The sequence below is a fragment of the Helianthus annuus genome, chromosome 5 (assembly GCF_002127325.2).
Source record: "Helianthus annuus cultivar XRQ/B chromosome 5, HanXRQr2.0-SUNRISE, whole genome shotgun sequence".
NCBI lineage: Eukaryota > Viridiplantae > Streptophyta > Magnoliopsida > Asterales > Asteraceae > Helianthus > Helianthus annuus.
The window spans coordinates 119,299,725-119,371,813 of NC_035437.2; the positions used below are offsets into that span (position 1 = coordinate 119,299,725).

The following is a 72,089-nucleotide window of genomic DNA, read 5'->3' on the forward strand; positions in this document are numbered from 1 at the left end:
GCAGACAAAGAACCATGTTTGTCTTGCAAGTCAAACAAACTAGCTTGTAAAGCATCATGTTTGGCTTGCAACTCAGACATGTTTCCCTCTAAATCAGCACATTTAGCATGCAAGCTATCACAGTTAACACAATTTGCAGTAGTGGGTTCATCGACACATACCTGACTTGATGAACTGCCGACATTAGCCATAAAGGCTGAATGAAGAGAAGACTAAGTAAAAGCAGCTTGATCCACCAGAATAGATCTTCTTTGAGTTTCTGCTGCAGATTCCTCCAAAAGTTCATCAATATCTTCATCGATTGCTGCATTTGATGTCTCACCCACATGATCATCACCAGAATTGGATGATTCTTCATCAACACTCCTGCTGTACCCAGAAGAGTCTTCATCTTCAGACGATTCACCACCACTGGCGGAAGATTCTCCACCACTGGTGTGAACTAACTCCTTCACAACTTGAGCAAAACATGCTGTTCCATCGGGTGCATCACTACCCAACTGGATTGACCAGTCACAACCTTCATCCACCTGAACTGCAAGTGCACGGTTGGTTTGGTTGTTGACAGGCACCAAAGTACGCTCATTGTTTCTGTTCTGCTGGTTGCCTTGGTTTCTGAAGGGGTTTTGATTCCCGTGCTGAGCTGGCTTTGTACATTCCCTTTTAAAATGACCCCGTTCACCACAGTTGAAGCACTTCACTGCCTGTTTATCGAACCCATACTTGGTGTCTCGCTTACTTTCCAAGCTGGTTCTGCCAGTACTTTCCATCCAATCCTTTGCCCTTCTCACAGCACTAGCAAAGGCCCACTTGATATCCATCAGATCCATCTCTTCCTTATCTATCTGCCGATAATCTTCCTGTGTCAGATTGATGTTGCCAATCTGACCTTCTATTAACCCACAGTATGCGCTCACTACAGTGTTAAGTAGCTCCATGTGTTCCTTAGCTACTTCTACACTGACTTTGGAGAAGCTGGAAGTGTCGAGCTGTACTGTATTTGGCTTTGATTGTTGACCAGCAGATGATGTTCCTCCATAACATGCACGTTGTGTTTGAGCAGGAGGAGGAGGAGGTGGCTGTATTGGATTTCCATACATGTCTGTGGTTGGAGGTGGCTTGACAGGGACTTGCACTGTATTGCCATACATATCAGTGCTTGTGACAAAAGCTGTCTGCAGAGGAGCATGTTGGCTGCTTGGTACAATGGCTCTTGAAGAGGAAGAACTTGTAGTTCCATAATACATTTCTGGATTCTGTGGCACTGGAACTCTCTTAGCTTTCAAGGTTTCTTCCTGATCCTTGTTCTCCAACAACTGCACAAAGTCGTTGATGTTTGTAGTCGCCATAACCCCATTATACTTTAAGATCTCCAGAAAACTGTTCCATTGGAGTGGCAATGCATCAGCAAACTTCTTCACAACCTCTGTCTGAGTTGTTGTCACGCCAAAGTTGTTCAACTCAGTAAGCAAATGATAAAATCTGCTTGTCATATCTCCCAAAGACTCCTTGTCTAAGCATGCAAAACCGTCAAATTCCTTCTTGAGTAGATCGTGACGCAATTGACGTGTTGCCTCATTCCCTACTCCTTTGGTTTTTAAACCGTCCCACAACTTCTTGGTAGTCTTGAAGCTAACAAACTGATGATAAATATCTTTGCTTAACGCCTGAGTGAGAATGGCGTAAGCTTTCTTCTCCAGATCATATGTCTTCTTCTGATCCTCTGGAAGATCTGCAAATGTGGCAGTTGAAGAAGCAGCAACCTCGATAGCTTGATCAAAATCTGTGGTGAACCGTATCCACAGTTCTGTATTCTGACCCAGAACATATGTACGAAAACGATCAGCCCAACCCGGATATTCATTTAGATGCATCAGCTTTGGAGGTCGATTCAAACTTCCAGTTTCACTTTCGCTCAATAGAATACTCTGAATACTTGGAGTTTGATTGGATACCAACGCCCACTGATTTCCCTGAGAAGATGTCGATACCGGAGACTCGGCCCATGAAGGCGATAGACTTGTAGATGTGTACTTTCCACTGTCTGGCGCCGGTGTACCCCACCATGAAGGAGTAGAACCAGAACTTGTATATTTACCGCTGTCGGGGGCCGGATTCCACCAATTCGGATTCATGATTAATAAGCAAAATAAATGCTAAGTGAATAATCCGAAAGATAACACAGCCGAAGGATCCTGTTCGAAAGATCTGGAATCACAGAAACTTGTTAACAATAAACAGACCACACTTCGAAAGATCAACTCTTGTTCGAAGGATCAACAGTACTCGAAAGATTACTGTTGAATCTCGAACAATGATTTCGAAAGATTCAAGAACTCGAAGAATTCCCCTTTGAAAGATCCTTATCTTTCGAGTTAAATCCTTATCTTTCGGCCACTTGTCTTTCGAATAAATTCCTTAATCGAAAGATATGTTTCAGACTTCGAAGGATGGGTCGAAGGATGATGATCTTTCGAGCCTTCCTTGATCGAAAGATGGACTTTCGATGTCAAACGATATCTTTCGAGAGGTTCTGACACAACTGACGCTGATTTGAAAGGTTGGTGAAAAGGTGATGGGTTGGTGAAGGTCAACTTTCGGCAAAAGGTATGGCAGAAAGTACTTTTGCCACCAACTTTGAAAATATTGCCCAAAAAGGAAAACCTTATCCTAATACCAGTCACCGGAATATCGATCGGAATTTGACCGGAAAACACAAAGTCACTTAAAAACAAGTTTCAAAGTTACCCAACCCAACCTTGAACACTCCCGAAGGTTTAGAATCCGTTTTTCAGTTTAAATATGCAAGAAAAACCACCAAAACGGGTGCTAAACCAAGTGTCCAAACACACCAAACACTTGAACAAACCCGGTTTTAAACAAGGTAAAGAGCCATGCTCTGATACCACTTGTAGGTCCCTCTCGGAGGATCGAGAACAAACCTAAACCTTGTTATACTAACCCACTAGCAAGTGCGGAATCCAAGCTAGCAAGCAAACCGGGATGAGACAAGTATATACACAAACACACAAAGGTTCACCGATTAACACTAGTTGTATTAATGCAAATGAAGGTTTCGGTTACAAGCACAATGTTTACAAATCTAACTTGTAAACTCTCAAAGTGTGTATGTGAGTTTCCGGGCAGAATGCTCTCAAGCTTATCTCTCGGATGTGTGTATTCTGTCTAAGTGTCTGTCAGAAACTCAACACACTGCATGGGTATTTATACCCAGCCCATGATGTCTGGTTCGAAGGATCCGATAGATGGTCCGAAGGATCATCTATCGATGACAAGTCAATCGAAGGATCAGCATGGACTTCGAAGGATGATCTATCGATCATCCATCGAAGGTTCATCTTTCGAACACCTCGAAGGATCAACATTATCCTTCGAGTAGTTATCCTTCAAGCAATCCTTCGAGCAATCCTTCGATATAGACAATCATCTTTCAACATACAAACTGTTGTCCAAGTCAAACCGGAGGATGGTTGACTTGGTCAACTTACAACACTAATCAGGACATCGTTTACATCATGACCAAATACAGACAAAGTACAGACACAAGTGCACCAACAGTTTCCCTTAAAGTTTTTTCGGACATCTTCAAATACTTTTCCCATGCAACACTAGTTCCATCATGACTTTAGAAAACCAAATACTCGTTGAACTTGGTATTCCACAAATTTATTTCTTTTTTCCATCTGCCAGGAACCTAAAAGTTTTCACGATTTTGTGTAGTCATGGTATTTTTTGTCAGTAATACTCGTTATTATATTCAACTACTAAAAGCATAAATGCTAAAATAGGCCTGGTACCATTTAAGATGCTGAAATCCTCCGACCGATGGAGAACATTTAAATCATTAGTTGATTAGGTAACACCAAAGATAACATGCCATACCCATAGTTCTTGTGAAGCTATAACTTCTACAATTACTTTGGGATGGCCATGATTAGGGATGTTCACGAGCAGAACTGAACTGACTAGACCTTTGCTCATCCTCGGTTCATTTACAAATTAAATGAACATTTATTCAACCGAGTCAAAGTCAAACAAGCGTCTTTCGATTCCCTGTGGTTTCATCTAATTAAAAGATAAGTATAAATGTAACAAATAACAAAGAATAAAAAACACTAAACTGGTTCTATCGAGAGATTAACTGAGTGGGAAGATGAATCGTAAATCTATTGAAGGAGACCCTTGTTCTATCGGAAGTTTCAAAACGAATGAACCAACTGAAACAAAACCATGACGCGTTGGCGATGGAGAAATTGAACAATAATGACCGATGGGGGGTGTTTTAGTTAGGATTACGTACTTCTAAATCGAATGGCGGGTTGAGACTTGAGTATCAAGCAACGCTTCATATTTGAGTATTTGACATTTTGATTTAATTACTTAATGAACATTGGAGTATTGGACAATGGATTATTGGTATTAGACTTGAATTCGATATACATGGGCCATATTTGAATCTTGGACCAAACATTATTATTGTGGGTCTCTAGTTATTTTATTAAAATTTATATATATTAAAATATAAATCAAGCTAACCAAGCTGAACCGAACCGAGCAGCCCTTTACTCGTGCACGTTCGTTTTAAGCCGAACTGATCCGAACAGAGCGTCTTTTTCATTCGAGCGAAATGAACGAGCAAATTCCGAGTATTTTTCGAACGAGCATCGAACAAGTATCCAGTGATTTGAACAGCCCTGTCCATGATCCAGGGGCGAAGTATTGTGGATGCCCGGGGATGCACCCGCCCACCCCAATATTTCGGTTAGAAGTGTATAAGTTTCGATTTTTCGTCCGAAAATTTTAAAATTATATAGGATCGTCCCCCCTGATTATTTTTCCTAAATTGTATATCCTAAATATTTATAAACTTTGTATATAAATGATGGGTAGTTTGGTAGATATACACTTTGTTTATTTGGAACTATTATTATTTCACCCGATTTGAATCGAATAGCCAACCCAACCCCACCCGAAACATAAGGATAGGAAAAAAAATTTGGGTCCCATCACTTTACGCCCCCTCGAAACTTTTGGTCAAGCTCCGCCACTGCCATGATCAACTCGCCTAAATTGACCTCACCAGTCAGTACAGAAACGAGAAACCAATGCATACATTCTATGTTGCATAGCATTTTTGGAAATCCATATTTTGCTTGGTGCGTTCCAATTTTTGAATGTCATACCATGTCATGTTGGTTTTCAGAAATTCCTCTAACTGTATAGCTTGATCACACAGTTGCAAAATTTATATATAGTTTCCCTTAAAGTTTTTTCGGACATCTTCAAATACTTTTCCCATGCAACACTAGTTGTGTCGTCTAGAATTTTATGTATTGCCAAATTGGATTTTTGTAAAGCAGTGAACCTTCTACTTAATGCATCTCATCACAATGCAAAAAAAAAGGGTCAATACGCTCCAAATCATCGGCTGTATTGTGGAGTACGGTCCGCTCATTTAGAACCTATGCTTAAACTATTCGCTGGTACACACGAGGTTTTCACCAAAGAAGTCAATTGTTCGTAAGTACTTACAATTAAAAGATAAAAAATAAACATAAATTTTAAATCTAATATGTATTTTTTTATTGTTTTTGTTATTATTATTTTTGTTACATATGGCAAATTCCCATTAATGTGAAATACCAAATTTATACATCAAAATAGAAGGCAAACGGACAAAAAGCTACACTGTTATCCCTTATTGAAAAGAAAAAGTAAGCCTTTTAAAACCTACATTCATATATTTTGGGGGTCATAACATTAATATGCATTGTTGATACATATCGTGTGGATACGGCTCGGCTCGGTTCGACTCAGCTACGAAGTGAAGGCCGTAGTCAAGACATCCTCCTGTCTTGACTCGGTATGCTAGTTACTTCGTAATGTTAATGTACATGTAACTGCGTGTGTGCAGTATACATGTTAGTGTATTGTTTATTTGTTTGTTGTTTGTTTGTTCTAAGCCCAAGTCAAGGCCCAAAGCCCAAACAACATGCACATGTCTTTGAAGCCCAATATGAAGACTCAAGCCCACATGAAATGGACGAAATCCCAGAACATGTTTGACGAAAACACTATTTAGGTGAAATCACCCTTGTGGTGAAAACCAAATTGGTGAAAACACTATGAGACGAAATCAAGGAGTGATTTCGTCTGGTCTTTTGATTTCGTCACTCCTTCAGTCTATATAAACATAGACAACAGAGATAACAAACTGAGGAAGTCTGAATAGATTTCAGAGAACACACACACGAGAGAGAGAGTTTACAGAGCACATTTGTAAACGTTGATTTGTAACTGACTTTTCATAGTATTAATACATTGGTATTAATCGTTGAAATCTCGTGTCCATATTATCATTGCGTGTTCTATCTCGGTTTGCATCTCCGGTTGGATTCCGCACAACCGGGTGTGTTTGTACACAAGGATTAGGCGACTAGATCCTCCCCTAGCCGGACCTACAAGTGGTATTAGAGCCTTGGCTCTTCTCCTTGTTAAAACCGAGAGTTTTCGGGTGTGTTTCGGGTGTTTGAAGTTTTTATTTTTTCTTGAAAAATCTGGTTAAATCTTCAAATATCTTCATATTTTGCTGGAAGTTCACATAAAAACTTTGTTATTTTTCATTCTTACATGTTAAAAGTTGGTTTTTTGTGAAGTTTCGAGCAAAACCGCGTTTCGGAAGTTTGTCGGTTCACCGGAAAACTCATAGTTTCACCGGAAAACTCATAGTTTCACCGGATAAACCATTGTGTTCTTGACATATTCAAGTGTTCTTCAAAGTTTTATACTTTTTGATCTTTGCAAGTTATTGTGAAAGTTGTTGTTGTTTTGAAAATTGTGATTGATTAAAATAATCCATCACCTTACTGCATTGGTAATTGGATTTGATTATAATATTGTTCATCATCATTTGGTTGGTAACTTGAAAAATGTGAGCCGAAAGCAAGACAGTGTGTAAGGGTAAGGTGGCTTTGACAAAGAAGTCTTTGTGTCAGTAAGAGATAAGGGTTGGTGTTCAAAATATCTTCTTGTCTGGTTCAATTGTCAACTAAAACCAGCCGGACGAAATCACCATACATATCTCAGTCAACGAAATCATTTTTGTTTAGTCAACAATATCAAGCATCCTTTCAACGAAATCAGAAACAAATCACCACTTCTGGACGAAATCACCAAGTCTTCATCAACACTTATTTGGACGAAAACAGCCCTGATTTCACCATACATCCTAGACGAAAACACTTCTGGATGAAATCAACTTATTCTAGTCAAAGAAATCACATTTAGTCAACAAAATCAAGCTGTTGGACGAAATCACTTGCTGATTGGACGAAATCACTTGTTGTTGGACGAAATCACTTTTCCTGACGAAATCAGAAGTGTCAGTAAAACATTTCAGCAACGAAATCACTTTTCCTGACGAAATCAGAAGTGTCAGTAAAACATTTCAGCAACGAAATCACCATTTCAGCAACGAAATCACCATTTCAGCAACGAAATCACCATTTCAGCGAAAAGATCAAACATATCAGCAACGAAAACCCCTATTTTCGTCACATATCTTTTCATATTGTTAACAAAAGCTTTTTATATCATATTTAACTGTTTGATTTGAGTGTGACTTTCAGGTAATCATTTTTCGTGATCAAACATGAACCCAAGTTGGTGGGGTACACCGTCTGTAGTGAAGGAAATCCGAATTGGTGGGGTACTCCGGCTTCGGATGAGGGAAAGCATAGAAATACAAGTTCATCTCCCTCATGGTGGGGTACTCCGGCTCCGGATGGAGGAAAGTATAGAAATACAAGTTTATCTCCATCATGGGCCGAATCTCCCACACCACCTCGAATTACGGTAGAAGAATGGGCATCGGTTACTAATCAAAAGCAAAGTGAACCGAAAATGACAACAGATTTATATGGCAATCCGATACAAGTTCCTAAGCCAGCTCTAACCACAGACTTGTATGGAAATCCATTACCACCAGTTTCCTCACAATGTCATCTTTCTACTGAAGCACCATCATCTCCTGATCCAAGGAACAATAGTCAGACAAAAACGGCGTTGTATGCTGAAATTGTCAAAGATGTCAGCAATGGTGAATCCTCGGGAGGTAATGACAGTTCTGAACATAACAGTAGTTCAGATGAAGATGTTTCAACTTCAGTTGAGGGTGATACAACTTCAAGTTCAAGCGAGGATGGATCTGAATATGAATCATCAAGGGAGGTTATTGATTCTGATGCAGAAAGACCAACACCTGAGAGTGATTCCAGTCAGGTATGTGTCGATGAACCCACTGCTGTAGATTGTGATAATTCTGCTAGATTAAGAGTTACGCGTGCTGATTTAGAAGCAAACATGTCTGAGTTGCAAGGCAAACATGATGCTTTACAAGCTAGTTTGTTTGACTTGCAAGACAAACATGTTTCATTGAATGCCAAGTGGTGTGAATTGCAAAGCAAACACGAAGCTTTGCAAGAGAAATATGATGTGACGTTTATCCACAACCAGAAGTTGATTGTGGATCTTTTAAAATGCACTGAAGCAAACATGTTTTATGGGAACCATGAAAAAGAGTTTAAGTCGGTAATTGAGAACTTGAGGAAAGATAAAACCGAATTAACTAAAATGGTTTCCAGAAAACAAACTGACATTAATTTGTATATATCTCGCCTTGAGATAATGCAAAAGGAGATGGCTTGTGTCAAAACTGAAAGTGAAGCGATCCAGCTTAAGCTAGACAGTTATTTGAGCTCTAGCTATGTGTTGGATCACATCATTGACGTTCAGAAAGAAAAACAGGATGTCACATGCATAGGCTACAAGAAATGTCCACCACCAGTGAGACACAATTATGATGCAATGCCTGACGAGGAGGATAGAGTGTTCTTTGAACCATCTGTTCCTCTAGATGTAAAGGAATTTGCAACAGGACTCGGATATAAGAAAGATGTATCATCCGATTCAGATGTATCAGCAGATACATGTGTGTCTTCTGCTGAACTGAATCAGGATCCTCCAGTCGTTACTGAGGATGCTGATTCTTTAGATGATGAATCTGATGATGCTGTCCCAGCAAAGTCTGATGCGGTAGTCAAAGATGGGGACATACCTCTCGAGAATTACATTCTATGTGATCCTCCTGCAAAACCCGCTAAGACTGTTGCAATTGAGTCCTCGTCTGCACCAGAGTCGGAGGGTGTGAACTTGCTCTACACTCTTGTTGGTGATGATAAAATCTACGCTAACAAAGATTTTCCTATTAAAAATGTTAATCAATCTTTAATAAGTAAAGTCTTTGAAAATTCGACAAGTAAGTTTTTGGGAAAGACAGGACCACATGTTACAGTTACACAGTGTCCTCCTATTCCAAAGGCCGAAATTCGAAAACAATATGGCAATCAGAAATTACCAACAGAGAAAAGGCAGCCAAATCATACCAAACCTAAAGGAAAATCACCGACTCAGGGTCAGAAGAAACAGACCCAAAAGAAAAACAAGAATGTGAACTTTGTGAAATCTAAGGGAACGGACAAAATCGAAACTTTTGAGTACAAATCTAACTTAGATTTTGTTAAACAAGCAACAGTGTTGAAAAGAAATGAACCAGACTGTTCAAAACCTAGTACCTCGGGATCACAAAGTTCATCATCGGTAAGACGATCACATGATGCTTCGGGGATTGTTGAACGAAGATCATGTTTTGAATGTGGTACAATTGGACATATAATTCGAAATTGTCCATATCTTCATAAGTTGAAAGAAAAGGTTGATGATTCCTGTGAACAAAATCATGCCGCCCAAGAAAATAGAAAAGGAAAACAGAGCGAAAATAAGAAACAGGGTCGGAAGATAAACTTCGTGAAATCAAGAGGGACTGATAAAATTGATACTTTCGAAAACAAATCCAACAAGGATTTTGTTAAACAAAGTAAAATTTTGAAAAGAAACAGTCAAAACAACTATACACAACAAACAAACAGTTGTGATGTAGGACCAAGTACCTCAAGATCACGAAGTTCATCATCCAGCTATTACAGTTATGATACTCCGAGGTTTGTTGAGCGGAGATCATGCTTTGAATGCCGTGAGTATGGGAACATTGTTAGAAACTGTCCATATCTCACGAAAGAAAAGGCAAAGGTTGATGCCCCCCATGGTAACAATTACCAAAGAAGATCTGTTTCACCAAAACAGGACCCTCGTCTTGTTAAACAACGAGAAAAGAAACAGAAAAAGAAACAAAGAAAAGAAGTTGAAAAGGCTTTGAAACCGGAGGTTATCCAAACAAAATCTGTTAAATCAGATGTTAAACATGAAAAACAGAAACAGATTTGGATACCAAAACCGGTAACTGTTTCAGGGGGAGCTACATCAATTCCGAATCATCGGGAAATGGATGTTACAATTCTCGATGATGACGGACGACCCAAGTCTGTGAAGGCTTGGGTCCCCCTCTCCAACTAATCTCTGAATGAGTGTGCAGGATGTTCCAGGAGGAACTATTGATAGTCTTAGGATTGTTGATAGTGGAGCGTCCATGCACAAGATTGGCGACATAAGGCTCCGAAATATTGTTATATCTAGGAGAATGTTGTTGCCATTGATGGAGAGAAAGGGAAACAGAAAAGAAGAAGGATATGTTGGTGAAAGTATGTGGCCGAATGAAGTTGCAAAATTCGACCAGATGAAAAATGTGCCAAAATTTGGTTGTTATGGTTTTTGATCGGGTCCACATGAAAGATTCCAATGAAATGTGTGCGGATGCCTTGGCATGGATTGAACAACCGTACACCACTTCTGAAAGAGAAAGACAAAGACCTTCGCTGGTGGAATATGGAAGACCAGCCGGACCCGGAGGTTTATGATCTTGTTGCTGTCAAGAGATTTCTAAGTAGCTGCAAATTCGACTTTGAAGTCCACACCGGGTGGATATCCAATTTGGGAGAGCACTCAGATTCCTTGCAATGCATGAAACAGTTGCAGGATACGGTTTTGAATTTCTAATCTCTCCTATGCTTGTCGATATTTAAGCTGCTTTATGAATTATTATCATCTCATACAGCACACTTTGACCTGACACATTGATCTCGAATATCACCTTACACGTGATTGTTTCACTATGAAACTCGTCAATGTTGTCATGGTCCGCACCGCTTACCGACGTGCCAACTGATTTTTCCAAAATTCGATAAATCTTTTCTGATAAAAACTTAATTTTGGTAAACGGCATTAAGGTCAAGCAAGAGTAACACCAACATCGGAAAATCATTTTTGTAAATATCTTTGTGTTTTTAAAATTGTCTTAGTTTGTTGATTTTAGGGAGAGTAAATCAAAATTTGAAAATCCAAAAACATCGAAAAATTAAAAAACACAAAAACAATAGAAAATCAAAAATGAGTTTCCTGGCGAGAAAAAAGGGAATATGATAGTACATCAGTGGTCTATCCAAACCTCTTTAAACCCTAAACTGAAAAACGATAAGCAGCTCTATATAAGATGTATCGGTAGGCTCACAATCATTTTAAAGTGTGCAGGGTGATATAAATCTTAAACCGACTGAAGACCAGGTGGGAACCATTCATTGGCATATGGTCTTAGTACCGAAATTTCGTTTGAAAGATTGCCGAGGTTTTGAGATATTCGGTCTTTATGCTGCTTATCATCTGGGTATCATGGTTGTTTCTTTTATCGAAAAATAACGGGGATGCAAGTCTAGATCTTCCATGATACCATACATACGTGTACATACTGCATACGACCTCAATAAGTGATAAACAATCACATGTCCAAACAAATAAGTGATAATATATCACATTATCTGGGAGTCAAGTTCGTCTCTCTGCTGTACGAAAGTACTGACCTGTTCACGAACTTGCTCATGTGCCCTTCATGCATCTGAAAATCAAGTTCCTCATCAATAAGTGATTATAACACATAGGGCTTGTTTTCAAATCAAAATAAGTGAGAATCTCACATCATATACGGTCAAACAGATGATAATCGGTATACTCACCGGTAAGATGAACCCTCATGCATACCTTGATATGGGAATGTGTCGTGATATGGATGAACACCGGTCGGTAAGTATAAATCATACCTTAACGTATCCCCTTGCCATGATTACATATGATAAGTTGAGCTTAAGTGGACAACAATACCGATAATTGTTATAGGATGCTTATCTTAATGTTAATTAATTGAACAACAAGAGTGTTTTGGCATGACCATACACTGATATGATTCTCTTACCCTCGAAACTCACAAAAAGAATGTCTGTTTATATTAATTTACTGCTTTCAGTCTTTACATTTCAAATATTCAAAAATACCAAAAAGATTTTAGGTGTGTTTTAATATAAACTTTCTAAAAGCCAAAAAGATTTTATTTCTATTTTATTTTCGATCGTACGATGTTGGAGCTCGAGTCTTGGTTACCTGAAACCTGAACGAAAACCGAATTGACTAAATCTTCATAAACGGTCGAAATTTGCAAGTTTTGAAAGTGAGAAATTAAAATTGACAAATTTGTTAAACTTTCAATTTGTCGGACGGTAGTTGTTTAAATATGGTCACATGTGTGTCACTTGTTTAATGTTAACTATATTCCAAGCAGTTGTTCTCATTACGCGTTTAGCTTTCTTGCATGTGCAGATGCTAAAGGCAAGGAGAACGTGTTCGATGATAAGCTTTGAAAATGAAGACACGACGTGAAGGCACTCAAATGATTAAGATGATCGAGTTGCCGCTGATCACTCATCAACACCACAAGGATCTAAAGCATTGAAGATCGAAAGATTCACAGCATAATCAAAGGGGGAGTTTATTGATACACTTCCTAAATGAAAAAGGGAGTTTGTTGATAAACTTTCTACTCACTACGCGTGAAGACTTTGAAGATCCTTTCCGCGAATGAATGCACCATCAAGAGATGGAGAACGAGATTACGAACCTCGCGAGCAGCATCCAAGGGGGAGTTTGTTGATACATATCGTGTGGATACGGCTCGGCTCGGTTCGACTCAGCTACGAAGTGAAGGCCGTAGTCAAGACATCCTCCTGTCTTGACTCGGTATGCTAGTTACTTCGTAATGTTAATGTACATGTAACTGCATGTGTGCAGTATACATGTTAGTGTATTGTTTATTTGTTTGTTGTTTGTTTGTTCTAAGCCCAAGTCAAGGCCCAAAGCCCAAACAACATGCACATGTCTTTGAAGCCCAATATGAAGACTCAAGCCCACATGAAATGGACGAAATCCCAGAACATGTTTGATGAAAAACACTATTTAGGTGAAATCACCCTTGTGGTGAAAACCAAATTGGTGAAAACACTATGAGACGAAATCAAGGAGTGATTTCGTCTGGTCTTTTGATTTCGTCACTCCTTCAGTCTATATAAACACAGACAACAGAGATAACAAACTGGGGAAGTCTGAATAGATTTCAGAGAACACACACACGAGAGAGAGAGTTTACAGAGCACATTTGTAAACGTTGATTTGTAACTGACTTTTCATAGTATTAATACATTGGTGTTAATCGTTGAAGTCTCGTGTCCATATTATCATTGCGTGTTCTATCTCGGTTTTCATCTCCGGTTGGATTCCGCACAACTGGGTGTGTTTGTACACAAGGATTAGGCGACTAGATCCTCCCCTAGCCGGACCTACATGCATGCCGCGTTGTATTCAACTAAATAGCTCGACTGCTTTAGGTGCAAAGAAAATTGTAGCAGTTCAAGCACCGATGACTTTAAAAAAATTATCAAATGCAAATGGTATAAATACGTGTTGGTTGTCAAGGCACGCTTCTTGATGTTTTGTCACTTAGACTGTAGCAGCTTTTAACGTGGCCTAACCCATCGTGAAAACACTGTGAAAACACTGTGAAAACACTGTGAAAACACTGTGAAAACACTGTGAAAACGCTGGCTGTAACGCCTTGCTTTTTGTAACTTTCCGTATTTAGAAAGCTTGTCTTGTATTTCTATTTTCGGAAACTTGTTTCTCTTGTAATCTCATTTTGTTTCGAATCGTTGTAAAGCCGAGGCTTTAATCATTATAAAATGGATTATTTTATGAGAATTATACATTGTTTATTAATGTTTTCTTATACGTTTAATTCATCTATACTTGATGCATATTCATGATTCTGGTGAAAACATGTTTAACTTGCAAGCAATTAACGTAAATCCTTGACTTCGTGCACACATTTCATGTAAATACTTGGTTATACCTTCACAAGACTTAATTCTATGCTTTTACACTTAACTAAAACCTAATTTGAGTTATATATGATTTAAGCACCTTATTATGTGCCAATAACTAACATAAGGGACCAAATGTGTTAATAAATAAAAGATTGATCCGGATGAACCAAGGCCGCGACACGTGCACTAGTCCCTAGATCCGTCCGCGACCTGCGGCAATTGGTGATCCGCAGCCAGCTTAAAGCTGGTTGCGCATTGGTCGTTTTTGGCCTTTGTCTCCCACCTAACTCACATAATTAAACTCTTAATCACTAACCCTAATCCCCCACTATAAACACACCCATTCCCACTCTTTTTTTCACTTTCCTAACCTTACAAACACTGTCAACTAAAACTCCCTAAATATTCAGATTTGAGCAGAAAGTTCTAAGGTTTCAAAGTGAGTTCTAGCTCACTTCCTCACCCATTTTCTTCTTGTTTCTTCTTCCATTTCACTTGGATAACCTCTAGGAAGGTTTTCACAAGTTTGCCATGGTAAACTAAGATGAAAACTCACCATATTTTAGGTCCAAAATGAGATGTATTTTCTGATTTTGTTCATGTTATTGTAACTTCATTTTCTTCTACTTTTTGTCACCATTTCTTCTTCTACAAGGCTTGGAACACCTCTAGGAGTGTTTCCACAAGATTACCATGGTAATCTAAGTTGGAAGATCACTATTTGAGGCCCAAACTTTCTGTTTTGAAGAAACATGGTTAACTTTTACAAAACTTAAGTTTTTCACTTGAATCTTGTACCTAACAATCTCCTAAACCCATCAATGGTTGTGGAACTTGTTAGAGTCGATTCTTGTAACACCCCAAAAATGGGTTTGTTAATTTAACCTCGTTAATACAAAAGAGCGGGTGAAATACCGTTAGTGGTAAAAGTGAACATGTAAACGAAATAACTAAGAACATTTAACATAGTTAATAATATGTTGTTAGATGGTAAAGAAAGATGAATAATTGGCCTTTATATAAATCTTAGAACTAGAGGGACCAAATTGGTAAAAAGGAAAACTAGAGTATTTAAAATTGAAACTAAAACACAACACACACACATACATAGTGTGTGTGTGTGTGTTTGATCAGTAGCAAGGAAGACAAGGGGAACCCTAGTTCATCCAAGAAGCATCAAATTGAAGGGTGAATTGGTGCTCAAACCCATTAATGAACATGAATTGATGATGACCTACATAAGGGGATCATAAGGTATGTCTTAAAAAGTAGATTGGTGAAATTTGAAGTTTGAGACAAGTAGGTTACTTGCAATTAGGTTGTAGGATTATGATCGAAAGATGAAATTAAGTGTTTGTGTATGCTTGATTTCGTTAGAAATAAGGAAATTGTGAAATATTTGATGTAAGGTTCTAAGCAGTCAATGGCGGTGCTGTAGCGGTTAACGGATCTCAGGGTGCGCAGCGGTCCAAATAGCGGTGGCCTATAGCGATTCCGCTATTAGCGGCGCTAAATACCGCTATTTGGTCGCTATTTGGAAACCTATTTAGCGGTTATAGCTTCAACTCATTAAAAACCCAAGTCAAAGAGTGTACTGCTTCGTCCTTAGTTGCTAGGTAATAATAGAGAAGAAATGGTGGCTAATCGAAGTTTCTGAATCGAACCTTACATGCTGATCGAACCTTACCTTCCCTGATGTAACCGGAATAGAGCAACCATCATCATCATCGTCTAAAGAATGTGTATCTGGGAACAGTGTGAATGTGGATGCGACTGTTCCTCTTGCAGCAGTGAACAAGAGATGGGGAGTGGGAAAACAGCGTATGATGAAAGTGAGGATGTTTAGGGTTATTTAAGTTTGGGTATTTTAACATATAACCCCCTCCATCTTCATTAGTTTATATATAATCCTCATACTTGTGAATTTATATATATTTTTTTTCTGAGATATATATATATATATATATATATATATATATATATATATATATATATATATATAAATTCACAAATTATGCATGGTATAAAAATTGCCGTTATATCACCGCTATACCACTGCCATAAACTATATATCATATAGCGGACCTTCCCCGCTATCCGCACTTTACCCGCATTAACCGCATAGGTAAGGATTCCTATAAGTGATTAACAAGTAGATTATCAAATGGGTTCTGAAAATATGGATAAGTTTATAATAAACTTATGTTTAAAACCATCATGGATGGTAGTAATAAGAAAATACTTGAACAACTATGAGTTTGAGTATGTATTCAAAGTTTTCCATCAAATGGGTTTAGTGTGTTATGAAGAAATTGATGTTATATTCATGTAAATAGATGCTCGAAATCATGTTATCTACTAGTTTGTATGTAGAACTTGATTATATTAGGTATTCAGATGAATGCCTAGTAATATGATGAAACGGGTTTCACTTATAGATGAAAACCCTTAGTTCTTGCATAATGAATGAATAAATTAGCTTTGATAATCGAGAGCGAACTTAACTTGATGTTAATAATAGCATGAACTTAGATTAGAAATTAGTTAAAACGGTGGCCTAAAATATAACGCCTACTGGATAATTTGATAAAATGCTTAAATGAGTGGTTGAACTTAATTGTGCATTTCATATTATTAAAGGCAGTTGACGTTTGAAAGTCAAACTGACCTATAATACGATTGAATGATGATTTTGATATAAATTCCGCAAGATGGAATAGTCGTGATAATTAATGACTAATCTAACCATCTTGCAAATTATAAATGATAGTTTGACGCTTGACAAGCTAGGTGGAAGCTTAGAGAAGAAGTGGGTCAAACAGATCATGTACGAAGGACAAGCGTATTTGAATGCAAGTAAGTAAAGCTTACACCTTTAAAATGTAATACTTATTCATGAAACTGGTTAAGAACAAGGTGAAATAGTAATTGAAATAAGTCCTTGAAATATGATGTTCCGACACTAATTGATGCGGGTCGGAACAAGTAAAAACGGTAAGAAGCCGTACTTGGTAGTAAAAAGAGTAAAATGTTAATTCTACTGATGAATAAACATTAAGTTTTGAAAAGAGTTACATTATGGTGAAAAGATATTACCACCGTTTGACAATAACGACTAATGTTTGCTTGTCGAGTCTTATGCTCACATGAACGAATAGCGTATGAGATTTGTGTTGCTATTAATTAGCAACTAATATGATGAGGTATTAAAAACGGGTCATTGCTTTGACCCAAGCCAGGTATGTGTAATGGGTCAAACTCTCAATAAGGATTTAGGGTCCGATGAGAGTTAAACAACTCATGGGTGGACACTGGGTTACCTAAAGTAAGGTATATCTAGTAAATTAAATGGGTGATAATATGTTATTAGTAACATAATGAATCATTATATAGATTATGGTTAAAAACGCCCTTTAGTCAAAATAAGCTTTTAAAGCGTCCTTATTGGTTAAAAGGACTAAAATTGACCAAAATGCCCTCGAATGGCAACTCGGATAAACGACCCTTAGGGGAAGTTTAAATATGGGTTTTATAAATTGGTCGATCCTTCAAGTAGTATAAAGTGGAAGCATTAAACCATTTTTGGCTTAATGCTACATAAAGGGTCATTTTTGTAAAATTGTCAAATCCGTTGGTAGGAAAGGAATATAATGGTTTTCCAATCATATTCCATCACAACTGAAGATGTGATGACACTTGAATGAAGTTTATAAAATAAGAATAGGAGATGTGAAGAAATGTGGATGAATTAAGTCTAAGTGCTTAATTTTCCATAATGGGTCAAAATAAGTATACGCACAAAACGAATTACGAATGTGTAATAATATAAGGATAATGCCCGGGTAATGGGGTATAATCATAAAAAGGATGATCTTGCAAAAAGGGATGTAAATATATAAGCTCGTTTGATTAATTTTGCAAATGGGACAAATAATTGATAGATTTAAATTTGTAACGTTAGCATAAGGTTTAAATATATAAATCCGGGTCATAGGTTTATAAGTTAAAAATATGGGTAATTCTTTTACGATCACGTTGGAAGAAACAAGAGGTAAAACAGATAAAAATTGTGGGAGTTAAGACCATTTTAGTGAAACCTAACATGAGTTATATATGATTTAAGCACCTTATTATGTGCCAATAACTAACATAAGGGACCAAATGTGTTAATAAACGAAAGATTGGTCCGGATGAACCAAGGCCGCGACACGTGCAATAGTCCTTAGATCCGTCCGCGACCTGCGGCAATTGGTGATCCGCAGCCAGCTTAAAGCTGGTTGCGCATTTGTCGTTTTTGGCCTTTGTCTCCCACCTAACTCACATAATTAAACTCTTAATCACTAACCCTACTCCCCCACTATAAACACACCCATTCCCACTCTTTTTTTCACTTTCCTAACCTCACAAACACTGTCAACTAAAACTCCCTAAATATTCAGATTTGAGCAGAAAGTTCTAAGGTTTCAAAGTGAGTTCTAGCTCACTTCCTCACCCATTTTCTTCTTGTTTCTTCTTCCATTTCACTTGGATAACCTCTATGAAGGTTTTCACAAGTTTGCCATGGTAAACTAAGATGAAAACTCACCATATTTTAGGTCCAAAATGAGATGTATTTTCTGATTTTGTTCTTGTTATTGTAACTTCATTTTCTTCTACTTTTTCTCACCATTTCTTCTTCTACAAGGCTTGGAACACCTCTAGGAGTGTTTCCACAAGATTACCATGGTAATCTAAGGTGGAACATCACTATTTGAGGTCCAAACTTTCTGTTTTGAAGAAACTTGGTTAACTTTTACAAAACTTAAGTTTTTCTACTTGAATCTTGTACCTAACAATCTCCTAAACCCATCAATGGTTGTGGAACTTGTTAGAGTCGATTCTTGTAACACCCCAAAAATGGGTTTGTTAATTTAACCTCACTAATACTAAAGAGCGGGTGAAATACCGTTAGTTGTAAAAGTGAACCCGTAAATGAAATAACTAGGAACATTTAACATAGTTAATAATATGTTGTTAGATGGTAAAGAAGGATGAATAATTTTATATAAATCTTAGAACTAGAGGGACATAATTGGTAAAAAGCAAAACTAGAGTATTTAAAATTGAAACTAAAACACAACACACACACATACATAGTGTGTGTGTGTGTGTGTGTGTGTGTGTTTGATCAGTAGCAAGGAAGACAAGGGGAACCCTAGTTCATCCAAGAAGCATCAAATTGAAGGGTGAATTGGTGCTCCAACCCATTAATGAACATGAATTGATGATGACCTACATAAGGGGATCATAAGGTATGTCTTAAAACGTAGATTGGTGAAAGTTGAAGTTTGAGACAAGTAGGTTACTTGCAATTAGGTTGTAGGATTATGATCCAAAGATGAAATTAAGTGTTTTTGTATGCTTGATTTCGTTAGAAATAAGGAAATTGTGAAATATTTGATGTAAGGTTCTAAGTAGTCAATAGCGGTGCTATAGCGGTTAACGGATCTCAGGGTGTGCAGCGGTCCAAATAGCGGTGGCCTATTGCGATTCCGCTATTAGCGGCGCTAAATGCCGCTATTTGGCCGCTATTTGGATAACTATTTAGTGGTTATAGCTTCAACTCATTAAAAACCCAAGTCAAAGAGTGTACTGCTTCGTCCTTAGTTGCTAGGTAATAATAGAGAAGAAATGGGGGCTAATTGAAGTTTCTGAATCGAACCTTACATGCTGATCGAACCTTACCTTCCCTGATGTAACCGGAATAGAGCAACCATCAGCATCATCATCGTCTAAAGAATGTGTATCTGGGAACAGTGTGAATGTGGATGCGACCGTTCCTCTTGCAGCAGTGAAGAAGAGATGGGGAGTGGGAAAACAGCGTATGATGAAAGTGAGGATGTTTAGGGTTATTTAAGTTTGGGTATTTTAACATATAACCCCCTCCATCTTCATTAGTTTATATATAATCCTCATACTTGTGAATTTATATATATTTTTTTCTGATATATATATATATATATATATATATATATATATATATATATATATATATATATATATATATATATATATATAAATTCACAAGTTATGCATGGTATAAAAATTGCCGTTATATCACCGCTATACCACTGCCATAAACTATATATCATATAGCGGACCTTCACCGCTATCCGCACTTTACCCGCATTAACCGCATAGGTAAGGTTTCTTATAAGTGATTAACAAGTAGATTATCAAATGGATTCTGAAAATATGGATAAGTTTATAATAAACTTATGTTTAAAACCATCATGGATTGTAGTAATAAGAAGATACTTGAACAACTATGAGTTTGAGTATGTATTCAAAGTTTTCCATCAAATGGGTTTTGTGTGTTATGAAGAAATTGATGTTATATTCATGTAAATAGATGCTTGAAATCATGTTATCTACTAGTTTGTATGTAGAACTTGATTATATTAGGTATTCAGATGAATGCCTAGTAATATGATGAAACGGGTTTCACTTATAGATGAAAACCCTTAGTTCTTGCATAATGAATGAATAAATTAGCTTTGATAATCGAGAGCGAACTTAAGTTGATGTTAATAATAGCATGAACTTAGATTAGAAATTAGTTAAAACGGTGGCCTAAAATATAACGCCTACTGGATAATTTGATAAAATGCTTAAATGAGTGGTTGAACTTAATTGTGCATTTCATATTATTAAAGGCAGTTGACGTTTGAAAGTCAAACTGACCTATAATACGATCGAATGATGATTTTGATATAGAGTTCGCAAGATAGAATAGTCGTGATAATTAATGACTAAGCTAACCATCTTGCAAATTATAAATGATAGTTTGACGCTTGACAAGCTAGGTGGAAGCTTAGAGAAGAAGTGGGTCAAACATATCATGTGCGAAGGACAAGCGTATTTGAATGCAAGTAAGTAAAGCTTACACCTTTAAAATGTAATACTTATTCATGAAACTGGTTAAGAACAAGGTGAAATAGTAATTCAAATAAGTCCTTGAAATATGATGTTCCGAAACTAATTGATGCGGGTCGGAACAAGTAAAAACGGTAAGAAACCGTACTTGGTAGTAAAAAGAGTAAAATGTTAATTCTACTGATGAATAAACATTATGTTTTGAAAAGAGTTACATTATGGTGAAAAGATATTACCACCATTTGCCAATAACGACTAATGTTTGCTTATCGAGTCTTATGCTCACATGAACGAATAGCGTATGAGATTTGTGTTGCTATTAATTAGCAACTAATATGATGCGGTATTAAAAACGGGTTATTGCTTTGACCCAAGCCAGGTATGTGTAATGGGTCAAACTCTCAATAAGGATTTAGGGTCCGATGAGAGTTAAACAAGTCATGGGTGGACACTGGGTTACCTAAAGTAAGGTATATCTAATAAATTAAATGGGTGACAATATGTTCTTAGTAACATAATGAATCATTATATAGATTATGGTTAAAACGCCCTTTAGTCAAAATAAGCTTTTAAAGCGTCCTTATTGGTTAAAAGGACTAAAATTGACCAAAATGCCCTCGAATGGCAACTCGGATAAACGACCATTAGGGGAAGTTTAAATATGGGTTTTATAAATTGGTCGATCCTTCAAGTAGTATAAAGTGGAAGCATTAAACCATTTTTGGCTTAATGCTACATAAAGGGTCATTTTTGTAAAATTGTCAAATCCGTTGGTAGGAAAGGAATATAATGGTTTTCCAATCATATTCCATCACAACTGAAGATGTGATGACACTTGAATGAAGTTTATAAATAAGAATAGGAGATGTGAAGAAATGTGGATGAATTAAGTCTAAGTGCTTAATTTTCTATAATGGGTCAAAATAAGTATACGCACAAAACGGACTACGAATGTGTAATAATATAAGGATAATGTCACACCCCCAAAATCCACCTGCGGAACATCACCGCTTGGAGGCGTGACCGACCAGGATCCAGCCACCAATTATACTGAGCAGTTTAATTCATAACATGAGTCATACTTACCAACCACTATGTTAGCAAATATCGTAGTCAAAGTTTCAAAAGTTATAAGTTTAAGTAACAGTTCAGATAAGTTGCGGAAGCATAGACAAAATAGTTTAAAACAAGTTTCTTAGTTCTAGCTTATTAAGAACCCAACACACGGGTTAGACGACCACTACACATCCGCAAGATGCAAGCTCCTGAGTCACTGGGTACCTGCAAAGCATGCAGTAAGGTGTCAACAATAATGCTGAGTGAGTTCACTAGTTGTCCAGTTTTAGTTTTTGAAAACATAAGCTGTTTAGATAAAGCATTTATAATCACGTTGCGGGGAGCTACCCCATCTGTAAGCTCACTAAACTGTAGATACCGAAACTGTTGACGGAAAGTTGTTGTGCCCCGAGTCAATGTCTATCGTCATTGACCAAGATGCAAGGTCTACTAGTTCACGCCGATCTCCCCCGGTCACGGTGTGAGGTTGTCAAACCTAATAGCGCTATCAACTAATAACCCGTTCGCCCCCGACGATTAATCGGTACTGTAAGCAAGGACTTAAGGTGATAGAGTTTCGTTTAGCATGGCTAGTTGTGATTTATAAATAATATCCAAACGTATCTCCCCTGGAGATAGTAATTACCCATTCTGATTTTCCCCCCGGAAGTAATGGTTCAAAGTATTTTTCCCCAAGTTAATAGTTTGTCCGTGTCCCTCCACGGGACGCATGCTTTTGGCGTGTGAACTCACCTTGGGTTGCTCGGCAGATTAGGTTACTTTGTCAAACACGCTGGTCACCACGTCCTAGCATGGTCACCAGTAGGTCAGGTTTGGTATACAAGCATTCACGTATAATCTACACACAACTAACACGTAGCATGCATACAAACAGACATGGGGTCATTGGGCCGGCCCTAATATTTACACAATCAAACAGCAACACATAGTCCAGTCAACAGGTAGCCCACCTTAAACACATTATGGCCCAATAACCAAAGTGGACAGCCCAGTCGCAACAAGGTGGTCTCGAGTCGCAACCAGGAGGTCTCGGCTGGTGCTGGCTGGTTTCGAGTGGTGCAGGCTCGACTCGCAACCTCAGAGGTTCCGAGTCTGATTTCGAGTCGCAACCGTTGTGGTCTCGAGTTGTCACGTTGTGGTCTCGAGTTGTCACGTTGTGGTTACGAGTCGCAATCGTTGTGGTCTCGAGTTGTCACGCTGTGGTTACGAGTCGCAATGCTGTCCTTGTCTTGTTCACGTGCAGATTCAGACATATCAGGCTAAATTGTACTATGTAATCAGGCCCAAATCGAGAAACAACCAATAAGGTTTCAACTAACAGTTTTCCTAATCTGTCTATTAGTAAAAATGGATCAAACATTGCCCTTTTTAAATCTTCAAATCATATTCAACAAGTTCATCACAAGTTCATCATTTTAGGGTTTTCATATCAAACATAACCATACATTTTTGAACCGAAATCTTATGTTTAACAAGATCATTTTGCAAGAAAGAATGAAGCATAGTTTGGTTGACCATAATCATTCTTAAACTACCATTTGTTAGTCATTTTAAACATGTTATCAAGTATTCACACATAATGGTTTACACATATAGTGAAACTCACAAATCATCCTAAAAATCATGCATAATACTACCAACTAAACACTTTCTAGTTCATTCAACACACATAAATCCTATACACACAATATAACACTAACCGGTTATGAAGAAGGCACCGAATCAAGGAAGAAAATGAGAAAATGAAATGTCCGACTTGTGGTGATGATCTTGACCGAGTTTCTTGACCGAGATCCTTTGTTGTTACCGATTTGTTCCAAGCTTGAACCGAGAATATTGGGAGAGAAAGTGGTGTTGTTGAGGGTTTTCTAGTGAGAGAGAAAGGAGTGTTTGTGTGTTTGTGTAAAATGAAGGAAGTGGGGAAAGTTTGGGATTTTATACAAGGTTTCAAAATAGGCTTAGGGGGTTTCGGCCCAAACCGGTTACGGCCCACTCGAGACCGAGTGGTCTCGAGTCGTGGTCTCGACTCACTAGTATATTCGCATAAAAATATATAATACATGCATACAACACATATCATGCAAAAAGTCACGTTTCCATTTAATAATATATATATATACACAATGATAATACAAGATGTTTGTTCGGAAAAACCTAGAGTGTCACAGATAATACCCGGGTAATGGGGTATAATCATAAAAAGGATGATCTTGCAAAAAGGGATGTGAATATATAAGCTCGTTTGATTAATTTTGCAAAAAGGGACAAATAATTGTTAGATTTAAATTTGTAACGTTAGCATAAGGTTTAAATATATAAATCTGGTTCATAGGTTTATAAGTTAAAAATATGGGTAAATCTTTTACGATCACGTAGGAAGAAACAAGAGGTAAAACAGATAAAAATTGAGGGAGTTAAGACCATTTTAGTGAAAAATGGCAAAGCTGGGCACATGCAGCTCCAGGAAACAAACTTTCTGTCGAAATGAGGTTGTCGCGCCCCGTGGCAGAAGAGGTCATTGGTCGTCGCGCCCCGCGAAAGAATTACTTAAAACCAGTCACGGCCCGCGAGGTCCTCTAAAACTGACAAAAAACTGTTTCTTGTTCGTTTTGGAATTTGGACTTTATTAGACACGTTATAAACTTCGTTTGACTAACTCATCTCATGATTATGAAATTTTGGTATATCTTGAAGTTTCGGATGACGATCAAGCTCAAAGAAGAACCGAACCCGATCCAAGATTCAAGCTTCCGCATTACGTTTCTTCGTTGCGAGATTAATTGTCGACTTTAAGTTGAAATGTTTTAAATTTCAAGAAGCTTTTAAGAAACTCGTATTTTCAAATGTATGTGATCGTATAAAAGCTTTTATATGCGAAAAACATATGTAAAATCGATATTTAAGGTAAGGTAAGGGTCTTACAAGTTCGATTAAAATTGCAAACGGGACAAATAGTTGTTAATTTAAATTTGTACCGTTAGCATAAGGTTTAAATATATAAATCAGGGTCATAGGTTTATAAGTTAAAAATGTGGGTAATGTTTTACGATCACGTTGGAAGAAACAAGAGGTAAAACAGATAAAAATTGAGGGAGTTAAGACCATTTTAGTGAAAAACGGCAAAGCTGGGCACATGCAGCTCCAGGAAACAAACTTTCTGTCGAAATGAGGTTGTCGCTCCCCGCGACAGAAGAGGCCATTGGTCGTCGCGCCCCGCCACGTTTGTCGCGCCCCGCGAAAGAATTACTTAAAACCGGTCACGGCCCGCGAGGGCCTTTAAAACTGACAAAAAACTGTTTTCTTGTTCGTTTTGGCATTTGGACTTGATTAGACACATTATAAACTTCGTTTGACTAATTCATTTCATGATTATGAAATTTAGGTATATCTTGAAGTGCCGGATGACGATCAAGCTCAAAGAAGAACCGAACCCGATCAAAGATTCAAGCTTCCGCATTACGTTTCTTCGTTACGAGATTAATTGTCGACTTTAAGTTGAAATGTTTTAAATTTCAAGAAGCTTTTAAGAAACTCGTATTTTCAAATGTATGTGATCGTATAAAAGTGTTTATATGCGAAAAACATATGTAAAATCGATATTTAAGGTAAGGGTCTTACAAGTTGGTATCAGAGCTCAAGGTTAAAAAGTAAATGTGTTCGGTTCGAGACTTGATCAAGACATCTGGTAAGTTATTATGTACCTTAATGGTCTAGCATGTTAAAGTGTTGTAAACAACACATAGTATAACAACCCTCCAAAATTATATCCGACACCCCTAATATATTTAGAATGTCCCTAGACGTTTTAAAATACACCCCGTATATGAAAAACCGGACCCCAAATACCTTATATAATTAAAAATAAAATAAAAACAAATTCTACGGGGAGCTCGCGGGTCGCAAAGGCTTTGCCTTCAGGCTACGCTGGGCGCGACAGCTTAAAGCTAAAGCGCACTCGGTGCCACCACGTGGCACGACACCCGGATAGGATACACGTGTGACTAATCAAAGCTAGAGCCTAGACCCCCTATGTCACGGGCCACGAGGCCAACCCTGAGTTTACGCGGGGTGCGAGAGACTGGCGGATCAAAACTATAAATAGGAGACATCAGCTTTCATTTTCGATCACTCATTTCCGACTTTCTCTCTCAAATTTCTCTATAGTAGGCACTATACTCGGGCATAAAACACCCCTAAAATAACGAAGTTCTGCCTCGTTGTAAGTATCATAATCCCGGTTACGTATTAGATACGCTACCCGATTGATCTAGCGCTCCGTAACGGTTGGACGTTCTGCCCGACGTAGTCGTTGGAGTTCTGTCTCCGGGGGTGTATTACTAATGTAAATATTAGGTTATTATACTAATGCGTGTGCATTGTGTAATTAATAGATAATCACCAAGAAATCACAAAGGAAAACCCTAAGATAGCAATGTGAGTAATCTCCTTTTTGCAAACTGTTTTTACAAAACCTCAAATGTTTTACATTATATTAAACAGTGATTGAGTATTTGCATTCTACTATTATGGTCGGTATGTTGGGGTTTTGTATACAAAATTTGTTACTACACCGTGAGTAGTAACATGACCACAAGTCGAGTTGACGGTACCTGTAACAACTCTCACTAAAATCAATACTTAATATGATAATTATCCAATAAGGAAACCCTAATTGAGACACCTAAGTGATTCTGCATAAACCCTAAAATTTCAGGAACAATCGGAATCAGGATCAGGACCCCTGAAGCTCAGGGTGGATAAACCCTAGTGACGATTATCAACAAATCTCGTTGTCAAAATTGTAAAATAAAAATCTGTCAACTCAGCAAGCCTAGTCCCGAACCTAGCCACCCTATAAATAGACTGCTTCCCTTACGGACCATAAGGGATATGGCTTACGTTCCGTAAGCATGTCCAAAATTCGGGTATAAATAGCAGACTTTGGGACTGGATTCTGGGATGTGAAACGACGTAAGAACTCACTGTGTACGTCGAGTTATAAGCAGAAACAGTTCAATTAAACACACACGATTCACGAATCGCTGCCGCAATCAGGGTAATAACTTGATCGCTATTACGATTCAACGTCCGATCGATTATAACTATCCAACGATTGTTTGAGTGCTGCTCAAATTGAGCTTATACTTTGTTATTCGTCGTGATTTCGACTTGCATATTTGAGTGTTGTTCGAATTCGGACTATGCTCTGTTATTCGTTGTGAATCCGTTGAATTATTAAGTATTGCACTTTGTTAATCGTTGTGAGGGTTTAATCTCGTGAATTGTCGTAACTGCTGTATTAGTTACTAACCCGTTTGTGTGTGCATTGTTGTTAAATTAGGTTAAAGGCCTAATCAGTAGGCTTATACTCTGCTCGTTAAAACTGCAATGTGAGTCATTCTCTTTTTATCAACTGTTTAACAAAACTCCAAATTATTTTCAAAGTTATAATTACAGGGATTAAGTCTTTGTAATCACCAAGTTACAGCTGGTATGTGGGGTTTTGTATACATTACTTGATAATCTTCACCATTGGGGCAACCAATGGGTGATATGACCATAATCACAGACACCATTGGACAGTTGGGCCAATGGGTCGAGTGATAAAGTACCGTGGGTAGTTGGTTTGATATCAGAAACATTGTAATTGCTCTTAATACTGTAAATTATAACCTACGTGTCGTTTTCAGAAAAATGAATGATTCACTCAGTATTTCCCCGCCGACAAAACCTTTTTCAAACATGTTTCAGGTGATCTGTTGTGATCCAAGAAAAGTGCCGTGAAGCACTACAAGCTTAGAGAAGTGGCTCAAAGTGAATAAATAAAGAAACATGTTTTGAGAAATAAAGATTTCCTTGTGAAATCACTTTATTGTAAATTACGGGATTTTATCCCTAAACTTTATGTAATATAGTAAACGGGAAATTTTAGTATTAAAAGACTTCCGCTGTGGCCTAAATTAGATACCACGGGATTCCTGCCTCGCGGATCTTGAACCGGGTCAAACCGGGGCCGAGGGCCGTGACAGAAAAAAGGTGGTATCAGAGCCACTGATTTAAGCCTATTACCGATTTAAATAAATTAAACAAAATACTTAATTTTACTAATTGCTATTTTGTGATTATGTGTTTATTAACTGATTATTTGTTAGATACAGTATGGGTAAACAGAAGCTTTCTGCTATCTACCACAAATTAGATACTACACCCATAGAAAAAGGAACTTCCTCAAAATATCCCGTAAATATGGACGAGGGAATATTTGTCCGAAAAGCCCAATTTGAAAAGCCACTTTCTCCCAGTAAAAGAAACTCAATACTTAGAAAAAGTCGGGAAAAAGGAAAGAAAACCCAACCAAAGAAAGTGAGTTGCAATCCAGAAACCCAGGAATTAGGCAATAGTCCACCTTGGGAAGATAAACTAGATCAAAAATGGGCAGATCTTTATATGCTAGCTACCGTAGCAGAAAATGCAAACCTCTAAAACACTACTAAGCATAGTCTAGTAGAAAATTACTACCCAGTAAATAAATAAATCATAGTGTGTTTCTTTCCTGTTGTCCTCTGTACAAATTAGTATGCAATAAAACTTTAAAGTTTATTTGTAAGACTTTGTTCCAAAGTTTTAACTTAGCATTTTTGTGCATTTTGCATATATGCTATGTAGCATGAATGAGATATCGGAAGCATTCCAGAATCTCAACCTCTACCCAGTACCAATTGAAGTCTCCCACGACTTTACTGGTTATATTGTTGACATAGAGGAACCCCTGGAATTCCAAGCTCCACCGCTGGAAAAAGCAAAACCTAAAAAGAGATGAAGATATGTAGGATGGAGGAAAGTACGCCGGAGGAAGCCAGCCACTAGAAGACTTCCTAAAATAGAAAATCATGTGAGCAAAGGGAAAGGAATAGAGAATGGAGAGAGTTCTAAACAGACAGGGATAGAAATAAGGCAAGACATTAGGCAAAAGATAATAGAAATCGGAGAAAGCTCTAAACAAATCATGTTTCAAGACGAAATAGACCGTCTACTGGCAAACTGTGATGTCATTAGCCATATCCACAATAATTTGTACCCTTACCCAGCCGAAGTCCAATTTCCCTTAAATCTGGAACCGGTTATTCCAGATCCTCTAATCCACACTCGACCTTTAGGCGAAATGGAAGAATGGTGGACAAATGACTGGCAATTTCAAACCATTGATCAATAGTCCTTATACTTTCCTTCCTCAATTTGATCGAGAACCTATCCCCAATCCTCCAATGAGCAACGAAAACTTAGCCGAACTTCGACAGTTCGGAGAAGAGCTGATAGGTACAGGGAATAGGATCAGGGAAATGGGGAAACAACTTTCCTGGAAGTACGACGAAAGGGAGCGTTGTTACTAGAACTGCAGTTAACAAACAGAATAGTGGAGTCGGGGAAAATATGTATAATAGCAGTAGTAGTAAAATAGAACTATGTAAGATGGGAAATAAAACCTTGTAAGATAAACAGTGTGTATGGATGCCTATATAATCTATAAAACAAAATAGAAGTCGAGAAATCGACAATTTTGGCGATAGATATGTCGTGATAACATTATGTGATTACGTTTAATTGTTTTGTTACATTATCAATTACTTGACACTAATAAGTTTATATCTATAAAAATCATCAGATGGAAAACGCTAATAATGAGCCAGTTAATAAAGAGAATCAATCTGAGCAAAACCAGGAAAACCAGTATATGACTAGACAAGATATTGAAAATATCATTACTCAAGGGATAGCCAATGCTATTCCAGCAATCATGGCTGTTGCTCGGAAACCTGTTGAATCGCAACAAATCATTCCTAGTAAACGTACTCAGGAAGACAATTTTAGTCATAGTGTAAACGGAGGCGGCAATCATGAAAATCATGATAATGATCCACGACAAGCCCCACTTCCTAAGAAAATGAAAGCTGCAACGCCTGGTTGCACTTATAAAGAATTTCTTGCTTGCAAACCCGCTGAATTTGCAGGTAATGAAGGGGCAACTGCAACACTGCGTTGGTTAGAGAAAACCGAAGCAGTAATTGCAATAAGAAAATGTGCCGAAGAAGATCAGGTCATGTATGCTTCAAATTTGTTTAAAGAAGGGGCACTAGAATGGTGGAACACAGTATTACAAGCAAAAGGAAGAAGAATAGCCTATGCTATGAGCTGGGAAGAATTTAAGAGTCTTGTAGAAAGAAAATTCTATCCCGAATATGAAAAAGATCAGATGGCAAATAAATTCCTAAATCATCGTATGATAGGCGTAGATTGTCGCGGTTATACTTCGACATTCTTTGAATACGCTAGAGTGGTACCAATACTGGCGTCGCCAGAACCGGTACTCATTTCCCGTTACATTTGGGGATTAATTAGTGAAATCCGTAACATCGTTAAAGCTGCGAGACCTCGTACTATTGACGATGCTGTGGAATTAGCTAATACCCGAACTGATGAACTAATACGCACTAGAGATGAAAATAGGAAGAAGGACTTGGTTCAGAAAATTACCCAAGGAGTTCATACGGGTAATAATACCAGTTTCAAATGAAGAGGAACAAGGCAATCTTCAACCTCGCCGTTCTGCAGAAATTGCAAAAGGAAACATTTTGGAAGATGCAATGCAACTTGTAATTTTTGCAAAGCTGTAGGACATAGTGAAGAAAACTGTAAAAAGAAAACCATAGTCTGCTTTAACTGTGGAGAAACAGGGCATTACAAAACAGAATGTCCCAAACTGGTTAAAACCACAGACAACAAAGGCAAGCCAGCTGAGGGAGTCACTAAGAAGAATGCACGAGCATTCCAGCTGACCACTCAAGAAGCCGAACTCATCCCAGATGTGATAGCTGGTACGTTCCTAGTTCACGACGTGTTTGCAAAAGTATTATTTGACTCTGGTGCAAACCAAAGTTTTATTAATACCTCATTTTGCCAAGCTCTTAATTTACCCTTAACCACCCTTAGGCAGATTTTTACTGTCGAAACAGCAGAAGGAAATTCTGTTAACATAGATAAAGTTTTGCAAGAAGGAAAGATAGAACTATTAGGTCATAAATTTTCCGCAAATCTGTTACGTATGAAATTAGACGGATTCGATGTGGTATTAGGAATGGATTGGTTAGTAGCCAACCATGCTCGAATCCTTTGTGATAAGAATTCTGTAGAAATTCGAACCCCCACGTGAGAGGTGATTTTGATTACAGGAGATAGACCTCGAAAGCCACTGAAATTCATCTCAGTAATTAAATTGGCTAGTTATTCGAGGAAATAAGAAATGGTGTATATGATTTCCGTAAGCATTAACACTAAAAGTAAGGAACTTCATGACATCCCTGTAGTCTCAGAATACCCAAACGTCTTTCCAGAAGAATTACCCGGATTACCACCCGATAGGGAAGTAGAATTTAGAATTCATTTAATTCCGGGAACTACACCAATAGCTAAAGCACCTTATCGATTAGCACCCACCGAAATGCTAGAATTGAAAAAGCAATTAGATGAATTACTAAGCAAAGGATTTTATACAACCTAGTTCATCCCCTTGGGGAGCACCAGTGTTGTTTGTGAAAAAGAAAGATCGATCGATGAGAATGTGTATCAATTATAGAGAATTAGATAAGGTTACAATTAAGAATTGATACCCATTACCAAGGATTGATGATCTTTTTGATCAATTACAGGGAGCTAGGTATTTTTCTAAGATAGACCTAAGATCCGGATATCATCAGTTGAAGGTACAAGAAGAAGACATACCTAAAACTGCTTTTAGAACTAGGTATGGTCATTATAAGTTTACAGTCATGCCCTTTGGATTAACGAATGCACCCGCAGCATTCATGGATATGATGAATCGAATCTGTAAACCATATTTGGATAAATTTGTGATCGTTTTCATCGACGATATACTTCTTTACTCCAAAAGTCATAAAGAACATTGTGAGCACTTACACGCACTCTTAACTTTGTTAAGAAAAGAAAAGCTCTATGCCAAATTCTCGAAGTGTGAATTTTGGCTACAAGAAGTGCAATTCTTAGGACATGTGGTAAATCACGAAGGTATCCATGTAGATCCTGCTAAAATAGAAGCAATCACTAAATGGAAGGTCCCACAAACAGCTATGGAAATTAGAAGTTTTCTAGGCTTAGCTGGATACTATAGACGATTTATTAAGGATTTCTCTAAGTTAGCTGTACCTTTGACTAAGTTGACCTGTAAAGTCGTTAAGTTTGAATGGGGACCTAGACAAGAAGAAGCTTTTAAGATTTTAAAGCGCCGATTGACGAATGCTCCAATTTTAGCTTTACCCAGGGGAACAGAAGATTTCAAAGTATATTGTGATGCCTCAAAGTTAGGATTTGGATGTGTGTTAATGCAACGCGAGAAAGTAATTGCGTATGCCTCTAGACAATTGAAAACGCACGAAGAAAATTATACGACTCCTGACTTAGAAATAGGAGCCATAATTTTTGCCCTTAAAATCTGGAGACATTATCTGTATGGAAGTAAGTTTACTGTTTATACAAATCATAAAAGTTTAAGGTACATATTTGGACAAAAAGAGTTAAATATGAGGCAAAGGAGGTGGATGGAAATCCTAAGCGACTACGACTGTGATATTCAATATCACGAAGGAAAGGCGAACATAGTCGCAGATGCCTTAAGTCGTAAGTATCATGTAAAAGCAAAAGATCACTTATTTAGCCTTGAGTCATCTTCAATTTGGTTTTGATTCTTGAGTTTTGAGTAAAATTGTGAAATTAGGGTTTTGGAAGAGAGGGAGTTCGCTCCTGGGGGTTCTGGTTCGATCAAGACAAACACAAAGTATGTGTCTTTGATGTTTATCCAACTTTTAAACAATAAATTTCAACATTTGCACTTTTGGTCCCTAAACTTCCAAGTTTTTATAAGAAGGGTTAAAATACTTTGATTTCCCCATCCTTTTTATTAATATTTTACTAGGTTAAATCATTCCTAGTTGCGATTCTCATTGTTCGATAATTATTATTTTAGCTTATACATGTAGAATAACATATATAGATTAATAAATTTTGGGGTGTTACAAGTCTATCCCCCTTAAAAGGATTTCGTCCTCGAAATCAGAATACGTACCGAATAAGAAAGGGTATAAAAGTCTCATTTCTTCTTCCGACTCCCAAGTGGTGTCCGATCCTCTCCGGTGTTCCCATTTGACTTTAACTTGATTAATCTCTTTATGCCTTAATCTTTTGACCTTTCGATCAAGAATTTCGATAGGTTTTACCACATAATTAAGATTATCATCAACTTCAAGGTCATCATAGCTTACATAAGTCGTTTCATCAGCTAAGCACTTTCGTAGATATGAAACATGGAAAGTGCTATGAATACCGCTCAACTCTTCTGGTAGTTCTAATTGGTATGCTACCTTACCCACACGCTCTGTGATTTTAGATGGCCCAATAAATCTTGGACTCAGTTCTCCCCGTTTTCGAAATCGAATAACCCTTTCCATGGAGATACTTTAAGCATAACCATATCACCCTCATGAAATTCAATCGGCCTTCGTCTTTTATCCGCATAGGACTTTTGCCGATCTTGAGCCGCTTTTAAATGAGCCCGGATCACTTCAATATTTTCATTAGTGATCCTGACTACATCTTTGTGAGCTAATTCTCACGGACCCACTTCGCCCCAACATACCGGGGTTCAACACTTTCTGCCATAAAGCATTTCCTACGGGGCCGTTCTAATACTGGAATGGTAATTGTTATTATATGAAACTTTAGCTAGTGGTAGATAGATATCCCAGCTACCGCCAAAATCGATAATACATGCTCGTAGCATGTCTTCGAGTGTCTGAATAGTTCTTTCACTCTGCCCATTAGTTTGCGGATGATAAGCGGTACTAATACATAATTTAGTACCCATCTTTTCTTGAAAATCGCACCAAAAGCTTGAAGTAAAGCGCGTATCTCTATCCGATACGATAGACACTAGTACTCCATGACGAGATATAATTCCATTTGTGTATACTTCTGACATCTTCTCAGAAGTGTATGTTTCCCGAATTGGAATAAAATGAGCACTCTTGGTCAATTTGTCAACTACTACCCATATTGCATCAAATCCACGTAATGTTTTTGGTAGTTTAGTTAATAGATCCATAGTAATGTGTTCCGATTTCCACACCGGTATGTCTAACGGCTGAAGTTTACCGTAAGGCTTCTTGTGTTCTGCTTTTACTTGTAAGCATGTTAAGCATCTTTCCACATACTTCGCGATGTCCCGCTTCATTCCGGGCCACCAATAATTTTGTTTCAAGTCTTTGTACATCTTGGTAGGTCCTGGATGAATAGAATAGCGGGATTTATGGGCTTCATCAAGAAGAAGATTTTTAACATTGCAAGTGTTTGGAACCCAACGGGTTTTCAGTCCATTATTATTATCTTGCAAGTCTTTGAGCTGACCCACTATTCTTTCCTTTTCACATTTTCTTCTTTTACAGCTTCAGGTTGCGCCTCCTTGATTCGTTTAAGTAACCCTGAGGTCACTATTAATTTCAGCGACTACACCCGAATAGGTAAATATTCTTCTTTCCTAATCAGTGCATCTGCAACTATGTTGGCTTTTCTAGGATGATAATGAATTTAACAGTCATAATCCTTCACTGTCTCTAACCAACGTCGTTGTCTCATATTGAACTCTTTTTTTATCAAAGAAGTACTTGAGACTTCTATGGTCAGTGAAAATAGTGCATTTCATACCATATAAATAATGCCTCCACATTTTTAAGGCAAAGACTACCGCCGCCAATTCTAGATCATGTGTCGGATATTTCTTTTCATGAATCTTCAATTCTCTGGAAGTATACGCGATCACTTTTCCCCGCTGCATAAGTACACATCCGAGACCAAGCTGGGATGCATCTGAATAAATATCCATATCTTCAGTCCCATCTGGTAACGTTAGTACAGGGGCACTGGTCAATTTTTCTTTAAGGATACGGAAGGCATCTTCTTGTGCACTACCCCACACAAATTTCTCATCTTTACGGGTCAACTTAGTTAATGGAGTTGCAATTTTGGAGAAATCTTGTATAAATCTCCAATAGTTACCCGCAAGACCTAGGAAACTCCTAATCTCTAAGGGATTCTTTGGAAGTTTCCATTTCGACACAGCTTCTATTTTGGACGAATCTACTGACACTCCATCGGCACTAATGACATGTCCTACAAACTGTACCTCCTGTAACCAAAAGGCAGATTTTGAAAATTTTGCAAAAAGTCTCTCACGCCGAAGCATCTCAAGTACTTCACGCAAATGACATTCATGACCCACTTCGCTTTTTGAATACACCAGAATGTCGTCGATGAAAACAATCACCGAATTATCTAGCATTGGTTTGCAGACGCGGTTCATAAGATCTATGAAAGCCGTAGGTGCATTAGTTAATCCAAATGACATTACTAAAAACTCGTAATGTCCGTAACGCGTTCGGAATGCGGTTTTCTGTATATCTTGTTCTTTTACTTTCAATTGGTGATAACCCGACCTTAAGTCGATCTTTGAAAACCAACTTGCGCCTTGTAATTGATCGAATAAGTCGTCGATCCTAGGAAGCGGATATCGATTCTTTACTGTGAGTTTATTCAACTCCCGGTAATCAATGCACATCCTCATACTTCTGTCTTTCTTCTTTACAAATAATACTTGCGCTCCCCACGGAGAAACACTCGGTCGAATTAATCCTTTATCTAAAAGGTCTTGTAATTGCGACAATAATTCTTGTAGTTCCGACGACGCTAATCGATAAGGGGCCTTGGCTACCGGTTTCGCGCCCGGGACTAATTCAATACCAAACTCCACCTCACGCTCCGGTGGTAACCACGGTAGATCTTCCTGAAAAACATCTTCGAATTCTCGTACCACTGGTACGTCTTTGATGTCTAGAGCTTCTTTAGTCGAATCATGTATGTAAGCCATATACGCCTTACATCTATGTTGAACCAACTTTCAAGCTTTGATGAAAGAACATATTATGACAGCTTTTCTCCCCATAAATAGTAACACGTTTTCCGCTTGGAGAAATTAGTTGTATCTCTTTACGGTTTCATATTACTTTCGCGTGATATCGAGCTAGCCAATCCATCCCGATTACCACTTGAAATTCTCCCATTGACATGGGAATTAAGTCCACAAAATATTCTTCATCGGCAATGCTAATTTTTCATCCAACACATATCACAAACAATAAAACTTTTATTATCACCTATTTCTACTTCTAGTGGTATAGGTAATTTTGTTAACGTGAATATAGGGTGTCGAATAAATCGATGTGATATAAAAGATCTATTTGCACCGGTATCAAATAAAATTTATGTTGGAATTGAATTTACAAGAAATATACCTGACACAACATCAGATTCGGAAAGATCTAGCCTTTGCTTTCTGGGTATCAGGCTTTACATCAGTAGTGTCTTTGGTTCCAGTTAACTTCGGGCACTCAGACTTTTTGTGTCCCAGTTTATAACATTTATAGCATATCGACACCTTTCCTAGGCAATTTGCAACCACATGTCCTACTTTAGCGCAAGTAGGATATGGTTTGTTTTTAAAATAACATTCTCCCTTGTGATTATTTCCACAAATTTTACATGGAGGTATTCCCCCTTTTTCAAATCCTTTCTTCGAAGCTTCACTCAGCTTTTGCTTCTTTACGGGAGTTGGGTTTTTATCAAACACCCATCGCTCACCCCTTTCAATCTGCTTTTTCAGCTCAGTTTCCCTTTCACGTGCGGCATTCACTATCTCCGTAAGATGCCCGTATTTTGAAGGAGTCATAAACTCCCGATACTCCGCGCTCAGCATGTTATAATAATAATAATAATAATAATAATAATAATAATAATAATAATAATAATAATAATAATAATAATAATAATAATAATAATAATAATAATAATAATAATAATAATAATAATAATAATATATTTTCTGTTCTTCAGTTTGAACCAGCTCATCACAAAACCTGAGCTTATCAAGAAAGATTCCCATAATCTTCTCTATCGACTCACCGCTATGCCTTAGTTGAATAAATTCTACGTTAATCCTGTTGATCGCAGCTTTCGGACTAAGGTGTCTAAGGAACAGAGTTTTGAATTCTTCCCACATCATAGTTCTTGTGGCCTCACTTCCCTGTTCTTTCTTCAAATTATCCCCCCAATCCTTAGCTTAGCCCCTTGACGTGATGTCGTGGTCACAATCAAATTTAATCCCAATAACAACTATATAGATAGTGGCAAGTGGGGTATCGAACTCAGGGAGTATGTGGAAGATGTGTCGATTCTATAGCTTTGTATTTAAACTAATATTAGGCTAAATTGCAGAAATTAAAATTCAAGAGTTTGGATTGTTGTTTTTAGAAAACTAAATTAAACTAATTCAAATCAAAGTTGGTTGTAAAACAAATTAGGAGAGAACAATGATCACCTTAGGTTTCAGTTTCTTTAAACAATTGTGTGTAATTCCAACTAGAAAGAGTTACATAGACATAACTCGTGTATATATGATTGAAGTGATAAAAGGGGACAAAGTACTCGGATTAAATAAACGCGAGGTTGTTTCCTGATGACCAATTAATCAATAACCAACCCTAACCCTTCCCGTGATATCTCGATTGCCAACGACACCATGAACGTACGATTAAGACTAGAAATTGCAATATTGATTAACAAACTAAAAGCAATCAAACATACACCATGATATTCAAGCAACGCAAGTTATCATTCTAGAAATTCAGAATTAAAACACACAAAAGTTCAAGAAACATTCACCTAAGATGATCACCGAAGAGTTTAGCCGGACATGGCTCGGTGAATCATCATCATAATCAAACTAGTGTTCATACGAATCGAAAAATACAAACCGAATGATAAGAAATGTTCACAAACCAAGCAAGCTCTCAAAAATCGCTCCAATGTTCATCCCCAACCGTCCAATGATGAGTGATCTCGAAAAGACACTCAAAAACTGATTTAAATGAGGGCAGTTACACTTTGGATCGCAGCTTCCACCGTAAATTACGGCTCCACCGTAATTTACGGTGGACATGGTTCTTTTACGGCACAAACAACCTGTGTTACGGTGGAGGAGAAGGCAAAATCCAGGTCCACCGTAAATTACGGTAGGACCGTAATTTATGGTGGTGAGCTGCCTTGTTTTCTTTGTTGTGTCTCTTGTTCCACGCTCGACCCGTTTATCACCAAAGCCTCCAAAATTGCATTTTATCCATCTTTTAACTCCTGAACTGCACCTGAACATAAGCACCGTAGTTATCTAATTCAAGATAATTACACGATTAAGTGGAGGATTATTTCATCTTTTAACACACTTAAGGGTTGTCCAATGGACCACCCGTCACATCCCCACACTTAACCGTTGCTTGTCCCAAGCAACTCATCAAAAGGATTTCAAAACAAGTGATCAAATTAAACCAAGCAAGCATGCAATCTCTTTATCAACCCCTTTTTAACACCCAAGCAATGCACCCCTCTCAAATTCTCTCCTCTCGGCTACAAGTGAAAACTAGCAAAGATAAGCTAGACACACACTAGGCAAACGGATGGTTGCACAATCATAAGCTTGTACCTAAATCGATCATTCTCCTTAAATGGGTCAAACATGAATGCAAATCAAAGGGACTTCAAGGTTGTAACGCGGCTAGGTGTATAGGTAGGGAATGGAATATATATGAAGTAGCGAAAAATTCGACCCAGTCTTTTTATTACAAACAAAAACAAACTAACAAACAAACAAACTACTATATACAAGACAATTAAGCCCCCCCCCTTTTTTTCAAATAAACACCCATACAATAACGCATTAACCATATCTACTTCAAACTAGCAAAGCTACTAATACTATCACTAACACTATAAGACCGGGTCAAATTTGGGTAAATTTTTAAGTAAGTAGCTAGGGGAAACAAATGATAAGCTTTAAAGGCACAAAATGGGCAACTAAATGTCCAAACCCCCGCCCCTCTCACTACCATGCTCATATATATACTTATGAGGTCCAACCCCCCAAGTCCCACACTCTCTCACACCAACGACGAGGCTACCTAATGCCCTTATCCTTTCTACATTCAAGTTTAACTAAGGATTCAAATCGCATTCAAGCACAAGTTCTAATGCACCCCCACCCGTAGCCACTCTCATCAAAGACAATCATTATTTATGTACAAGTGTGGCTACAACTCTCACCAAGAACGAAAAAGGTATCAAGGATTGCCGGTGCATCAACTTGGGGATAAATTAGGGCGTTCAAAATTTCACATCATTTCGCTTGGCTCAAAAATTTTTAAACTCCAAAAATTTCCCCCATCCCTACACTTGGGATACATTGTCCCAATGTATGGCTTTGAGGGCTTTGATCACTACAATTCATTCAACATCAACAAAAGCTTTTAATCTCAAACCCCAAATTTCTTTTTTTGGTATTTTTTTTAAATAAACAAAAGCAAACTAATAAACTAACAATATTTCAAAGCTAAAGAACATGACAAGTTTAAGGAAAAAGTACATTGACCTGATGAAGTTTGCCACAACAGATGTTGTAGACAATCCGACTCCCTATCACCACCTTCACACAAATATCCGCACCTCTTCCCCACACTTAAGTGTTGCCATTGCCCTGAAACATAGAAAACTAAAGAAATAACAAGATCAGTGAAAAACCTCGGGTTGCCTCCCGAGCAGCGCTAAGTTTTCAGGTCTTCAGCCAGACCGTGCCACCACCATTTATGGTGGCTCAAAGAATCGGTTCCTATCACCTCCCCCACGGTAGCTTGTCATTGGGCAAAATACATCCATCTCATTTTGACTCGGTAGGTAATCAAATACACTCTTGCTTGCACCCATATATGTTTCTTCACGGTCCGGTGGGTGCTTTTTTCTCATTCGTTGTAACACATTTTTCATACAATCACTAGACTCACCACCCTTCCTCTCAATGGACTCATAACTAATCCCTCCAGTTTGAACATCAAAGGACAATCTACGGTTCTTTTCGGTCATGGTAATAATCTCGTCTCTACAATTAATTTGAGCATTTGCTGCGTATAGAAACGGTCGACCTAAAATTACCCTTTGTTGTGATGCCATATTGGTAGAAGCATAGTCCAAAACTAGGAAATCCACCGGGTATTCAAATTCTCCCAACTGAATCTTAACATTCCTAACCATTCCCCGTGGACGCCTCCAACTTCCATCCGCCAAGCTCACCATGGTGTCTATACCTTCAAGTGGACCAAAGTCGTACATATCGTATAGATCGCTTGGTAGCACACTCATGCTTGCCCCATAGTCCAACAATGCGTGAGTGATTTTTAATTTTCCCACACGAATAGGCACGATTGGCGCTCCACACTCTTTATCATTCTCAGCTTCGGCATCTTTTCCCAAACCTGCATTCACTTGACACGAAGAAGAAGTTAGACATTTTTCATTACATTCGGTACTAGGAACGGTGCTTACCACATTGATGTTAATGCCTTTTATGTTCTTGGGATTTGGCACCGTATCACTTGGTAGCTGGCCTTTTGCTTTCTTTAAAATCGCCACGTCACTCGCAAGTTGACCCATTTGAGTGGTCAACGATTGGATGCTTTTGTCACGAACCTCGTCCTTTTGCATCCGAGCCTCATCACGTTGGTTCATTCGTTGCATCTCCATTTGCATCGCCTTCAACATCTCCATCATCTCATTTCCACCCGAAGAGCTTTGACCCGTTTGATATTGCCTTTGAAATCCTTGGTTTCCTTGGAAATTCCGGTTAGCTTGATTTGAAGGGTTTCCATACCGAAAATTTGGGTGGTTCCTCAACCCGGGGTGGTAGGTATTAGAATTCATATTGTAGTAATTCCTACCACCTCCTCCTTGACCTTGACCTTGAATCGCATGGACTTCTTCGTATTGCCCTTCCAACATCCCTTGGCAATTTTTAGTCGCATGACCTATTTCATTACACAAAGCACAAACATCATAAATTTGGTTAGTAGTTTGAACATTACCATCATCTATGGCGTGCATTTGAGGTCGGGTAGTGGCCGGTCGGGCTCTTCTTGAGGCTTGAGCTTTCCTCTTTGATGTAGTTGCCATGCTTTCCAAGAACTCCCAATCATCGTTCTCATAATTTGTTCCAAAAGTCCCACCGGTAATAGACATCAAATCACGTGCATCTTCGGCACTCAACCCCTCGTGAAAGGCATTCATCAACTCCCACAATTCAATTCCATGGTGAGGGCAATTTTTAATCATCATATTGAAACGCTCGAATGCCTCATGAAACATCTCACCATGTTGTTGTTGGAAGCTTCTCAACCCCTTTCGTGCATCGTTGGTCTTTTGGGCGGTGTAAAACTCATCCAAGAATGTTTGTTGCATCTCCCCCCATGTATATATGGATGCCGAAGGTAACGTGTAGAACCATTTTTTCGCCTTCTCTTCCAAAGAAAATTGGAACAAAACCAATTTGATATCGTCGGCTGAAAACCCTTGACTCCCAAGAGTGTTGCAAATAGAGTCATAAGCCTCTAAATGAAAATAAGGCTCCTCATTTGCCAACCCCTTGTACTTTGGTAAACTTTGCAAAGAATTGGTTCTTACTTCAAATGTTCGCCCTTGATCATTATGAGGAATGACTACCGGTGAAGGGTTTTGCGTGATTACCGGCCGAAAATGTGCTTCAATTCCCCTCACATTTTCTCTAAGGTGTCTCCTTGGTACACCATACCTACCTCTTGGAATAATAGGACCATTTGGCCTTGGTACTTGCCCTTGTGGCGCGATTGGTTGTTGAAACTGTTGTTGTCGCATCGGTGGGCGTTGAGGTGGTCTTTGAAATTGTTGTTGTACATGTTGTGGCCGGACTTGTTGCAATGGAATAGGTTGTTGTATTGGTGGCCCTTGTGGTCTTGGCCGAATGTGTTGTGGTATAAGTTGTTGTTGTGGCATTTCACCAACACTTGCCATCCCTTGAGATTGACTTTGCACATACCCAAACTCCCCTTGATCACCATAACCTCCATAACCGTACCCATCATCATCATACCCCTCAAAATCTTCAAATCCCTCATCATAACCATCTCCTTGAATTCCCGAAGTTTGCCCAAATGGGATGGTCGAATACTGAAAACCCGATTGTTGTGGTCTAAAGGATGAAGTAGTATGCACAATAGTTGAATTTGGTGCAATTGTGAAAGTGGATGTTGATTGACCCGTAGTTGGGGGAAAGAAGTGAGATAATGGTGGGATTGTGGTGGATGGATTGTAGGTGATGGTAGGCTCAGTTTGAGTGGTAATTGGTTGGGTGACATTGGATGGTGTGAATTCAGCGGTGGTATTAGGTAGTGTGGCGTTTGGTGATGGTTGGGTGGAAGTAGGTATAAAGGTTGAGGATGATTGACCCGTTGTAGGTGGAATTTGGGAATCAGCCATGATGTTTCTCGGTGTGATGGGTGAAGTGGGTGAACCAATGATTTTGTTTTCTCGCACTAAAACTCTGTTTTGCCTTAGTGTTCTTTCAATTTCCGGATCAAACGATAGCGGTGATGACCTGTGAGAGCCTCTAGTATGCATACACCTGAAGTACCTGCACACTAAACACAACCAACGTAAACCCGAAAATAACAAACAAAACTATTAAACTAACACACGTTGCGCACTACTCCCCGGCAACGGCGCCAAAATTTGACGTGATGTCATGGTTACAATCAAATTTAATCCCAATAACAACTATATAGATAGTGGCAAGTGGGGTATCGAACTCAGGGAGTATGTGGAAGATGTGTCGATTGTATAGCTTTGTATTTAAACTAATATTAGGCTAAATTGTAGAAATTAAAATTCAAGAGTTTGGATTGTTGTTTTTAGAAAACTAAATTAAACTAATTCAAATCAAAGTTGGTTGTAAAACAAATTAGGAGAGAACAATGATCACCTTAGGTTTCAGTTTCTTTAAACAATTGTGTGTAATTCCAACTAGAAAGAGTTACATAGACATAACTCGTGTATATATGATTGAAGTGATAAAAGGGGACAAAGTACTCGGATTAAATAAACGCGAGGTTGTTTCCCGATGACCAATTAATCAATAACCAACCCTAACCCTTCCCGTGATATCTCGATTGCCAACGGCACCAAGAACGTACGATTAAGACTAGAAATTGCAATATTGATTAACAAACTACAAGCAATCAAACATACACCATGATATTCAAGCAACGCAAGTTATCATTCTAGAAATTCAGAATCAAAACACACAAAAGTTCAAGAAACATTCACCTAAGATGATCACCGAAGAGTTTAGCCGGACATGGCTCGGTGAATCATCATCATAATCAAACTAGTGTTCATACGAATCGAAAAATACAAACCGAATGATAAGAAATGTTCACAAACCAAGCAAGCTCTCAAAAATCGCTCCAATTTTCATCCCCAACCGTCCAATGATGAGAGATCTCGAAAAGACACTCAAAAACTGATTTAAATGAGGGCAGTTACACTTTGGATCGCAGCTTCCACCGTAAATTACGGCTCCACCGTAATTTACGGTGGACATGGTTCTTTTACGGCACAAACAACCTGTGTTACGGTGGAGGAGAAGGCAAAATCCAGGTCCACCGTAAATTACGGTAGGACCGTAATTTACGGTGGTGAGCTGCCTTGTTTTCTTTGTTGTGTCTCTTGTTCCACGCTCGACCCGTTTATCACCAAAGCCTCCAAAACTGCATTTTATCCATCTTTTAACTCCTGAACTGCACCTGAAACATAAGCACCGTAGTTATCTAATTCAAGATAATTACACGATTAAGTGGAGGATTATTTCATCTTTTAACACACTTAAGGGTTGTCCAATGGACCACCCGTCACCCCTCAACTAACCGATTCCGTATGCCACGAAATCAGTCTCATCACAATGGGTCCTTTCGAATACCCCTTCTATGTCACTAATCCATCATTGACAAACAATCGGATCAACTTCACCGTGATAGAACGGGGTTTGCATGCCATAAATTTATTATATGGACATGCTTTTGATTCACCCGCATCTTTCTTTTCGTTCATCTTGTCGTCTATTACCGCTAAAAGCGTAGTTTGTAGTCTATCAATGAACTGCGGTAGACTAGCTTCTAAAGCTTTTCCGACTTCGTAAGATCCATCATGCTTACTTTGCCATTTAGTGAAGTTTTTGATTTTTAAAACATTAAGATAACGATATTTACATACGTTTTCAAAGTTTACATAATCTTACTACATGTTTCCCAAAACATAATGTAAGAAACCTAACATACTTGATTCTTTTAAAACTTGTAAACCATATGTACTAATAAAAGTAAACACAACATTTAAAAGGTTTGGTGACAAAAGAACTAGATTCGTTTGCGGAAGCATCTTTATACACACGTTCGGTTTCATTACAAAGCTTGATCTTCATCCGCAAGTTCCTATAGCGACCTGTGATCAAAAGACATCAAATATTAAATTTTTATGATGTTATAATGTGATCTAACATGTCTGGAATAGCAAACCAAACAAGATAAAAATTTTGGCTGATCTGGGCTGCGGTCGCGTGGCGCAACCGAATTGATTCCGGCCATCACGGCCCGCCAGATCTGTCGCACGTCGCGACAGTGAAGTCGACGGTGTAATTTTGATAGCAGTTTTGTTTCTCAAACCTGCAATTTTTCAGCTAAGAGCCTTTTTACGAAAAAAGTCATAACTAGTTCGTTTCTAGTCCGTTTTGAGTTGCGTTTCTTTCTACGCGACCGTAATCAGACCATCTATCTCATGGAATAAAAATCATTCATATGATTTCACAAAATTTCTGACTTTACACACTTGATTTATAGAAATCTTTCTATTTATTTGACCCGTTTACATTAATGCGACATAAAATGCACTCATGAACTCAAAGTGAGATAGGAACGATGCCTTATCATACTTTTACATTTCGACACATGATACAACAAACTCAATTGGCGAAACTAAAGTACATATGTTCTACTTGTCCAATTGAACTTATTTAGCGACATTTAACACCTTATCTTATCAAAACTCAATAATTCAACGATTTTAACCTATTTGATTTCACTAGCGAAATCCATCGCCCTTTTGTGAATCAAACATGTAGTATTCGAGTCCATTTGACCCGTTTAAACTTTCAAGTGGAATCCACGACTTGCATTATTTCTATAGTTTCAAATTTTATACTTATTCGTGTTGAATACTATAAACGAAATCCTTCATTTTAGTATTATCCAACATTACAATAATTTGATTATCATTCAAGTACTCAACATAGAAGTACTAAACAAGATATTACGAAGCGAATAGCCACGTACCTTTAGAGTTTTCCTTTTAAGCAGTTATCCTTTCCGCCTTGCCCACTTGATGATCCACCCAAATCACCTACATGATTTTATTTGAATATATTGTTTAGAACTCATGGTTAAATATTCGATTCATTCAAGCATTTTATCAAGCATCTACTGTGCATGCTTAGCATTCTAACACTATCATGTTCTTGATTAGTAACCTTAGCCATGTTTAAGCATAGTTATTCAATTCACATATCAAGAACACATAAATCACTCTAAAATTTACATTATAACCATCAATCAACATCCAATATCACAAGACTACATGAATTCTTCACAAAACCCATATACCCTTATATGAAAATCAATAAATTCCAGAATTATGATATGAATGAATCAATCCATAATCTAATATTCATTCCTAGACTTGTATTAATCATAATTCAGCCATAACCTTCATCAATTCACCATAAATCTCTGTTACTAGAATTCAATAATCGTCAAAACATATTCATATATCAAAATTAAGCATACCTTTTGCTAGATTAAGTATGACGATCACTTATTTAGCTTTGAGTCACCTTCAATTTGGTTTTGATTCTTGGGTTTCGAGTAAAATTTTGAAATTAGGGTTTTGGAAGAGAGGGAGTTTGCTCCTGGGGTTCTGGTTCGAACAAGACACGCACAAAGTGGGTGTCTTTGATGTTTATCCAGATTTTAAACAATAAATTTCAACATTTGCACTTTTGGTCCCTAAATTTCCAAGTTTTTATAAGAAGGGTTAAAATACTTTTTCCCCATCCTTTTTGATTAATATTTTACTTGGTTAAAATTTTCCTAGTTGCGATTCTCATTGTTCGATAATTATTACTTTAACTTATACATGTATAATAACATATATAGTTTAATAAATCTAGGGGTGTTACAAATATTAATAATAATAATAATAATAATAATAATAATAATAATAATAATAATAATAATAATATAATATGTGTGTATGTTTGAATATATATATATATAGGGATAGGATCATCAGAAAACTAGATATAAATGAGAAAACTAGAAAACTAACTAAAATCCACTAAAAAGGAGGGGGAGAGAGACTTTTAATGAAGGAGGGGGGACTTTTAATGAAGGAGGGGTAAAATTGGAACAAAAAATATATAACTTTTCAAACATTTCCCATTTCTCCATACGTTATCATTTTAAAACAAAAATGGCACCATAAGATCACAAATTTTATTATCTTTCATTCAAGTATATTCGAGCATATTTTTTATGACATAAAAAAAGATTTATGGTGTCGTTTTGTTTTCAACACTATTATTTTAGTAGTGCACATGTGCAATGTAACATGTACTACAATTGCATTACATGCTTAAAATTAGTTTTTTGAATCTAGTTTAGCTTTTAGGGTTAGTGTTTTTGGAGGTTTAGGATTAGGATTAGGTTTTTGGGTTTGGGGGGGGAGGGGGGGGGTTTAGGTTTTGGGGGTGGGGTGGGGTGGGGGGTATAGGTTTTTTTCGGGTTTATGTTTAGGGTTTAGTTTTAGGTTTTTGGGAGGTGGTGGGTTGGGGGGTTTAGGTTTTTGGGGGGTGGGGGGGTTTTTTGGGTGGTGGGGGAGGGGGGTTTAGGTTTTTTTCGGGTTTATGTTTAGGGTTTAGTTATAGGTTTTTGGGGGGGGGGGTGGGGGGGTTTAGGTTTTTGGGGGGTGGGGGTGGGGGGGTGTGTTTAGGCTTTTGGTGGGAGGGTGAATTTAGGTTTTGGGGGGGGGGGGTTAGGTTTTTGGGGGGTGTCGGTGGGGGGTGGGTTAAGTGGTTTAGGCTTTCCGTATTAGTGCACATGTGTAGTACAACAATTTTTTTTTTTTTTGAAATTTTTTTTCCATACATAAAAAGTAGCGATTTTTCTTTAAAAATTGTAAAAAAAAATTGGTATTTTTTTAGGTTTTTTTAGTTAGTTTTTGGTTTTCTCATTTAAACTAGTTTTCTCATGATCCATCCCCTATGTATATATATATATATATATATATATATATATATATATATATATATATATATATATATATATATATATATATATATATATATATATATATATATATCTATACTACTTTATAATACATATAGGAAGGACTTCTTAAAGTCCATAAAAATTTCCTTCAAACACCTCTAAAGCATGGTTTACAACCCTCTAAAGCATAAAATAATTTACACTTCCAATTATGCCCCTCCAAAACTTTTAGCATTTACCCAGATCCATCATCACCGTCCATTTCCTTTCACTTATTCACACGGATCGTGATCTGACGGGTGATATTGTTTTCACACGGATCCACATTTCCCCTTCCTTCTCTCTCATCTCTGTCACAACTCACATCTCACCAGATCTCATCCGCCCCCAACTCCATGCTTTCTCTCTCCCAGGCGATTTCCAGATCTAGGGTTTCAATAACCCTGAATCGTTCATTTTCTCTCAATCCGACAGAAGATCCAGTGGGGTTGACCTCTAGGTACCGTTTTAAACCACATCTAAAGTTTTTGTTTGTTATTCGAGTCTGATATGTTTGTTATTTGTGTTGAATCGTTCATTTTCTCTCAAATCTGACAGAAGATCCACTGGGTTTTTCTCTAATCGGCACAAGATCCACTGTGGATGACATCTAGGTACCGTTATAAAACCACATCTAATGTTTTTTGTTTGTTATTTGAGTCTGATTTGGATCTGGTTAAAATTCTGTTTGCGAGGCAATGCTTGAACGGGTCTCTGACATGATGCAAAAGGATTTGATTCTTGTTGGTGCAACTGGTATAAACCATCTTCTCCGAGATCGGTTGCTGCTTATGTTAATCCTCATCGTCTTCTGTTCAGATCTTGTTTTAATACCGGTAATCGTTTAATCTAGCTTTAGTTTACTTTGTATCTGTTGTTTTTGGTTGATTTTAGGTGTTAAAATCACATTTTATATGATGAATTTGTTCAGATCTGCGAAAGTTTTGGATGATTCTGGTCAAGATGACGAGTTATCTCTGTGTTAGGCATTTGGTCAAGAAATAAGTATGATCTGATATAAGCATAAAAGAGTCAGGCGACGTCTTACAAGTGATGTTCTTTGCAAATTTATAATGTTTTTCTCTGAACACTTAAACATTACTCCTGGCGTAAAATGTGCAGATTGGAAATGCATGGATTGATGACGAAACAAGTGCCAAAGGAATGTTTGATTACTGGTGGACTCATGCTTTAAATTCAGATGCAACACACGATGCCATCTTAAAATACTATGACTTTGCGAGTGATTCTTCATCTGCAATGTGTGACAATAATATTACAGACAAAGCTTTCATTGAGAAGGGGTTTTTCTGATGCACATCGCCAGATCTAGGGTTATGAGTTCTTATTTCACCTTCTTTCTCTTTGTCTCATACTATCAAAGGTGCGTCTATGTTCCTTATTTGATATTTGAGTGTTGTTATATTTTATAATAGCTTTATCGACAAGAAGAAGAGGCTGCAGCAAAGCTAGCCCGACAGCAGAGGACTTACAAGCTACTGAAAATCTTGTTCCTTTTACTTGGTGGTTCTCTTATTTTGACCCGGGTCACTCAAGACGTGGAGAAATATTTTAAGTAGAACCATTTTTTTTGTGTGTCCTAGACGATAATAATCCACATTTAGGGTTCGAGAAGAATGAAATGATGAGAAACAAAACTTTGGCGTAGGAACAGAGGATGTTATGTAAATGAAATGCGAAATTGATATGTCATACGTGTTTCACAGAAAATGTAACATTAAATTTGCATCTGACTTATTTACAGCATCTGTCTGTTCATATATTAAAATTTACATTATTTGAGTATTTAGTGTTTATGATAATAAACAGAAGTTTTCAGGGAAATGTGAGGCCGCTTAGAGTCTAGACTCTAGAGATCTGCCAGTCTATGTATTTTTGGCACTTAAGGTTGGGTACTTGTGTTTTGGAAGGGCTTGGCTATAGAAACATCATTGAAACACTATCCAAACACCATTGGCGAGTCATATGATAGGCGAAAAATTGTTATATGTGTTGTACGAGGGGTTGAGAGCACGTGTGAGGTGGTGTTTGACAAATTATTTATACGGTGTATATATGATGTGGTTGACTGACACAAAAGTGACTGGTTGACCACTAACAAAGGCATGTGGCCCTATGGTCATTTTTTCACTATATGATGTGTATGATGTGACAGGCACGCTGGTGTACATATAACATCACCAATTTAGGAATTAGAATATCTGATATTTATCATTCTTTATATTTATATTCGAATTCTTTTCGTTTTACCTTATTGACACCCTCTTAATGTCTCAACATGCTTTTAGTTAGCATCTTGATATTGGTGTGTGCTTGTTTTCTGAGTAGATGGATATGAGTTCAGGTGAAGAGTCGGAGTTTAGTGATTCAGAGATTTCTGAGTACAAAGATAAGCCATACAAGCAACTGAGGAATGGAACACTCAAAGTTAGATATCCGGATGCCATTCTTGGGTGTCCTTTTTATGCTGGCAAGAAAAAAACAGAATTTCAAATACAAAGAGTTGCATCAACATGCTTCAGGAGTAAGCAAAGGCTCTTCCAACAGAAGTCTAGAGCAAAAGGCTAACCATCTTGCTCTAACATTGTACTTAGAGAATGAACTGGCAGATGAGGCTGAAAAGCCACTGAAACTAGCAGCGCCAATCTCTGAAGAAAACGAATTGTTCTGCTGGCCTTGGACTGGGATTGTGGTCAACATAGTCAAAAAATCAGACGGCACTGAATATTGGCTCAAGAGATTCTCAAAATACAAGCCTGAAGATGTTGAGCTGTTATGGGATGCTGAAAAGAGAACTGCAAAAGCGTTGGTGAGGTTCAACAATGGTTTGAAAAATGCTATGGAGTTTGAGAAAGCTTTTGAAGCTGATCACCACAGCAAGAAAGAGTGGAGTGCTTATGAAAATCCGCCAAGTTCAAGTATTTATACCTGGCTAGCTCGTGCAACTGACTTTGAATCACAAGGGCCAATAGGTGACTACCTTCGTATGAACATGGGTCTGAAGAAGACGGTATCGGAAGTTGAGCAAGAAGTTGCAAAAACCAAAAACAGACCAGTGATCGAATTAGCAACTGAGATCGACATGAGGAATGAAAATCATGATGATTTGCAAAGCAAATGTAATCAGAAAACCATGCCTTTATAAAGGACGATGGAAGAACTAGACAGCATAAATTAAGCTTTCCATGAAGGTTGGTTAATGGTTAGTGTTACATGTTTTATATTTGTGTGAATTCCAATTTTATAACATGGAAATATTGTTCTTTCTGTACTTCAGATAGAAGAAAACTGCAGGTGTTTGCACAGGATCGTGTGAAAGCATTATTAGATGAACGAGAAAGGGCACATGTTGGGGTGGAGAAACCAAGGAAGGAACATGATTCATGGAGAAAAGAAGTTAGTAAGAAAGTAGCCCGAACAGAACGTGAGAAACAAAGACTAGATGAGGAGAATAGAAAGGTGATTATTATATACAAACTTTAAATTATCTTTCTTATTTCCATATTATCTGATTCACAAACCGGACGACTCATGGCATTGTTTAAATAAAAAAAGCCTAACCTTCATATTTAAGAAATTAAGAAGGTTCCCAAAAAGGTGTCGATGCGGGGAATTCAACCGACCCAACCCATTTTTAAACCGCCCTAAAATTTACCAGTTTTGACCCGTTACGCAACTCATCGATTTTGTGTATTGCAGGGGAATGAATTATCTTCATGAATGTAAACCGGACCCGATTATTCACTGTGATTTAAAGCCAAAGTAAGGCAACTCATATCTTTTTAGCCCACAAACCAATTCAACCGTAAGCCCGAGATAATATGAAGTACTTTAAAACCGTTTTTGGGTCGAACCGTTTTTGCGTCTACTGTTGTGTAGAGGTTAATACGATTTAGGCAGGTTAGTGTAGCAACTAGAAGCAAGCCTACGTAGTACTAAACGCGAAGTGTTGGTTGTGTTAAAAGCTAAGTGTTTGATGTAAGTGTGTATAATTTTTGCTTATATATCGCTTCCAAGGTTTTTGCCTCGATATTGTTTTGGTCTGTAATGTTTTACGCGTATGGCATTTGCCTCGATATTGTTTTGGCCTAAAATGTTTTACGTATGGCATTGAGCTCGATTGGTTATTCAAATGAGCGTTAGACGTTAGTCTAGGTTGAGATAGTATGATGGGCTGTGTAATAGGTCAAAATAGTTGGATCTTATTGAGCCAAAAGCTTTTTTTTTAATTAATTTATTAAGAAATAAAACCATTAATTAAAAATATATACTTAGGTGTTGGCTTTTTCTTGCAAATAGTGTGTTTTTTGGTATAGTCTTTGTTCATGATGTTCGTAATTAATGATATTCACCACCATATGCTCTTCCATCAATCTTAACCGTCCATTGATTTTTGTAGGAAGTGATTTGCCACAACAGTGTTAGATGGATGAGTGTGCACCATGGCTGCTGCATTTTTTTAGTTTTATTTATTTTTGTTATATTCCATTTTCCTCATGGTGAGTTACTTTAAATCTCTGAATTTTAGTTTTAAGTTTCTTTGTTATATGTGACAGCAAACTTGGAGTGCCAATAAAAACTCTTCGTGTTAGAGGAGGCTATATAAATGGTACAGTCCCGACCCATCCACTTGCTTTGGTAAAGCCTGCTTCTAGAAATGTTAGCTTCTACATTCATTAATTTAGTTTATTTCAACTGTGTGCTCATATGACATCTCACACTTGTGAGCAAGTTGAAAAATAATGTGCTCATTTGGATAACAGAGATGGAAGTTAAATGATTTCTCTATGTATTTAGTTTTGATAAAGAGATAGTTAGCATATTATATATCCTTTGCGTTTGGAGTTTTATTGTGTTTTGTTTTTTGTTCAAGGTCTGTGAGCCCTACTCTTGATTATTTGAATTCTGATCGATCAATTCTTAGGTTAGTTTTGCATACGTTAATGAGTTGCATAAAGAACTATAAAATGGTGGATATGAGGAGAAGAAAGTGTGGTATCAAACAAAATAAATATTTAATAAATAACTAAAATAAGATAATTCAACGATTAGGCTAGAAAAACCAACCAACAAGGCCAAGTATATCAAAATGTCTAATAAGAAAACTAACTTAAATAAAAATTAATAAAAGTATATCAGCAAAGAATCGATAAACTAACAGAAAAACGAGTGCCAACATATATCATGATAAAGAAAACTAACTTAAGTACTATACAATATATCACGAGCCGACTGATAAACTAATGGTAAATGAGTATTCTATTATAAATCGTCACTCCCGCTGCATCGCGCGGGTAAATGGCTAGTATATATATATATATATATATATATATATATATATATATATATATATATATATATATGATAAGGATCATTACAGAACACTAATTATTGCGGGAACAATAAGAACAACTCTAAATCACCAAATTTTGGGATTTAAGGTTCATGTTTTTTAAATTTTATGTTTCTTACATTCATATGTGTATAATTTATACATAAAAATCATATATTTTTCCCTACACATAGTCTACATACATGTAGGTAATTTAGCCTACACATAACTTACAAGTGTGTAGGTTATTTAAAAACTGAAGATTTTTTATAATTTGTTTTAAATTCTAGTGTGAGACACAATAAATCATACATCTATACCATTTTCAGTTACGTTTTAGGTTTTTAGGATTGAAAAAAACGAGTGACTCATTTTGTTCTGCGTGTTCTCGCAATATTTAGTGTTCTGTATAGAACCTTCCCCTATATATATATATATGTGTGTGTGTGTGTGTATCTAGACAACGGCTACGGGTGTATAATAGTACTGTAATTTTAGATTTTAGTTCTAGTTGGTACTAGACGCATAATATATAAAAAAGAGTAAAGGTCGCAATGACGACGATTTTGGATCATTATGCGGTGATGTGATTGTTTGTATTGGATATTATCATGTGATATTAATACGTGGTAAATGTTTAAAATTCAGATGGACAATGAAGTGAACCAGGATAACCAGAATAACAATAACGATAACTAAAATAACAATAATAATGGAAACCAAGTGGATAATAGTGACATCCAACACATAGTGGCACATGGGACTATAGACGCAATGCCATATATCATCAAAACGGTTAAGGAAGCAGATAATAATAAAAGTAATAATGGTAGTAAACGACCTAATGAACCAGAACACAGTGTAAACAATGGACCAATGGAATTCTCGGACAATGTCTTACTCTTATATAGAATTCTGGTCTTGTAAACCAATGGAATTCTCGGACAATGAAGGGGCCGTTGCAGCTCTACGCTGGATAGATAAGACTTAGGCAGTCTTAAAAATAAGTAAGTGCGCAGAAGAGGATAAGATAATGTTTGCCTCCAATTTGTTTAAGAACTCAGCCTTAGAATGGTGGAACACTATCCTCCAGTCTAGGGGATGTGACAGGGTTTACAATATGGAATGCGAGGAATTTAAGAACATGGTGGAAAGGAAATTCTGTCTTCCTAATGAAAAGGAACAAATAACAAATAAGTTCTTAAACCTTAGAATGACTGGAGTGTATAGTAAGGGTTACACTACTACTTTCTTTGAATATGCTATAATAGTACCAACCCTTGCATCCCCAGAACCAGTATTAATCTGTAGGATCGTTTCGAGACCTAAACGAGTCGTTCGGAAGAGTTCAAATCCGTTTCAGAGGCGGAAACAAAGAAACGGATGTGTACACAGCTTGAATCACACTTTAAACCTCTTGTATATTGATTTTACAACGTTTACATTTACAAGGAACACCGGCAATACCTCGGTATCAAATCTGGAATTTGTTACAAATGAAATGAATGAACAGCCTATTTGTACTATTGGTAGTTCGCTCGAAATGACAAAGCCGTAAAAGCGGACCTCACACAATGCACTAAAAGCGAACCTCTCTATTAGCCGTATAAGCGAACCCAACAGTTTTCATAAAAGCGAACCTCCATGTATGACATTAAAAGCGAACCTCTTGCATGTTGACTTATCAGCGAACCTCATTATTGGACCTTCCATCTTTTTGTCTTATATGAACTTCCATGTTATTGGGCCTTCAAATGGTCCAGTAATATCAAACGGCCACCATACACTTTTAATGGCTAAAATAACTTTGTCGTTTACTGAATTGCAAATGATAACATATGATGATCCAATATATGATGTCATCATCATATATGATGACATCATGCTTGATCAAAAATGCAACGCAACCCAGACTCGACATTAGACGAAGACGACAGATGACTGCACCAACAGACTCCCCCTCAGATGTTGACGAGTCTTAAGTGTCGAGTCTTCAACGACTTCAGTCTTTATCAGTCTGAACACTTTCTGAAATATCTCACAATGTAAGCATCCTCAAATCTTTCTCTTCACTTTTCATCATCATCAACAGACTCCCCATGAACAATCTCTACTCATATATCTTGAGACTCCCCCTTTCGATATGCTGGGATCGCAGTCTGGCATGTTGAAATCACCAAGTCTTCAGGTATCGGAACCTGGTTCTTTATCTCTTTGAAACCTGCACATCCTCTACCCAAAACTAAAACTTCCGATGATAACATGTAAAGAACTAATGAGTCACTTGCAGACACTACACAAACAAAAATTGATTTTACAATTTGAAGAACCACTTGAAGATATATATCATTTTTGTTTTCAAAAAACCAACACACTCTCCCAAACCATTTGTTCATCATGTTTAGCACTCGGAATTTTGAACATCAACTTTTCAATATCAGTTGTCAAAAATATTTTTGACTTTTTCAAAAATTTATGCTAAAACACACTGAAAATCTTTTTGGATTTTCTTCATAAGATAAATAAAATGCAGTAAAGAAATATTTACGGACATTATAGTTTGTGAGTTCGTGTAAGAGGATCATATCAGCTTATGAGACAAATCACCAACACCGTTAACCTTTGATTTCATTTTAAGTTTTAAACAATTTACCTAGATTGTCAGTATATTGGTCCACTTAAATTTTCACACAAAGTTCAACTGATCCGAGATACGATATTAGTGTTTTAGAGACTTGAACTTAATTGTGTATCACTCCACTTGAATATACTCCCGTATCCAGATCTCAATGTTCAGATTTACAGGAAAATATACTACAACTGATATCTGTATATAAATTAGGGGATATGCGAGGGCTAAGGGATCTCAGGTCGATACTTCCGTATGCGCAGAGAGATATCAGCTTCGACTTTTCGGTGTGTCCCCTTTAGGAGATCTTTTAGCTACAACAATTGATTATCAATTTTATTGTCTAATCAGCGGAGGGCTTTATGCTATGTTTCAAGCATTTTGCAGCAAGTATTATCCGAGGACTAGGTCAGAACTTCCATTCAGCAAAAGTCCCGGGATAATACCCCAGATATCATAGAGTATAAGAACCTAGAATATCAGAAAAAGAAACCTTTCAAACGAGATTTCAGGGGTTACCTATATATCCAAGAATAGTTACCCACAAATCAAGCAAGTTTGTTTTAGGTTTATATCTCGTCACAGTTTATTAAATGTGTAAAAATCTACTGACATATCCACAGTAAGATTGTTTAACGCTTTTAAACTTTCCAAATCTTTAGCATGTTGTGATAGTTCGCTGATTAACTATCATTTCCTCTTTTTCACAACAAACTCATTTTTGGATTTTATCATGTTTTTGTCTTTTTCAAATTTTCTAATGTTTTTGGATTTTCTAAAAAAATTCTACTCCCCCTAAAATGCAAACACATTAACGAAAATTGAAAACAAACTGTACAAAAACATGATAACCGATATCAAATTGCATCAATTCGCAATTCACTTTGGCATAAACAATCAGAACTCCCCCTATCAACAAACTATTTTCTCATTTAGATTTCAAAACACTTAAGTTTGTTTTAATCAAAATGATTGTTCCGGAAAATAAGTTTGTTTGATTTTACTACTTGTAAGTATATCAATACTAAGTTCGGGGATGTGGTTCATCATTTTGTCTCAATCACTTGTAGGAAAATGCAAGTACAAATTAATGTCCTTGATTTACCGTATGCACAAGTTATGCACAATCAAATCTTCTAACCACTTGTAAACACACCTTTTTTTACCATTTGCATGATTAACAATACCGTAGTAAATTCCTGAAGAAAGATGCCGATACCTGCTCCTCACTTATCAACCTGGAAGCTCCGGCATAGTCCTTCACTCTGTAAAATTTTGACAATTTCAAACACTTTTAACTCATCCTAATAAATCATGAAAGATGCCGATTCCTGATCCACGATATAAACTTGGGATCTCCGGCATAGTCCGGCGTTTTAGTCAAACATAATGTCTATCCAAGCCTCACCAGCCTTGGGTTACTTTGGAACACATCTGTCCCACCAACATTTTGATTTATAAAATTCTTTAGCACCTTTTACCTTCTTGTCAACCATCTTACCAAAAATATGTTTGACTTTCCCGTTGAAAGCCTTATCAACATCAAATTCTCCTTTATCGGCCAAGAATTGATTTGAAATTTCAACCTTTCCAACTTTCTTCATCAAATTTTCTTTTGACAATTTCGGAAAATTCTCATCGTTCATCACAGGAACGGAATTCACAATCTTTTTATCAACCAATGACTCCTCTGATTTTATTGAATCTGATTCATTGTCAGAAATACCTTCAGATTTAACAACCCATTTTTGTTTACTTAAATCACCACTTCTTTTGTAAAACCTTTTTGAACTTTCTCCTTCCTCAGAAGTAGAATTTTCAAACTCTTTAACAATTTTTACAAATTGTTCTTTCTTATCAACACAAGTCTTTCTCCAAATAGAGTTAGAAGAAACTCCCTGTTTTTGGTAGTTGGTCTTGGTGCAATTCCACGCTATGTGTCCAACTTCTTGGCATTTGAAACAGATTCTTCTATCAACTCTTTGAGTAGATTTTCTCACATTCTTCTTCACTTCAACAAGAAATTCTTGATTCGATTGTTTCCAAAACGGTTTCTTCTGCTCATCTTCAGAACTTCCTCCTGAAATAAATTTTGTTTTTGGTTTATAAGTTTTCTGATTTTTATAATTTTCTGAAGAGTTGAAACCAAGACCTTTCTTTTTGAGATTACCATTATGGTTTGGTTTCTTTCGATAACCTAAACCATAACCGTAACCCTTTTTCTTGTTCAATCTCTGTTGAACTCTTGAAGTGTACTTTTTAGGTTTTTCAGTAAGATTTACATCTTTTATTTCAGAAATATTAATTTCTGTTAATTTGAAAACCTGTTTGATCATTTCAGTTTTGACACTTCTTATTGGGAATTCCTCATCAGAATAAAATTTGTCTGAATCATTCAATGTATACGCTACTTTGATTGATTCGTCATTCAAATTAAATTTTGATAACAGGAATTCTTTATTGTAAACCCTGTTAACCGGCGAACTCGGACTTTTCTCAGACGAACTCGAACTATCTGACTTAGACTCCGACTTTGACTCTTCATCCATATCCAACACCTGATCGACAACTCTTTTAACTAACTCGGACTCATGATCAGTGTCAGACGCTGTGAATGTAACATCAATATTGTCTTATAATTCATCAGTGATTTCAGACTTTAATTTGATGTTTAGAGCCTTGTCTACTTGTTCCTCGTTTGGTTTCCTGGGGGAATAACTCTCAAAGATAGGAGGCGGACATCTGTTATACTTGACACTTGGTTTCTTACCAGTATCCTCTTCTTTTCCTTTCTTCTTGAAAGCTTCAAGACCTGCGACAGTAGGATAAACACGATCAATCAGATAATCACAAGTAGTATAACTCAAAAGTAATCGGTTAATCCTTTCACTCTCTATTCTCTCAAGTTCCAACTCCTTCTTCAAGTTAGCACAGTCTTCATTATAGTCATTGATGACGCTTTGCTTTGTCATTAAAGTTGCACTCATCTTGTCATTTGCTTTTTCAAATTCTGCATTTGCTCTTTTTAAACTGTCAACTGTCCTGTTCAGTACATACTTTACATCAGACAGTAAATCTTCCTTCATTTTTTCTAACTCAGCAATCTTTTTGTCTTTCTCATCACAGTCTTTACAAGATTCTGAACATTTCTCACAACGCTTAGTAACTTCAATCACCTTTTCAACTATCTTTTTCGATTTCTACAGTCTTTTCAACTTCTACAAGTTTCTCAACTTCGACAATCTTTTCTATTTCGACAATCTTTTCAACAATTTTCTCAACCTCCACGAGTTTCTCGACTTCGACAATTTTCTCTACCACTTTCTCTATTTCAACAATCTTTTCTGGTGCAAACTCAGCAGTTGCTTCTTCTTTCGTTTCTACAGCTTCAGTCTTCGTCTTTTCATCAGCGAGTAACTTTGCTGCTTCTAGCTCTCTCTGCAATCGAGCAATCTTCTTCTGATTCAGCATCTCAACTTTAACTGCATAGAAAAAATTAAAACTGTCAGGATCAATGCTTTTTCTACATTTGTTAAGATACTCTTCCTCATCATCTGTATCAACATCACTTCCAAGTTCTGGAAATATTGGAATCCTTTTCTGACAATCCTCATTTTGATCCAGAATCCTGGTAACAAGTGCCACATCAGATTTAGTTTCACTAAGTATATACTTGTCCCAACTAAATCCCTGTGCAACAACCTCATCACTCTGATCTATTATCCCATAATAAGCTTTCCTATTGGCTTCTTCAATCATTCTTCCATGAGCAGTTTGGATTCCTTTTGTTGAGGTTTTTGATCGATTTGATGAAAGATTGATTTCTGATAATAATTGCTCTTTTCTTGACTACCAGTTGACTCTTGATTCTTACATTCCCGTTTAAAGTGACCTTTACCTTTACATCGGAAACAGGTAACCTTTGACTTGTCAAAACCAAGTGGAGAAGCAGCCATTCCTTGGAACTCGTCTCTACCAGTAATCTGTTGAAATTTTTCAGCTCTCCTACAGACACTAGCTAAGCACCACTTCACATCCATCAGCTCAAGCTCTTCTGCATCGATTTGGTCGTAATCTTCTTTTGTAAGCATCGGATTACCAATCCTGCCAGCAATCAAACTTTCATACGACTCTAACATGGCGACAAGAGATGCCATGTGTTGCTTTGCCACCTCAGGAGAAAGATTTTGACCATTCTGGATGTTTAGTGTCACATTGCACTGCAGATTTGTAGAGTTTTGCTTTTGAGGGCTAGGTGTGTTGTTGTTTGGATCAAAGCTTGAGAATGATAAAGTAGATCCACCACTTTGAGTTGTAGTACTTGCATTTGGACTTGCAGAACCATCAGCACTAAATGTGGTACTAATCTTTGGACTTTGACTGGGAGTGGTCTCAAACTTGTTCCCTCGATGATACAGACTAATGTCTTGCTTTGCATTTGGATTTGTCATGACAGCTGTTTTTTGAATATCCAGCTCCTGCTCTTCGATTTTCTAAATAAACTGAGCCAAATTCATACTCTCAGACTTTCTCATAAGTTTCACAACCATCAAATATGTTCCCCACTTGTGCTGTGGTAACGCCTCAGCTAGTTTATCAACCCACTCATCGTCCTCTTTCTTTATATCCAACCTACCCATTTCCAATACCAGATGACAATATCTATCAATGGTCTGTTTTGTAGTTTCATGGTCGAAAGCTGTAAACATGTCAAATGATTTCTTCAATAATGCCTTCTTGTTTTTGATCATATCAGCACTCCCTCTGAATTTCTGAATCAACGCTTCCCAGATTGATCTAGCTGTACCATTATGTTGAAGTAAGACAAAGATGTCTTCTTTAACTGCTTGCTGAAGGATGCTGATCATCATCTTCTCACTAGTGTACTTCAACTTGTCAAATTCTGTAAAATCAATGAAACCTTTTTCCAAGCCACGTTCATACTTTGGCTTCTCGTAATCTTTCAGTAAAGAACACCAAGCTTCAAATCTGTAAGCTTGAACCCAGTTCTCGAATCGATTCTTCCAACCCTGAAAATCTTCAATGTACATGAGTTTCGGTGGTTTTTGATGAGTTCCCGTCTCATTCTCATTATACAATGCTTCAGCAGTGGTTACAGGAGCAACGGGTGTCGCGAATGCATTGTAAAACTCTTCAGCCATGTTTCGAAACTCAGATGATTATTCGGGAAATACCTGAAACATACAAACAAAATGATCAGTTTGAAGACTTATCAATTAATAGAAACGAACTGGTACTCGAACTGATGAATATTCTGTGCAAATTGAGGTTTGACAAACTGTGCGGACTGATATGAGTTGGATCAAATACGAATGGCGTGACCCTTTTTCGTGTAGACTGACTGACTTTCAAATGACCTGATGAATACTTCAAACGAACAAACAATCAGGTTAAAAATACTGAATACGCAACCGTGTGAGTTGATAAAATCAATCTAAGACTCGTTGTCGAAGATTTGCGAACTTGTTCCAATATGAAAGAACTTGATCTGAATGAAATGGATTATAAAATATGATCTCTATACACCAACTTTCAACATGGGCCAATTGCTATGAATCACTTGGGCTTAAATGAGAAAACTTGGGCCGAATGATCTTAGTAAACTGACATCCTTTATTTACCAAACAAAATCTTATTCAACCTCAAAACCCATTAAACCGTCAACAATAAAAGAAAAAAAAACTGATTGGCCCGTCCTTTTTCACAAATCACAAGTCAACAACAATATTAGTGGACCGCCAATTTACATCAAATCAATTTTTTTTTTTTTAAAATCACATGCATATTGAGCGGCAACTAGAAAGACAATTAAAAACTTAATATTGTCGACAAACTAGAAAGACAAATCAAATTTTTGACATGTGATTGGGCCAAATGAATAAATGGGGCAGTGTACGAAGGCTAAAATTTTGGGGGGCTATATATATTTTTTAAAATCCGATTGGGCCACAGAATAACCAACCACAAACACATTAAACTAACATGTGATAGGACCTAAATTTTGTTGTTTTTTTTTAAAAGTGGCCGATATGCAATCCCCAAAATCATATGATTGGACCTGATTATTTTATTTTTTAAACTATCACATGCACATGTTGGGCTGACAATTAAAATGGATCAGTAATGTTGGGCGGCAACAAGATCAAAACAATTAATTCATCTGATTATATTGTAGGCTTTGATTGGGCCTTTAAAACCACTATATCGATAATCGATTTTTGCAACTTATGATCTGACATATAAGCGAACTTCAATGATCTAAAAGCGGATCCACAATTGTCACTAAGAGCGGACCTCTATTGTCTCAAAAAGCGAACCCACCATTATCACAATGGGCGGACCAAGAATGATGAGACCGCTTGAGCGAACCTGACTAATTTTTATAAGCGAATCTATATGACGTCAGCAAAGAACGAACAACTTTCAAGAGAAAGTTCAAATTGAATCGATTTTAAGCCGATTTTAGTTCTGAAATTTTCAAAGTTTTGTTAATACATGATTACGCACAAACTGTGTGAATTTAAAGCGATTCTGACCGTAAAAAGTTCTGTTTGTTCGAAAAAGAAAGGTGTAGGAACAGAATTTTCGGCTAAATCGTATAGAACTCTTCTTCACTGGCTCTGATACCAATTGTAGGATCGTTTCGAGACCTAAACGAGTCGTTTGGAAGAGCTTAAATCCGTTTCAGAGGCGGAAACAAAGAAACGGATGTGTACACAGCTTGAATCACACTTTAAACCTCTTGTATATTGATTTTACAACGTTTACATTTACAAGGAACACCGGCAATACCTCGGTATCAAATCTGGAATTCGTTACAAATGAAATGAATGAACAGCCTATTTATACTATTGGTGGTTCGCTCGAAATGACAAAGCCGTAAAAGCGGACCTCACACAATGCACTAAAAGCGAACCTCTCTATTAGCCGTATAAGCGAACCCAACAGTTTTCATAAAAGCGAACCTCCATGTATGACATTGAAAGCGAACCTCTTGCATGTTGACTTATCAACGAACCTCATTATTGGACCTTCCATCTTTTTGTCTTATATGAACTTCCATGTTATTGGGCCTTCAAATGGTCCAGTAATATCAAACGGCCACCATACACTTTTAATGGCTAAAATAACTTTTTCGTTTACTGAATTGCAAATGATAACATGATGATCCAATATATGATGTCATCAATATGATGTCATCATCATATATGATTTTAGGATCAGATTTGACCACACGAATGAGTCAATTAGAGCTAGTGCTTACTGAAAATGTGGCGGAAACACATTTTCAGCATGATACAAAGAAAATAGCAACAGAATGGAGTAGAAACAGAGAATTCACACTTAAAATACTTTTCTTCACTTGAATAGCGCTTGCCGTACGGACAGCAGTTCGACGTGGGATCTAAGACAAGGTTACAAGTGAAATCAACACCAGGGGTATTTATAGACTATGTGGTCCGCTCATGTGACATGTCCACAAGAGCGAACCTGACAACTTGGCTGGTTCGCTTTTGTGGACACTTGACACAAAAGCGGACCTACAAACTAAACTTCATAAAATAACATTTTAACCCCCTGGACTTATACAAAATGACCTATCTGGACCCTATACATTAATCTAGCATTACAAAGACACAGGCTTTAGACATTGTGCATCAACAAACTCCCCCTTGGATGAAGCCGCAGTCTTTGACTTGAAAGTTGGTCTTCAGATAGCTTTGTAATTCTCTTCACGCCCTTTAGGCTTCCTGCTCAAGGCAATTCTAATCTTTTCATTCTTTCGCTTCTTCGCCTTTTCTTCTTCAAGTTGTTCCTTCATAAACTTTCCTCTGTTTTCTTCCATCCTTCGATTCTCTCGTTCACGATCACGTTTTTCTTTCTTCTTCATCTTCTCGTCTAACACCCACCATGAAGATTTCCACTTGCTTTCGGAGTTAGTTCCTTTCTTAAAGCACAGTGATACAACACGTTGGAACTGAGGAGCTTGCTCTTTATCTACTGACAAATAGCGAATCTTGTGGATGAATAAACATTCAATGTCTTTCGCTGAGCAATTCACCAACCACATCGGATCATAAATGTGAATATATCTAATTTCACCACCAGCTCTGTAAGTTATGATTGCTTCAGTGGTTATACAACTGTAAACCCAATCAATAAAACCTTTATAAAAATCCTGTTCCATTTCTGGCATCGGAATTGTCTTCATTGTACGCGGAGGCTTCACATTCAGAATAGTTTCTACAACCCCAGTTTCCGGATCAACTCTCTGAACACGCCTTGGACGATGAGGCTTCCACTTTCGAAATGGCTTCAATTGTTCATATTTGATATAGCCCCACATCGCGATATCATTCTTTCTTACCTTGTAATCCAAGATTCTCACCTTTGCTAATTCATCAACGTCCCACCACGGTAATGACATTATGTCATATAAACGTTCAAAATACTGGACGCCATATTCTCTTCGAATCGCATAAGCATTAACTTGCGGAAGAAAACCCCAACTAATAATATCTCCAAGCGACACATTTCGATCTCGTTGAAAGTACTTCAGCGGCCTCTTGAATTTTCTTTCATGAGAATCTTTAAACCATTTAGAACGATTAATTTCTTCAACATTTGATTGACCCTCTTTTTCAACATTAGATTGGCCTTCCTGCTCAGCTTCTTTTCTCAAACATTCAAATACATTGTCATTCACTGCTTTAGTTACTTTTTGTCGTAATTCTTCTCGATTTTCAGCAGCGAAGAATTCCATTAACGTTGGGAATTTCGAAGTATCTTTAGGAACCTCTTCATTATCCGAACATTCTTCAGCCTCAACTCTATCGTAGATATCAGCATCTTCAACATAATCATACTTATAATCTTGCTGTTTATTGATATCAAACGATTCTAAGTCCTCTTCGAAGTCGAAGGGAATTTCAGGGTTTACACCTTTCAACATTTCCTTATACGCATCTAGATTCACAAACAAAGGCTCATGATGCTCTACAATCTGTGTCTTACTCGACTCCCCCTTACCTTCAGTTTCACCACTTTCTTCATTGATTGTGTCGTTCAACAAATCTTCAACGACTTTTTCATTTGAGGCTTCAGTCACTCTAACACCTGAACCTCCTGCAGCGTCATCATTATCATCACCTTTTGAACTATGACTACTTGCAGAGAATACAAAGTCATCTTCTTCATCTTCATCATTCTCTTCATCTTCATTACCATCTTCATCACTACTATCTCCAATCAATTCATGCATATGAGTTTCATCTTCAAACAATCCAGAAACTGCAGAGATAGGCTGAGGATTCTCTGTAACCATTGAAGGTACTAGAGCCATTACAGGTTCAGTCGAGCTTCCTTCAACTCCTTTACCCTTATTCTTCATCTGCCTTTCAATCTCAGCTTGACGTTCAGCACGAACTTCTTCAACCTGCAGTTCTTCAAACTTATCTTCTACAGATGATCCCAACATGCTTTCAACAACTTTATGTAGCATATACAACTCATGATCTTTTGCTCTTTTAGCTTCGTTCAGCTCTTTATGCTTCAATCGAAGTATTCATTCTGTGCATCACGCCTGTTCTTTTCTTCTTCAAGTTCAGATACACGAACTTTCAGAATATCAATCTCAGATTGATCTGTTTCAACTTTCTTTTCTAACTCCTGAACACGATTAACAAGCAGTTTTTCTCTATCGGCTGCCTTCTTGTTCTCAGCTGCCAACCTCTTGTTCTCAGCAATTACACTCTCCATTTTCTTCTCCAACTTCAACACTTGTGAATTATTTGCAAACTCGATGTCACCAACATCTAGCAGATTATCTTGTGGAGTCTGCAAACCTCTACTTGGAGAACCATGTTGTAATTGTGACAGTGGAGGTGTACCGAAGATATCTTGTGAAGACATAAATGGTCGTTGAGGTGGTGTTGATTGTGGGATAGGCAATGGTTGATTTGGGGGTGTAGGAAGTCTAGGTGGTGATGAATGTTGTGGTGGTGTAGGATGTCTTGGTGGGGATTGATGTATAGGTGAGTGTGGTGGTGATGGTTCAGGTTGAGGTGTTGGTTCACGTGGAGGTGTTGGAGGCTTTTGACGTTCTACTTCAGGCTGTTTCTTTTGAACAATCTTCTGAGGCCTTTTTGACACTCTAATCTTTGGCGTCGCTTTCTTTCGACCTGCAGTTTTCTTTCTACCCCTTGGGGTTGATTGTGATTCAGACACATGTTCAGGTGAAGGAACATAAGGAGTATCCTCCTGTTCTTGATCAACTTTTCTTTTTCAACCTATTCTCTTATTCTTCTTTCACGTTCAATCTCATCTATCACTTCGTCTTCTGAAGAACTGGAAGAACTAGTAGTGTCTTTATCCACGTCATCACCTTCAACATCATCAATCACTTTCTCTTTTTCTAGCTGAATGTCAGACGTAACAGTCTGCACAACATTATCAACAAAATATGCTTCAGTCGTAAACAAATCTGTATCGATTTCTATATGTGCAACCCCAGCCACCTCTTCTTCCTTTTCAACATTCGCAGCATGAACATCTTCATATGGCTCATCAATCAACATTGGTTGCAATTTCTTCTTTTGTTTCTTTTTTGGCTTAGAAGAAGAACCTTCACCTGGTTCTGCTGTAGGAGTTGCAAATCTACGTCTGCGTCCTGACTCCTTCACATACCACTCGTTTTTTGGTTGTTTTGAAATTCTGAAGTATTTTCAGCTCAACAGCATACAACGCTTCTTTCATTTCTTCCTGATTTCTCCAATTTTGGTGATTTTTCTGGATCAGGATCCACATAATTCACATCTCTGAGTAATTCAAAGTTTTCAATCACTAAATCAGGCTCTGGATGATTCAGATGGTATTTGACCAATTGCTTCAAAGTGTTATTAGACATGTGAGCTTGAACGAGAAGATCATCTTTAATATTTCTATCAATCCCAGGGTATGCGTGATCGATTAACATTTGTACAAAACGCGGATACTTCCAAGTTCTAACGTTCGTCGTGATGTTCTCCGCCATATAGTTAAATACTCTATGTGAGAAATTATATTTCTTATTCAACACCAACGCCATTAGCAAGTTCATCTGGTAATCCCTCATCTGGTTGTAACTGCCCTTTGTGTGACTCAGTGTAATCAGAATACAATGTATTAAAAACTTGAATGATTTCTGAAATTTCGACTTCAAATAGTTCCCAGTGTTCAAAGTATTTCTGTATCCCAATCGTAGCATACAACCCTTCACCATACGTTCAGGAAATCTTGTGGGATAGTTGGCCTCATCAGGAAAATTCATCACTTCACGAACTAACGCTTCAGTCACTAGAATGGTTTCTAACTTTCCATTCACTTCCACTACTGAAGATATCACCTTGCTAGCCTCGTCATACGTAGCATTCTCCCAGAAACGACTAATATGAGATCTGTACAATGGTCGTTGGTCTGTCATCGCTTTCTTTACTGGAATTCGACCCATAAACTCTAAAATACTGCTGAACTCCGACAGTAATGGATTCTTGTCAACATCTAGATCAATGCAGCTGTTGTGTACTGGATCGAATAAAACATTTGCTGATGACTGCACAACACCAACAAAAAATAGACTTAGAAAATTTTGACATTAAAATTTGAACAAAAAGTGAACCATATTATGAACAAATGAGCGAACCATAAGCATGCACTCAAAAGCGAACCAAAAACCATACAACCATAAAAGCGAACCCTATATGTGACTAAAAAGCGGATCTACTAACAAAAAAAACGAACCGTTCCTAGACATATAAGCGAATCCCTAAAAATTATGCTCTTAAAAGCGAACCTGCTTGGTACATATAAGCGGACCTGGGATGTGTCCCTAAAAGCGAATCTACCTATGTAACTAAAAGCGGACCTAAGATGGATCTATAAGCGGACTTAAGATGAACCTAAAAGCGGACCTTATGAAGTATGTTTGCAAAAGCGGTCCTATACTAAATCTGTAAAAACTGCATAAACCCTAAAATTGATTCCAAAATCACAATCTACGCAACATTCCGAGACTAGAGGTGTCTTTTGATTTTGACAAACTTGCCTAAATCACCCTAGATCTAACACTGAACATATGCATCATCGACAAAAACATATCATTCAATCAAATTAGAACAAATTAAGCATAATAACCTGCTAAGTAACATCAGACGACACTGTTACAACAAGCTATTCAACAGATATGACAGTTAAACATGATCCATTCAACCAAACATGCCGACAAGAAGATTTAAGCTATACAGAGATCAAATTGAATGAAGACTTACCTTGCCCATGATGTAAAGACTAAGAATCTATCAAGATCTGATGAAAACAGGGCTCAAATCAATGAGAAAACTTGATGAACAGGTAGGATTGCTCGTAATCGCACAGAGAAAAAGACGGATAAGCGAACTGGGTTATGTCAAGAAAAGCGGACCCCTGTTCCTTTTATATGGGGTCTGGTCCGCTTATTCGACACCAACCATACGAGCGAACCATCTTGTCACTTTGACAGAAAAGCGGACAAATGGTGACATAAAAGCGAACGAACTTTAATTTTTTTTCAAGAAATTCATTTTTTATTCATTTTTTCAACTTTTTCGATCTCACACGCTGACACCCAGTTGACCAAGTCCAAGTTAATGACCCTGGACAACTGTTCGACCTACCAAGTCCAAATTAATGGCCCTGGATGATCAGATTTATGAAGTACTCTGTCGTTTCTTTTCAAAAAACAGTTCAAATTAATGAACTTTTCAACATTTCAAACATTTGCACATTTTATCTTTCAAACATCACACCAGATATTTGTTTGCAATCACAGCTTACCCAACCCTCATCAGACACCGACATGATCTGCACACGGGTTTTGAACTTTCAATTCCCAGTATCAGTTGTCGAAAATAATAATGAGAAAAGAAAATCTTTTTGGGATTTTAGCTGTACAAACAGAAATATATGCACACACTATTTTTTTGTGAGCGTGTTAGGGGATCATATCAGCTGCCGACTGAACACAAGTACCGTTAAGCTGATATTGCATTTTAAGCATTAAACAGTTTGCGTAGATTGCCGATATATTGATCCACCTAAATTTTTACAAAGCTTTCAATCTGTTCGGGATACGTGATTAGTGTTTTAGGACTTAAACGTTTACGTGCGTTCCCACCTCAGTATATACTCCCGTATCCGGATCCCGGTATTCAGTCTTACAGGTGAATATACCACAACTGATATCTGTAGGGGGTAAATGCGAAACCGTGAGAGCTCAGGTCAGAACTTCCGTTCAGCAGAGCGATGACGGTTCGACTTTAAGGTGGGTCCCCTTTAGAGGATCTTTTTGCATTTCAACAGCAGTAACTATCAATTTTATTGTTTCATCATTCTGCTGAGGGTGAAGCTTATGTTTCAAAGCTTTTTGTGAAAAGTATTATCCGGGGACTAGTCAGTATTTCCATACAGCAGAAGTCCCGGGATAATACCCCAGGTATCACCGAGCATAAAGACCTAGTATCTCAGAATACAGGATCTTTCAAACGAGATTTCAGGGGTTACCTATATATCCTGGAGGTGTTCCCCACGAAAATGCAAGTTAAATTTAGGTTTATATCCCAAACTGATCTACTAATTCTGTAAAAACCTACCGGCACATCATTAGCAAGACTGCTTAGATACTTTTATGCAATACAAATCTTTAGCATACTGTGCTCGTCTAGCTGATGTACTATCATTTCCCCTATACTACACAGCTCTTTTTGAAGTTTTCTAATGTTTTTGGTTTTTTTATGATTTTATCATGTTTTTGTATTTTTCTGCGAATATCTCCCCCTAAAACTAAAACATATTTTTGTGTTTTTGTTTTTAACGAAAAGCAGGAAATACAACTGTACAAAAGAAAGTGACAACATAACACGGTTCATGTCAGATCACTGCCTAATTCGGCTTCACACTCGATAACCCTCCCAGATTGCAGATTTTTTAACCCATTTAACTTTAAAAGATAATAAAATCTCTTTTTATCAAAAGGTTTTGTGTAAAAATCAGCTTTCTGATCATCGGTGCCCACATGTTCAATACGTATTAATTTCTTTTCGTGACAATCTCTTATAAAATGGTGACGGATTTCTATGTGTTTTGTTTTCGAATGGTGAACCGGATTTTTAGTAACATTAATGGCCGCTTCATTGTCCACAAATACTGGAGTATCCAAGAATTGCAGACCGAAGTCGCGCATCTGCTGTTGGATCCACATGATCTGCGAACAACAGCTAGAGGCCGAGACGTACTCAGCCTCACACGTAGATAGCGCAACTGCAGTTTGCTTCTTGCACTGCCAGGTAACGAGCCGAGTTCTGAAGAACTGGCACCCAGCAGTGGTGGACTTTGCGTTCTGCTTACAATTACCAAAGTCTGAATCACCGAAACCGGATAAGGTAAAATCACCCGAGCGAGGGTACCACAAGCCAATGCTTGGGCAACCCTTCAAATACCGTAGGATGCGTTCGACGATCGTCAGATGCGATTGCTTCGGATTCGACTGATAACGTGCACACAGACATGTCGGACGCATGATGTCGGGACGAGAAGCTGTAAGATACATCAATGAGCCAATGATTGATCGGTATAACGTTTCATCCATCTTCACGCCTTGTTCGTCAGGACAAATCCCATGGTTCTGTGCGAGGGGGGTAGATGCAGGACTGCAATCTGACATATCAAACTTATCCAGCACGTCCTTTACATATTTTGTCTGATGAATGAAGATTCCATCAGGCAGTTGTTCTACTTGTAACCCGAGGAAGAACTTCATCTCCCCCATAGAGCTCATTTCGAACTTCTTCTTCATTACAACTTCGAACTCTTTACACAACTCGTCGTTGGTGGAACCGAAAATAATGTCATCGACGTAAATCTGCACAATCAGCAAGTGACCAGCTTCTTCTTTTGTGAACAAGGTGCTATCTACTGTGCCTCTTGTGAACCCGTTGTCCAGCAAGTAGGTCGAAAGCATCTCGTACCAGGCTCTCGGGGCCTGGTGTAGACCGTATAATGCTTTATCCAGTAGGTATACCTTGTCTTTGTTCAGCGGATCTGCAAACCCCGGTGGTTGCCCCATGTAAACTTCTTCTCGAATTTTGCCGTACAGGAAAGCGGATTTAACATCGAGTTGATAGACTTTGAAATCTTTCCATGATGCAAAGGCCAGAAATATGCGAATTGCTTCAAGCCTTGTAACCGGCGCGTAAACCTCCTCATAGTCTATTCCCTCCTGCTGGCTGAAGCCTTGGACCACTAGACGTGCTTTGTTCCTCACTACGAATCCTCTATCGTCACGTTTACATTTAAACACCCATTTTGTCTTTATCAACTTCTGGTTCTTTGGCAGATCAACAAGTCTCCAGACGCCCAATTTCTCGAATTGTTGCAGTTCCTCCTGCATAGCATTCACCCAACTGTCCTCAGTCAATGCTTCTTTGTAAGTCCTGGGCTCTATCTGCGAAATAAAACATTTGAGTGAGACTTCTTTCTGCATATCAGCAATATCTGAATAAAAACATGTAAAAGCACGTTCTATCTGATGTCTCGTCTTGACACCACTCTGTAGATCGCCGATAATTTGCTCTGAAGGATGACAAGACAGTGTCCTTGGCATCACAGTATCAGGCACCACAACTTCCGACTCCGGATTCGATATGTCAAGATCAATGATTTGATCAACAGCATCCTCTGATATCTCATTTGGTTCCTTGTCAAAGGTAGGAGCGGGTTTGTCCTCTGAGTTGTCTGAAACTTCAAATGACGGAGCTGGTTCCACTGGTTCCTCTGGCGGTATATCAACGGTTCCACTCGGTCCTGCTTCATCATCGTGAGTACCCACGGTGGGGTAGGAACATCTACCGGTCTAGATTCCGGCTCTTGCAACTGACTTCGCTGATACAGTTACATAAGAGCACGTTCCTCCTCACTCGGCTCGGACGGTAGATGAAACGATTCCCAGAGTTTGTCGTAGTCGAACAGGAATCTTTGTCCGGGAAGTTGTTGCGACGGCGTGTGCTTTTGACAATCCACATGATGGACCTGAATCACCTTCCCCAGACACGGTACAAACACCCTCTTTAACGGGCTGGCATAACCTACGAAAAATCCTTCATTTGCTTTCGCTCCGAATTTACCATCAGCATCTATGAAAGTACACGGAGAGCCAAAATGTTCCAAGAACTCAATATTTGGCTTATATCGATGCAGCAGCTCGAAGCAAGTCTTTTTGTATTTCTTCACGGTGAGAACTCGGTTCAAGGTATAGCATGCCGCTGACACTGCTTCACTCTAGAAGTAAATCGGAAGCTTGGAATCGGCCAACATTGTACGTGCAGTCTCGATCAGGGTCCTGTTCTTTCGCT

General features: G+C 37.7%; 1 long non-coding RNA gene, 1 other non-coding gene and 1 pseudogene across 3 annotated transcripts; all 3 read left to right on the forward strand.

The window, feature by feature from the left end:
* The first annotated feature begins 41,520 nt into the window (after positions 1-41,520).
* On the forward strand, positions 41,521-41,626 carry LOC118492664. Its single transcript, XR_004894667.1, has one exon. It is a non-coding gene; the product is annotated as a small nucleolar RNA R71 (small nucleolar RNA).
* Positions 41,627-47,983: 6,357 nt separating this feature from the next.
* LOC110941151 lies at positions 47,984-49,468 on the forward strand. 2 transcript variants are annotated; one of them, XR_004892807.1, is made up of 5 exons: positions 47,984-48,125; positions 48,224-48,501; positions 48,597-48,715; positions 48,788-48,999; positions 49,102-49,468. It is a non-coding gene; the product is annotated as an uncharacterized LOC110941151 (long non-coding RNA). The 2 variants fall into 2 exon arrangements; XR_002593868.2 differs by having other exon boundaries at positions 48,788-49,468.
* A 483-nt stretch (positions 49,469-49,951) lies between these two features.
* On the forward strand, positions 49,952-50,844 carry LOC118492248 (annotated as a pseudogene).
* The last annotated feature ends 21,245 nt before the right edge of the window (positions 50,845-72,089 follow it).